Below are 72,089 nucleotides of genomic sequence, written 5' to 3' on the forward strand. Positions count from 1 at the left end.
TAGATGGGCAGTGCTGGTGTCCAGAGCTAACCTCAACCCAATCCACTCTAACAGGGTCACAGTGTGTCAAATCATGCAAAACTTGGCCACCTGGGCTGCCCCTTGAGCAGAGGCTGTAAGTGAGGCATTTTCTCTTAAAAAGAACTGTAGTGGCTGGGCATGGTGGCTCTCACCTGTAATCCAAGCACTTTGGGAGGCCAAGGCGGGCAGATCACGAGGTCAGGAGTTCCAGACCAGCATGACCAACATGATAAAACCCGTCTCTACTAAAAATACACAAAAAATTAGCAGGGTGTGGTGGCACACACCTGTAATTCCAGCCACTCAGGAGGCTGAGGCAGCAGAATTGCTTGAACCCGGGAGGCAGAGGCTGCATTGAGCTGAGATCACACCATTGCACTCCAGCCACCCACCTGGGCAACAAGAGCGAAACAACATCTCAAAAAAGAAAAAAAAGAAAAGAACTGTGGTGTGAAAGGCCCCATGATTGAGTGATGGAGTAATTTAGACAAATGATTCCTTAATATTTTGGGATCATAAATGTTTCTGAGAATCAGATGAAAGATATGGATTCTTCACCAGAAAAATTTCTCTTATGCAGAAAATTTACGTATAACTTTAAGGTATTAAGGAACCCCAGCAGCCACTCACGTAACACCCACCACCACCAAAGGTTTGAAGTCTATTACCTGGCACTTGAAAAAAATTGTGAGTCAAAAAGGCATTTAGACTCAGTGGCTCCAATGCTCTCAAGCAGGGAAAATGGTAGAGTGATAGTACCCTTAGCAAAGAAGAAGAGAAAAACAGGTTTGGGGAAAATTAGTTATTCTTGAACTGTTGAGTCTGAAGTGCAAGTGGGACTCTCAAGTGGATTCATAAACAAGTAACTGAAAATGTGGGTCTGGAGTAGCTGAGAACTGAGATGGAGATTTGTCTCACGTGCTCAGGGCACCTGTGAGAGCAGGTGCGGGGAAGCAGTTCACACAACGCCTACAGCCCATTATCTTTCATTCGAATCTACTCTGCAGTTTTTGGAGACCTTTCTAAGCCCTCACTTTACTTGACAGTCCTAACAATCTTATGAAACAGGAAAGGCCTATCTCAAGACCTATTACAAATAAGGAAATAGAAGCTCAAAGGAGTGACAAGTCTTGTCAAAAGTATTGCAATGAAGTAACAGACACAAGACTGGAACGCAGGGCTTTTGATTATTAATACAACTCCCAATTTAGTTGCAAACTGCACACAGATAAATGCCTTACTAGCACGGATCAATTTTTAAGTGCAGTAGTTTGGTTTTTGGATTTTGTCTTTGCGGCTGTCCTCAGTTTACAGAAAAGTTTGAGAGAGAGGGGTGGCAGTCGTCCCTTGACAATAATCCCATGGCAATTGATTTGGCAATACTCACCACTGTTTACTGTTAAATATCTTCTTAAATATCTTCCCTGTGGAGCAATAGACAGCCCCAACTCCTACAAACTTGTCTACAATTCTGACCCACACTCTGTCCTAATACTCTTGCTTTTGTTTTTTGTTGTTGTTTGTTTGTTGAGACGGAGTCTCCCTCTGCCGCCCAGGCTGGAGTGCAGGGGCGCTATCTCGGCTCACTGCAAGCTCCAGCTCACTGCAAGCTCCGCCTCCCGGGTTCACGCCATTCTCTTGCCTCAGCCTCCCGAATAGCTGGGACTACAGGCGCCCGCCACCACGCCTGGCTAATTTTTTGTATTTTTAGTAGAGACGGGGTTTCAACGTGTTAGCCAGGATGGTCTCCATCTCCTGACCTCGTGATCCGCCCGCCTCGGCCTCCCAAAGTGCTGGGATTACAGGCCTGAGCCACCGCGCCCGGCCCACTATTGTTTTTAAAAGAGACCTTTCTGCCTATCTAACCTAAATGCCCAGAATGAGCTCATGAAAGACCCACGGACATGGACAGACTTCCTGAAGACTACTGTGCAAAACTTGTAAATCTACAAAGTCAAAAATCTTCAAGATTCACAGGACGGGGTGGAGGGGGCCGGGGGGAAAGAGGAGGGAAAAGAGGGAAAGGAGGGAGAGTGAGACTGCTTAAATCTCTGGAGAGGACGGTGGGTTTGATTCTTAAAGCGCAGTTCTGTGGTTAGCGCAGGCCGCCGTCCCAGGCCCAGCCAGGGAGGCGGGGCGGGGCGGGCGCGGCGGCTGTCTGACTAAGGCCTGGGCAAGGCTGGGCCGGGAAGGGCGTGGGTCGGGGAGAGGTTGCAGACCCGCACGCCGCGCGCACAGAGCTCTCAGCGCCGCTCCCAGCCACAGCCTCCCGCGCCTCGCTCAGCTCCAACATGGTAAGCCTCGCTTTTCTTCTTCTTCGTCTTCTTCGTACATGAAAAGAAAAAGAATTTTAAAAAACACACACATACTTCCCAGCCGACTTTATCTTTGACTTATGTGTGGACGTGGCAGGAAACAGCAGGAAAAATCAGCCTCGTGGGATGGAACTAAGGGAAGAAGGGATGGAAGGAAGAAGCCCTAAAATCATCCCTGTGGTGACAGCCTAGGGTAGCAGCGGAGGTTCTTTAGCCTTCCCAGTCACGACAAGGCCCGGGGCTGGGAAAGAGGAAGTGCTGGCAGCTCACCGCGCGGGGGCGGGGACCAGTCCTGGGTCCGTGCCTGCAGCCCCTCGCCCGTGCTCTCCCGGGAGCCCAGGGACGCCTAGGAGCAAGTTGAAGGCAAGGGGCTGGAAAGCTGCGAAGGGTCACTAGTTATTTCTGTAGACCAGAAAAGGGACATTTTAGAACTTGGTCGTCTAGTCCCAGGAAAAATCAAAGTTTCAGTAAGCAGCCGGCAGACGGCCAAGACCCAACGGGACTGAAACTTTAGCCCGTCGCCGCCGGCAGCACTGCGGCCAAGAATGTGGGAGGAACCCGGTCCCAGCTGAGCCCTCTCCTTCCTCTTCCTTTTACCCCACCATCTTTTTAGGGACTCACTCCGTAACTTATTTTTCTCTTCTTATCTCCTTTCATCTCCCGGTTGAACTCGTATTTTCCATAATTCCACCTCCAAAATCTCTTTCTTTACCTCTCCTTAGTGAAGAGAGCCAGCAAACTTTGGCCCGCGGGCGAAGTCGGGTTTTCTGTTCTACCCACAAGCTAAGAATAAAATTTACGTTTGTAAATGGTTGAAAGAAATCAAAAGAAGAAAAATACTTTCTGACATGTGAAAATTATGTGGAAATCAAACTTCAGCGTCTATAAATGAAGTACTGGAACACAGCCACGCCCATTCCCTTCCATACTGTCTGGGGTTGCAGTCCTGCTACAGCAGGGACAGAAAGCTCCGGAGGGTGTTGGTTAAGAATGAGAAGACAATAGTTGAGGTTTTTAAAATTGCTACTTCCTTTTCATTGTATTTTTTTATTCTTTCCTCAAATGTTGAGCGCTTAGCATGCATTTTAAAAATTATTTCACAGTATCCGTTTATCATAATGTTTGCTCCTTGCTATCGCCATCCCCACCAAATAAGACTCCAAGAGTGCCATGAGGTGTGGCGAGCACCTGTTCTCTCCTTCAGCCACGGCTCCACCCTGGGCAGAGCTTTTCGGTCTCTGGGCGTCCTCAGGACCCATCTCCAAAGTGCCCTGGAGCTCTAAAGATTATGCCATTACATTTTAGTAATTTGATAATTGTATTTCTTTCTTTCACTTTGGAGAATTACCTCTGGGAGGAAATGCAAAGAGGTTTTAATTTTCTTGTGGCTGATAGCAACAGCAACAGTTTTCAAAAGAAGGTAATCTCTAAATTACATCAAGACTGATGTTAAGGAGAGAAAAATGTGTAACAGAAAGGCACTGTGAAACTGGAAAAGCAAAACTGTCTGCATTCTGGAAGGAAAAGGGGCAGGGGGAGAATCTGTAGTTCCAGAGAAAGGTGACAAAGCCCACGCTCCTCAGCCTGGCGTGGCCTGCCAGCCAGCCTCCTTCCTGTCATCTGATACCTTAGTAAGACGGAGATTTTAGGCCTGATATAAAGGGCATGTTGTAACAGAACAAACACATCTGTTTCTAGGCTGTGGTATTTTGTTTCTCCCCTAAAGGCCCCTGAACCTACCAACACTTTTCTTTTTTCTTCAGGAAAAGTTCAATTTAGGGCAAAACAAAAATAGTCATCCTCCAACCATGTGATTCTTGGGTAAAAGTCCACCACTGTTAGGGTTCAGGGGTTCTAATGCTGTAAGATGCAATGGGAGGCAGGATCTCAGCTAGGATCTCTGTAGCATAAAGGCTGTACAGGAAGGAGGGATCAATCTGCAGCTGTGTAGCTAAGGGCTCAGATCAGTTCTTAGCTCGTGTGAATTACGGAGTGAGAAAGCCTGTAACTCTGAGCTCCAGGAAGTCCATCCTAAGAACAAACGAAAGGCTAAATGCTAAATTGCAAATGTCACCATCCAAACATAAATCATTGTTAATGCTGGGAGGTGAAGTCTCAGAGGAAGGGTGTGGTCAGGCCGGTTTCCCAGGAAGTCTGTAATTGCGGCTTCTATCCACCAGAGGGAGCCCAACAGCTCCTCACTTTTGGGACCCCAAGTCCCTGCTGGAATAACCGGATGACTGGGCCCTGTAGAATTTCCCTGAAAAATTCTGCTGTGAGGAAAGATGAGCCCAGTACAAGATTTAAATATCTTACATTGTAGATGCTGTGTAAGCAACAACCTGAGAGCTTCCTGGTTTGGAGTGACCTCCAGAGAAGCTCCACCTTCTCTGTCACTATTTCTCACCAGGAAGTGGAAGCCTGCAAGGCTAAGGACTGCAGAACGGGACTGAGAGGCCCAGATTCCAGGGCTGGCTCTGTCATATCCATTCCCTTCTCCTGTCTGTTTTCTTACATCTAAGATTAATGATTCCTAACTCTTAAATATGAAAGCCATTTTCAAACATCTAAAAAGTTCTCTCTCCCACTGCATACACAATGATAGCTATGCTTTTAGTTTTCTCTAAGGAAATGTGTGAGTCCCAGGAATTTGGTATTGCTTTAAAAAGAACTGACATTTCATTAATCACAAAAGCCTCCATACACTCTTGGAAAGTTGGAAATTATTAACCTATAGACAGTGCTTGGTGTGCATATGGATTTGTGGATATAGCGTTACACATGTATTTATCCACACATTCTAAAAGTATGAGTAAACCTTGTCACCCTCACTCTCATCTAGGCAGTCTACTGCTTTTAAACATGCCGACAATGCCCCACATTTACCCTCCATATATTTCACCTGGAATAAACATGTGGAGGGGGTAGGACGGAAGGTCACAGAGTGTGACTTTTTGTGGTTGTCTTGAACCCCTCAGCCCCCTGAAAAAAATGACTCACTCTTTTGGGAAACTGCTTTGACCTGAAATAAGATTCCGTGGAGTTTTCTGCAGTATCCAGCCCTTGACATCTTCCCTTGTCTGAGCCCTGCATTTTTTTTCTCCGAAGGCAAAAGTCTCCAGCCCTACAGAAACTGAGCGGTGCATCGAGTCCCTGATTGCTGTTTTCCAGAAGTATGCCGGAAAGGATGGTTATAACTACACTCTCTCCAAGACGGAGTTCCTAAGCTTCATGAATACAGAACTGGCTGCCTTCACAAAGGTACTGGTCCCTGTCTCCCCCACTTCCCCAAAATACCCACAACATGAAACGAGACCCTGACAGAATGGCCAGGAATGAAAGACCGGCAACTGACGCCCCACACTCTTGCTTCATTTTAACTCACTCTAAGCCAGGAGTTTTTCCATTTAGGAAGAGAGATATATGAAATGGTATATGACATAATGGAATTGTTTTCAAATTTTATTCTTACACCCCAAAGGTTCTAGGGCAGCCCTGTCCAATAGAACTTTCTGCAGTGGTGGAAATACATTCTATATCTGCTCTATCCAGTATGGTAGCCACCAGCCACATGTGCCCACTGAGCACTTGAAATGTGGCTAGTGTGACTAACAGACTGACTTTCTAAATTAGTTAATTTAAATGTAAATGTAAATAGCCATATGTAACCAGTGGCTCTAAGTGTGTATCTGCGTTGGCAGCTTGGGCAAGTGGAGGATGAGAGTGATTAGGCAGGGCCTGTGGCCTTTTTCCACCTGGACCCGTTGCACTTTTATGCAGTTTATCTATTGGAGTTGCATGCAACACTTGAAAGAAGTGTTCCGCTGGCTTTACAAAACTGAATAGCTCCTAATGTCATAGAAAGAGCCCTGGACAAGGAGTGGGAAAACCTTTGGTCCAAGCCCCAGGTCTGCCCCTTAGGCAGGTCACTTTACCTCTTTTAGTCTGTTTCTGCATCTGGAAAATGGGAATATTAATAATCCCTATCCTGTACCTTATACTCCTGTGAGAATAAAATGTGGCAGCATATTTGAAAGCACCTTAGAAGATGCAATATAAAGGTATAATTATTATCATCTCTGCAGAACCAGAAGGACCCCGGCGTCCTTGACCGCATGATGAAGAGACTGGATACCAACAGTGATGGACAGCTAGATTTCTCAGAATTTCTGAATCTGATTGGTGGCCTAGCTATGGCTTGCCATGACTCCTTCCTCAAGGCTGTCCCTTCCCAGAAGCGGATCTGAGGACCCCCTGGGCCTGGCCTTCAAACGCATCCCCTTCCTTCCAGCCTTTCTGTCATCATCTCCATAGCCCACACATCCCCTGAGCCCAGCATACCAACCACCTCATGCAGGCCCCACCTGCCAATAGTAATAAAACAATGTCACTTTTTTAAAACATGAACTGGAGAGTTGGTGAATTTGTGCATGGGAGGGTGGAAAGTGGGAGGAATATAAATTAGATTGATAGAAGCTGCATAGTAAATAAGAAAAATGCATCTTGGGTGTATACATAATCATGACTAATAGTACAGCCAGATTCATTTCTAAATTGTTGACTGATGGAGAGATGTCACTTATTGTCATTGTTTACTCACTGCTACCCCTGTTGGCACTGTCAGATCCTGAGAATACAACCAGCAAGACAGACAAGGTCCTGCCTTCACTGAGTGTAACTTCTAGTTGCAGGAGGAGAGAACAATGACTAAATAAACAAAGGACTATCAGAGTATAATAAATCCTAGGAAGGGCAGATTACAATTATGTTACAGATTCATGGGGACAATGAGAGGGCACTATTCTGAGGACATGCCATTTGTGCTGAGATAAGAAGAACTAGAAAGAGCAAACATTTGAAAAGGAGAAGGCATTTAAAGAGAAGGAATGGGAAGGGCAGAGGTCCTCCAAAGATGAGAAGGATCTGGGTTGTTTGTGGAATAGAAAGGAGGCTCGTGTTGCCAAGGTCTTCATGTTTGGCTTAAGCTAGTGTTAACACTAGTTTTAATTTTCTAAACCCTCTGATAAAGCAGCAGGGAAAGAGAGCCCAGAAAGAAGGTAAGAAGACTGACCCAGGGTTAAAGATGACAGATTAGAGGAGAGAGAAAGGGGCAGGTTTGTGCAATGTGCAATTATTCCTAAGAAGCACAGGGAAGAACTGATGTGTTTCCCGAAAACTTCTGATTCCTTATCCATTTATATGAGTTTTAACTAATTGGCAAAAATTTCTCTAGATCATGGTTTATTCCTTCATAAATTCAGTGAAATGGATTAGACCACATCTGAGGTCATTTTTGGCTCTGACATTCCAAAATGAAGGCCAGCGCCTTAGGGTGAGCCACTGCCTCAGCCGTTTACAGTTGTCTCAGCTATACCTGCAGCAACTGCAATTATCTTCAGCACATTTGAATCATCAAGTCTTTGAAAAGAATTCAATTTGACTTTCATAAAGATAAAAACTATCTCTTCACACCCATATTTTACTGGTTTATGGGATAATTAATTAAATTATACCTTACAAGAAAAACGGACCGGGTGCGATGGCTCACGCCTGTAATCCCAGCTACTTGGGAGGCTGAGGCAGGAGAGTCACTTGAACCCAGGAGGCGGAGGTTGCAGTGAGCCAAGATCGCACCACTGCACTCCAGCCTGGGCATCACAATGAGACTGTCTCAAATAAATAAATAAATAAACAAACCATGTTGTATTTGAGATGTGTTCCTTGTGTGTGCCTGCTCCTTGTTTTTGCAGCATCCATCTCCCCTTCTTCCTGAATCAAGCCCTGCTCTGCACTCCCCATCTCTTGGTGTTCTTAGTTTGGGTAGGGTTCTTCCCCAGTTCTAAGAGTCAAGGACACACCTATGCCGAAACTAATGAGTGCCCTGCATTCCTTTGGACACAGCAATTGGCCGAGGGTGGTCTTGTGATCTAAGCTGGTCAAAATAAAAGGAATCTCAGTACCTTCGCTGAAAATTCTGGGATAAAGGCAATTGCTTATTCCTCCTTCTCGGTGGATTGTAATCTGAGAGTTTGTAGCCTTAGACATGCCAATAGCCATCTCAAGACAACAGGGAAGGGATCTAAGAGTGGAGCCAACATTGGAGAAACGGAGCCAAGAAATTTTAAAAAGATACCAACTCCTAGTGCTACGCTAAGACCCTTGACCCACAGAAACTGTGAGACAGTGAAATTGTGTTGAGTAATTAAGTTTGTTGTAATTTGTTACACAATAACAGATAGCTAACACACAGTTGTAATTCTTAAGCTGTGCTAAAGCTAAAGCTGTGCCTTGACTGTGCAGCTATATGAGTCAATATGTCCCTGCTTTTGCTTAAAATAATTTAAATTGAATTTTCTATCACTTGCAACAATAAAAATCCTAGCTATGGGATATTAGGTTAAACAGATGAACTGGGAATTTGAGAAAGAGAGAGCCGAGCTGGAGATATAGAATAGTATGTCATCTGCACATAGACCAAAGTCATGAGTTTGGAGGTTACCCAGGGAAAATGAGCAGAGAAGAACTTCCCAAAACATGGTCTCTAATCCACCTGCATCAAAATCGTTTGGGGGGAGGGTGTTTTAAAGGGCAAATTAGGAAGTAAAGGCAGTACAAGGTAGTCTACTCCTTTGAAAAGGTTGTGAAGTGATGAGAAGGAAGAAGGTAGGATGTAGGGGTGGGACGGTATCTTCATAAATTTCTTCCGGTTCCCATTATGTCAGTGTTCCCATTCTAAGAGCTATCTTTACTCTTAAATTCTTGCAATACAGCTTGTGGTGAGCGAATGCTAAGATAACCCCCAATAATCCCCCATTCTCATATTTACATTCTTGTGCAATCTCCTCCCCCTGAGTGTGAGCAGGACCTATGACACGCTTCTAACCATTAGAATACAGCAAAAGTGATGGTATGTCACTTCCACAATTTGGTTACATAGGACTGTCTTCCATCTTGCCAGCAGGGTCTCTATTCCCTTCTCAGCTTGTACGTTTTAATGAAGCAAGTCTGGAGAGGCTGACATGGCAAAGAACTGAGGATGCCCCTGAGCAACAGCCAATTACAAGCTAATGTTCCCAGGCTAACAGCCCTCGAGGAACTGAATCCTGCCAACAACTATGTGAGTTTGGGAGCGATTCTTTCCCAATTGAGCCTCAGGTGAGACCCCAAGCCCTGGGCAACACCTTGACTGCAGCTTTCTAAGATACCCTGGGCTGTAAGCCCAGTTAAGGCATGCCCAGACCCTTGACCCACAGAAACTGTGAGACAGCGAAATTGTGTTGAGTGATTAAGTTTGTAGTAATTTGTTACACAATAATAGATAGCTAACACACACTTGTAATTCTTAAAATACATTCCCGATGATCCCCTAATAATTCCTGTAATGAATGTTATATTCCTTTACATTTTAAATCATCTTAAATTTATACTCTTCCTTAAAGGATTATCTGCTCTCTGCAACCAAAAAAGTAAAACAAAAGACTCCTCAACACTTCCACACCCTCAATTTGCTGCCTTAAATATTTCCCTTTCGTCAAAATTACTGCGCTTTTGTATGTGTCTACACCAAAGGCTTCTATTTGCTTTATTACCACTCAGTCCTGAACCCCTTGAGTTCTAACACTTGCCCTCAGCATTCTACTGAAACGTTTCCCCTACTAGTCACTGGCCCAGCAGCCTTTGTTCATCCTTCCTGACCATTGCATCATGCAATGGATATTTGAATCTATGTAATGTTTCAGACACTGTGCCAGGGCAAAGCAAAAAGAGTATGAGCGTTAGGAAGCTGCTGCAGTATCCAGATCAGAGGTGGTGGTGGCCAGGAGAGTGGGTGGCTGGGGATGGATTCAAAGGATATTTGGGTGAAGCGTCACATGGGCTTGGGGATTTGGTTGGATGTGAGGCATGAGAGAAAAGAGTCTGATGTCCAAGGGCAGGAGGAAAGGAAGGAAGCATCTAGCATGGGAAAAAGATGAAAGCCACAAGACTCAGCAAGCCAGTTTCTTCGTGCCGCTTTGTTCTAGCCACGCTGGCAGCCGAATGGATGATGCCAACCCACATTGAGGGTGGGTCTTCCTCTCCCAGTCGACTGACTCAAATGTGAATGTCCTCTGCCAACACCCTCATGGTAACACCCGGAAGCAATACTTTACCAGCTATCTAGGCATCCTTCAATCCAATCAAGTTGACACCTAATATTAACCATCACACTACCTGGTCTCTCTAATATGGGCACATTCCCAGGCCCTCATCTCTCTCTTTCTCTCTCTCTCTCCCTCTGCTTCTCAAGCTAGATCTTCTCTCCAAACTCAAACTGTGAATGCCCACTGGGCATTACTAACAGGACCAACAAAATGTGCCCTCACTGGGCTCATTATCTCCTCCCCAAACCAACCCTTCCTGCTGGTGTCTCTCTCTACTACTCACTTTGCTTATAGGAGGTACTCCACAGGGGGTTGTTGATCTGAATCTTGAATTAGAAGCTTAGTACCATTAGATCTTACTTACCAAAACTTGAGGGCCCAAGTAAAGGATTTCTGGTTAGTTCCCTTTAGCCTGGTGTCTTAAAGCCATGGCCAGTGATTTCTTTTTTTTTTTTTTTTCCCGAGATGAAGTCTTGCTCTGTCACCCAGCCTGGAGTGCAGTGGTGTGATTTCGGCTCACTGCAACCTCTGCCTCCCAGGTTCAAGCGATTCTCCTGCCTCAGCCTCCCGAGTAGCTGGGATTACAGGCATGTGCCACCATGCCCAACTAATTTTTGTATTCTCAGAGACAGGGTTTCACCATGTTGGCCAGGCTGGTCTCAAACTCTTGACCTCGTGATCCACCCCCCCTCGGCCTCCCAGAGTGCTGGAATTACAGGCATGAGCCACCGTGCATGGCCCAATTTTTTGTTAAAGTAGCAAACAGGCCAGTAGGGTGCCTGATATTTTTCCATCTCTTCCCTAGCTCGCTGTTTTTTGGGGATAGTGATACTTCTTTTTTTAATACAGGGTGCACCTGCTAAAGGAATAACATGGAGACTTAACGACTCCTGATTTTTTCCTTCTTGCGCTGCTAATGAATTAAGGAACACATCCAAACCATAGCAATAATTGTACTAAAATCCACTGTGAGTGTGATTTATGCAAGAAAGATAATATAGCAAAATTTTGATAAATATACATGTTTTAAGTTAAAGTAAATATTTTAAATATCCCTTTTATAAATATCCATTTTCACCAATATTTTTAACTTAACCAAACCAACTACAGGTCCCTACCCTTTAGAAAAGAGGACCGCTACCATTTTGCAATAAACTATCTTAAGCTTCTCCCTGTCCAGTTCAACCTCTTCCACTCCTTTCTCCACCCTGTGATCAAAGAAAGTTTTTAAAGGCAAATGTTCTGGTATCGCTCCCATGTGTAAAACCAGGCATTGGATCTTCTGAATATACAGGATCCCCTAGAGCCCTCAAGAGCCTTTGTGGTCTGCTCCCTGCCCACCTTGCCAACCAAGGCTAGAACTGATGTCACAGTGATGTGCCTCTCTGCTTTGACACACGCTCTTCTTGCTGCCCTGAAAGCCCTTGGCCCCCTTTCCACCTGTTTCTACTTGTCCTGTAGAGCAGTGGAACTATCATCTCCCCAAGAAGGCCTTTCCTAAGACCCCTATCCAAAGCTGATTTTAATGCTCTTATTCTATGCTCCAGAGCACTCCATTCTTGCCTCTATCATAGCACTTGCCACTTTACTTATAGTGGTTTTACTTGTCTGTCTTTTCTGTCTTGACTTTGCGTTCAAGAACAGAGACCTAATTAAAGGCATCTTTGTATTGCTAGTACTTAATGTGTACTACAATTACAGCCATCCTACAATAATAGCATCCTAATGAATGTGAAATAGTATCTCATTTTGATTTCCTTTCACATTGTCCTAATGATTGGTGATGTTAAGCATTTTTCAATGTGCTTATTGGCCATTTGTATATCTTCTTTGGAGAAATGTCTATTTGAGTCTTTTGCCCATTTTGTATTGGGTTGTTTGTTTTTTGTTGAGTTGTAGGAGTTCTTTTTATATTCTGGGTATTAAGCCCTTATTAGATATGTGATTGCAAATATTTTCTACCATTCTGTGGGTTGCCTTTTCACTCTATTCATAGTGTCCTTTGATGCACAAAAGTTTTTAGTTTTGACGAAGTCCAATTTACATGTTTTTTCTTACATTGCCTGTGCCTTTGGTGTCATATCCAAGAAATCATAGCCAAATCCAACGTACATTTTTTAATGAAGAAAAACAAGAAGAAAAAAATCAAGCAAATATCTATCTCTTTTGATGGAGATTTGGGCCACAGTGGTAGGACTTCTGCCAAGATTTAGCATGGAGCAGCTATAGAAAGCCCCTTTCCTACCACAAATAATGCTGGATAACATAGAATCTTCCCCTTCCCCTCAAAAAGTTAAAATACTTGGTCAATCAAAAGGCAGAAAGAGAATTATTCAGGTGCCAGAAGCACAAAGGGAACTGATAGCTGTCACAGTGCCCCAGAGTGGAGGCCACGTGGCCCAGGCCGTGGTGGAGAACTAGAACTGAACTCTCAGTGAAAGGAGAGAGCTACTAAAGAGCTGCCCTATCACTGATGGAGACTGGAAAGCTCAATGCATCACCTCTTAAGACACAGAATGAGCCCTGGGGCGAGGCAGTCATCTGAGAGAAATCAGAGCACTGCACCTGTGTTCCCAGAAGGCATGGGGTACAAATACACACTATTAAAGAAATTAACCAAAAACTACCCCAGCGTTGTAAGGGCCATAAAACCCTAGACAAATGCAAAGCCACCTCGTGGAGACGCCTCCAGACATTTGGAGATGTCCACAGGAGATAAATACACTTAGAATGGGCTCACAGGCACACGAGGGATGACAAGTACATACAACAGACTAGAGATTTCGCACCGGGTAACAAAAGGGAGAGCAATCTGGAAGGATGTCAGCATAAGTGTGTTTAAAATGGTCAAATAAATAAAGCAATAGATAGAATGCATAAAACAAGAACAAAAGTATATGAAAAAAAAAAAAGAAGCTAGTAGAGACTCTATAATTGAAATATACAGCCATGCAAATGGACCCCGAAGCTGGGCATTCCACCACCAGTTTGTGGCCCAGCTCCAGCGATAGGGAAGAGATCGCTCCCTGCCCCACTGCACCTCAGGAAGACCTCGGTGACTCACCGCACCCACCCACCTTACAATGACCCTATTGTACCATCCAGCAACCTGGTGAGAGGTGTGTTGGGAATTCAGGCAGAGAGACTGAGAGGACCACACCTGTGCAGCAACCGTGATAATTCATGCTTTGTTTCTTGGCCCTCATTAATCTCCTAAATCTCTCCCAGTCACCACCAAGAAAGAAGACTGGGAGGGAGAGGCAAGTCTGCACTGGCTGCAAACTGGATTCTGAGTGATTTGAGCTGCCTGTAAGGTTAGACAGTGAGGGCGGAGAGAAGCTGCAGTAGTCCTAGTTCCTGGCCCCACCTCTCTCCACCGAGAGAAACATTTCTGTTAGCAGATTCATATTTTATCCTCACAATGACTTAGTGTCAACATTATCATTAAACATGATCTGCAGAGTCACTAGGGATTCTGGTAGGAATGCAAACAAAGACAATGACTCAGGAACGTTACAAGTCCAGTCCACAAAGAGACTAACTTCTGGCAAGGGAAGAAACACAAATGTGAAAGTTGGGGAAAGTATAAATATCATGTAGGAAGCGAAGGTTGCTTCATAAATGCTAGCTCACCGTTCTCCTCATTTCCTCACTACTAAGCATCCTCAGCTGCCTGCAGCAACGCTTTCTCCTCCCCATTGCTAAAATTGCTTTCCCCAGAATCAAACAAGTCCTTACCTACCTTATAGCCAAATCCAGCAGGCTGTTCTCAGCCATCATCATCCTTGATGCTCAGCACTGGTAGATGTGGTTCACAGCCCCACCCTCTTGATGCCTGCAGAGGTAGGCTCCGTGCGGCAGTGAACTGAGGATTGCTCACAATGGGGACCCTAGCCCAGAGCAGGGCCTGGCACCTAATAGCCAGCCTATGAATGCTCAGTGAAAGAAGGCGTGCACCACAAGGTCCTGGGGAACCAAGAATTCCACTGTGGCCCATACATTTTAAGTCCTAGAGGATCCTAGAATGGGAGATGTAAAAAGCCTTCAAAAAGGCCACTCTTTTAAACCATTATACTGGCAGCTGAGCCATGTTTCCCCATCATGGACACGTCTAGAGGGCAACGCCTAAAATCATACACATCTCCTCACCCAGGACAGGGCAGGGGCCTTAGCCTGGGGCATATGGGTGGGCAGAGGGGGATGAACGATGAAAGCTGAAGAAGAGAAAGCAGGTGGAAGGGGGCAGCAGGGTGGGAACAGAGAGAGAAAACAAAGGGGGCCAGGGAACAGGAGGGCAGAGGGGAGAAAGAGAGAGAGAGAGAGAGATACAGATCTAGCCACTGAGGAAAAGGCCAGAAGAGAACACTGTCCTCTACTGAAGTAAAATAACTTCCACTTGACCACGGCACTGCAGGTCCTGGGCAGCACACGCTGGCCATGCTGCAATGTTTAGGACCTATGACATCTTCCCTTCACATCCAAATCATAATAGAGAGAGGACTCTCTGTCCTCATTGAGCCAGCAATGCCTTGCAATTTTTACCTTTTGTATCTGGTAACTTTCTACGTCTGCCCACTTTGTGGGAGGTGGCCCTTGGTGCACCAAACCAGGAGGAATCAGTGTTAGAGCTATGGAGACTCCACTGAAAGCCCTGGACTCTGGGTGTGAGCAGCGCCCCCACGGTGTAGGCCAAGAACTTGCAGCACTGAGGCTCCAGACACTCAGGTAAGAGTCAATCTCTTGGTGAGCAGCTAGGTCCCTGCAACCTTCATCTAGGTCTAAATGGGCATAGGGGTAGCTTTTCTATGGACAGGCCCTAGCCAGGTGTCCCAGGTGCCAGCTGCATCCTAGGTAATCCATTGCAGACCATAGGATTGCACCAATACGAATGCTAGTCTCTTTAGTGTTTTTAGGTGTGGCTTTTACTTCCCAATAGGCTGACTTCTGGTTGCAGAAATCTCACAGGAAGCAAAGACCACATGGTAAGGAGGGAAAGGCAGCAGCAGAGTGGATGCACCTGGGGTCCCACAAACCTTTGGCTCTGAACCTTCAGCTAAATGGGGGAATTGAGTGCTTTTCTTTGGATCTGGCCTGGCCTGGCCTCGCTGCTGCTCCCAGCTCCTGGGACCATGGGAATCCTTGTGCACCGCCCTCAGGGGCCACAAGAAAACAGCATGGTCCTTCCCCATGGAACTCCCCTGTAGAGAAGTGGGGCACCTGGAATATTCAAGTTCCCAGGAGACTGGGGGCCAGTTGTTAGCCAGGGGAGACTGGTGGTTCCTGAATTTTGGTCACCCCATATCCGAGCTTGGCCTAAGGCTCGTGCTGCCCTGGCCTCCAGGATTGGCTGTGGAGGTTCCATCCTACAGCTGGAGCCATCTTACTTGGTCTCCTCAAAAACAGATCCTAATCACATAGAAATACAATTATGCTTCTCCTACTGGTGTAAAGTCTCTCTGAGCAGACTGGACTGCTGATTTATGTAGAATTTGTGGAAAGTGTGGGATTCAGAGACTGGTGAAGGGCTCAGACATAAGTGAGCTGGTGTTGATTGGTTGGCACTCAAAGCTGCTCATTGGACTGAGTTGCTTTCAACTCACTGACTTTCAGAAGTGAGGCGCTAGCACCGACTGAGGGGCTTGCAGAAATTTGTTCACCGAAGTGAGTGGCTGCATTAGGAAAAATAAACTACACTACAGGTGTCCAATCCTATTCCCTGGAACCTGTGAATGTGTTACTTTACATGTCAAAGAGACTTTGGAGAGGTGATTAAGTTAAGGATGTTGTAACAGGCAGATTACCCTGGAAAGCCCAGTGCCATCACAAGGGTGCATAGAAATGAGAGAGGGAGGAAGGACAGTCCATGTCAGAAGGATGCCATGTGACAATAACTTGAGTGTCCATGGCTGCTGTTGAAGGTGGGAGGGCTACCAGTCAAGGAATGTGGACAAACCCCACATGCTGGAAAATGCAATGACACGGGCCGGGCGCGGTGGCTCAAGCCTGTAATCCCAGCACTTTGGGAGGCCGAGACGGGCGGATCACGAGGTCGGGAGATCGAGACCATCCTGGCTAACATGGTGAAACCCCGTCTCTACTAAAAAATACAAAAAACTAGCCGGGCGAGGTGGCGGGCGCCTGTAGTCCCAGCTACTCCGGGAGGCTGAGGCAGGAGAATGGCGTAAACCCGGGAGGCGGAGCTTGCAGTGAGCTGAGATCTGGCCACTGCACTCCAGCCTGGGCGGCAGAGCGAGACTCCGTCTCAAAAAAATAAAAATAAAAAATAAAAAATAAAATAAAATAAAATAAAATAAAATAAAATGCAATGACACAGTCTCCTCACAGCCTCCAGCAAGGAACGCAAACCTGTCAACAACACATTCACTGTAGTGCAGTGAGACTTCTTTTGGACTTCAGATCATCAGAACCCTAAGATCATAAATATGGGTTATTTGAAGAAGTTGTTTGTGGTCATTTATTACAGCAGCAATAAGAAATTCATGCAGGGCGGGCTTGGCAATTCATGCCTGTAATCCCCAGCACTTTGGGAGGCTGAGGCAGGCGGATCACCTGAGGTCAGGAGTTCAAGACCAGCCTGACCAATATGGAGAAACCCCATCTCTACTAAAAATACAAAAAAAATTAGCCGGACATGGTGGCACATGCTTGTAATCTCAGCTACTCGGGAGGCTGAAGCAGGAGAATTGCTTGAACATGGGAGGCAGAGGTTGCAGTGAGCAAGATTGCGCCATTGCACTCCAGCCTAGGCAACAAGAGCAAAACTCCATCTCAAAACTCCTTCTCAAAAAAAAAAAGAAAAGAAAAGAAAAGAAACTCATGCAGTGGACACAGATGAATTAAGATGATATAAAGATTTAAAGCCAGTTCTGGTGGCTATTTGTAACCGTGGCTTCAGAATAATTACCCTTTTTTCCAGGCATGTAAACTTTAAAATTTTTTAACTGTCATAATAAGTAATTAAGATGACACTGGAGATTGTCCCAAATGTCCCTGTACAAGGAGTCTAAGCCCTTACCCTCTGCTCAAGGCATCACAATGTCTGGTAGTGTCTGAGGATAGTTTTGCATGGGTGATGTTTGGGGGCAGCGTTAGGGGAGCTCAGTCACTGGATTTATCATGTTCCCCACAAGGATGGCTGCACAGTGTTAGGAAGATGAGTGTTCTTTGTCATCTAGGCCATCTTGTTTCTGATGTCTCTTTCCATGCATGAGGAATTTCCCATATTCCAAAACTATTAGGATCACATACTTGCTTTCTCAGCTTCCCTGGGGCCTGAGATGTGGGTAGATTACTAAGGTAAATTGAAACAGCTACTCCAACTTTTGATGTGAATTGAGAGATTAAAGGAATCAGCACTGGGGAAATTCATTTGGGCCCCTGCAACCTAATAATCTCCACATCCCAAGATCTCTAATAACAGTGTCCAGGGCTGCAGACGCAGAGAGAAAGGCAGTGAGAAGGAAGGAGAGAGGTGAGAGATGAAAGGGAAGGAGGAATGAGGGGGTGGAGAAATGGAGGCGGGAAGGGAGGTATGTAGATGACTCTCCCTAAAGTCACCTGGCGCTGAGTTCACCTCCAGGCACCCGCTTGATTCTTTTGAAGAGAATCACCTTCCACTTCTACCCAGTCTCTTCAAGGATCAAGTTACTCCACTCTCCATTCTGAAAATATAAGTTGGCTTTCTCATCCAGCCTCCGTCCTCCCAGCCCCCCGTTCTAACCCAGTCCTGAGGTTAGAGAGAGAGAAAAAAAAAACCCAAAATCTCAGTCTTAAATCAAACACCTCATCTTCTGTTGTACTTTAGCCAGCAACTTCTTCTCCTGAATTTTCTTCTCTTGTATTCTGTGTGGCAAGGAAAATTAAAAAATGGCCCTTTAGATACTATGAGAATGTAGAAGGAATGATGTACACAGAGTACACAGCAACTGGTACTACGAGCAGCAGCCCTGAGAAGCAGCCCCGAAGCTATGTATCTATATGCATCACACATGCTTATACTTTTATTTTGTCCATATAAATGGTACACTTTGCATACATTGTTTTACATCTTTTTTCTTTAAAGTTTTGCATTGGTGCAACAGACAATCCTAGAATCCCTCTCCATGGTGAGTAACCTGGGAGAAAGGTTAGGAACACAAGAAGAAGAGAAAGACGCGTCATTATCCTGCCTAAGATACCTGGGCACAAGTGGAAAAGGATCATGACATCACCGGCTGCGGGTTGGCCATGTGGGCTGAGTGAGACTGAGAGGCGGGTGGGGGCGGAGGATGGGTTCGAGGGAAAGCAGAAGCCCTCGACGTCATCAAAGGGGTTTGTGTTATGTTGATGAGGCAGCGCAGGGGTTATCATTTAGCTGGCCACCTAAAGGCAATGTAATCCCCAGTGTTGTTAAGAAGAATTGTGTGGAATAGGATTTGGGGTGAGGCTTGGAAAGAGGGAGACCTCTGCGGAGAGTCAGGCAAAGTGACCAAGTGTGTACCACGACAGGAGTTTGAAGATGTGCTGTGGCAAAAAGTAACCCCACATTTTCCTGGTGGGGGAGATACTATGGTCAGTGAAATGATTTTTCCAGTTTAAGATTTATCTATTACAAATCCGCTTTCTTAACACCTTGGGTTTCCACAACGTAGGAAATGCAACTGAAGGACTTATATTTGGGGTTTGGGGGGTTGAATTCTTTCTCTCCTCTAGCAATCACTTTTTTCACATGGCACGCATTTCTTTCAATCCACCTTGAAACATCTCGTGGATATGATCTGCTCAACTTTTGTTTGTTGTGGTTGCTTTCAAGGTTTCTATAACCACTCTCCGCACCCTACTCTAACACACATACGCATCTGTGCTACCCTCCTGTGAACACTTCAGCTGTGAATACTTTAGCGCCTGCAGATTCTGTCTCGCTGACTGGTGGCTTGCAAAACTTTGCTAACTGCAGCCAGGTTTTTCACATATCTCTCTTGCCCTCTTCTTCCTCCTGTTCCTCTTCCTTCTCATCTTCTATCCTGGGCACAGCAGTACCACTAACTTACAGGCAGTACCTAGTGCTGTTTCTGCTGCTTTATACTCACATTTTTTTTTTTCTGACAACAGAGAAAGAAAGATCCTCTGAATGGAACACTTTCCCTTTCTGAGGCTTCTTGTGGAGCAAGAAGGACCTAGGAGAGGCTCTGGAAATCTTTGGCCCTGCTTCAGGGCCTGGGTTGCAGCCACAGATCTAGCAAAGGTGGTATCACTCTCTTGCTACCCAGGGAGAAGTCAACTTGGGCCCGGTGTTACCCCTTAGGTCCCACTAGAGCTAACAGAAAGCTGAGACTTCCCACCTGGCTACTTTGATGTCATTGCCCGTCCTTACTGCGGAGGACCTTTGGAAGAGTAACCAAGATTAAGGCTAACATCTCATAGAGAGACACATCTCCCGAAGGACAGGTTTTCACCACAGACCTCACAGGAGCATCTGCTCAGCTCCTGGGGCAAAGGGTGATGGGCCTCCTGCACTCCTCCACATAGGGTCAAGCAGAAACTGTTTTTATAACCAGTAAAGTGCCTTTTAAATACAAGAATTAAGGGTTTTCTTAGTTCATGGTTTCACACAGTGCAGAATATATTCTGAATTCTCTAAAAGTTCCTATTCGGCATCTAGACTGACTTTTTCGTACTTTGATTTTTAGAAACAGGGGTGCTGCAACCTCTATGAAATAACAGGAATTAGATTTTACTCTCCTACCAGGAATAATAAAGAAAAAAATAAAACAGACAAAATACACAAAAAGAATACGTTCAAGATCCTGGACATAAACCCTGAGACATGGGCACCTATCAGGTGAGCCCTAAATTGTTCTAACTTACTGCCTTGAGAGGGTTTCCAAGTTAGGCACAGGAAGGGGAAAGTGAAGAGAAGCTCAGTGAACCTTTTGAGTTGAGGACTCTGAGGTGAGAGTCCAGGGAAGTTGCGGTATCATAGAGTTCACAGGAAGAGCACTAGGGAGGAGAGAGCTGCAGAGAGTAAATCCGGGTAACTGCAGAACATGACCCAGCACGCAGCACAGTGCGGGTCCATATGAGGGAGGGAATCAGGTTCAGAGGAAAACGCATTTGGTTTTTTTTGTTTTGTTTTGTTTTGTTTTTTGAGACAGAGTCTCGCTCTGTCGCCCAGGCTGGAGTGCAGTGGCCGGATCTCAGCTCACTGCAAGCTCCGCCTCCCGGGTTTACGCCATTCTCCTGCCTCAGCCTCCCGAGTAGCTGGGACTACAGGCGCCCGCCACCTCGCCCGGCTAGTTTTTTGTATTTTTTAGTAGAGACGGGGTTTCACCATGTTAGCCAGGATGGTCTCGATCTCCCGACCTCGTGATCCGCCCGTCTCGGCCTCCCAAAGTGCTGGGATTACAGGCTTGAGCCACCGCTCCCGGCCACAGGAAAACGCATTTGAAAAGATTAGAGGGAACGGTGCCTGGAGCTCATGCAGAGCTAGAATCATGCCTGTTTCCAAAAGGCAGACTGGAAAAAAAAAAAAAAGGGCCTCAAAATTCACGAGGCATAGGGTAGAGAATTCAGGAAGGTTTTGTCTCTAGTAAGAACAGATTACCCCAGGACAGAGCACTGCTGTAGCCCTCTTAACAAATCATAAAAGCAAGACCGGAAATGATCAAGCTGTTTGCCAGCAACTTGACTGCATCTCTGAAGAAACCTCAAAATTTATAGGGACACAAAAATATGCAGCAACCAACAAGGTAAAATTCACAATGTCTGGCATTCTACCAAAATGTTTAGCCATATTAAAACAGGGAAATGACAATAATGAGGAGACAAATCAATCATGTTAAACTGACTCAGAGCTGACACAGGTGTTAAAATTACCAGAGAAGAACATTAAACCAGGTATTATAACTGTATATCATAAGTCCCAAAAATTAAGGAGACAAAAGGAAGATACAAAAAGATCCAAGCTAGCATTAAGAAATAAAAACGCCGGGCGCGGTGGCTCAAGCCTGTAATCCCAGCACTTTGGGAGGCTGAGACGGGCGGATCACGAGGTCAGGAGATCGAGATCATCCTGGCTAACACGGTGAAACCCCGTCTCTACTAAAAAATACAAAAAACTAGCCGGGCGAGGTGGCGGGCGCCTGTAGTCCCAGCTACTCCGGGAGGCTGAGGCAGGAGAATGGCGTAAACCCGGGAGGCGGAGCTTGCAGTGAGCCGAGATCATGCCACTGCACTCCAGCCTGGGCGACAGAGCCAGACTCAGTCTCAAAAAAAAAAAAAAAAAGAAAGAAATAAAAACTAGAGCTGGGTACAGTGGCTCATGCCTGTAATTCCAGCATTTATGGAGGCCAAGACAGGAGGATTGCTGGAACCCAGGAGTTAAGACCAATCTGGGAACATAGTAAGACACCATATCTACAAAAAATAGAAAGAAGTAAAAACTGTGATATCTGAGAAGAAATGAACTGCAAGGGATTAACAGCAAACCAGAAAATATAGAAGAAAAAAATTGGAAATATTAAGGCATAGCAAAGAAAAGTAGCCAAAAAGGAATGCTGAGAAAAACATAATAAAGGAATAAGCATCAATGAGCTGTGGAACAATTCAGCTGACCTCAGATATGGGTGACTAGAGTTCATCAAAGGCAAACACAGTGGGAGCAGAAAAACTCTTGGAAGAAATACTAATCTAATACTTATCAAGCCAGGTGTGGTGGTACGTTCCTGTGATCCCAGTTATTCAAAGGCTGAAGCAGGAGGATCATTTAAGCCCAGGAGTTTGAGACCAGCTTGGGCAACATAGCAAGACCTTGTCTCAAGGGGGAAAAAAAAGCTACCTCCAAAGAACAAAAAACTAATCTTGTCAAATGTAATAAAACTATAAATCCACAGATCCAGAAAGCTCACCATAATCAAGCACTAAAAATATGAAGAAATGACACCAAGGCATATCATAAATTGCTCAATGATAATAAAGAAAATCTTAAAAGCAGTCAGAGAAAAAACACATGTGATTACATTGAAACAAAGATAATATAAGGATGACATCAGATTTTTCACCAGCCACAATGCACACAAGAATACAGTGGAGCCACATCTTTAAACACTCAGAGACTGAAATTGTCCACATAGAAATCTATACCCTGCAAAATTAGCTTTCAAAAAACAAAGGTGAAATAAAGACACATTCAAACATATAAAATGTGAAAGAATTTGGCTGGGCAGGGAGGCTCACACCTGTAATCCCAGCACTTTGGGAGGCCAAGGCGAGGGGATCACTTGAGGTCAGGAGTTCAAGACCAGCCTGGCCAACATGGTGAAACCCCATCTCTACTAAAAATACAAAAATTAACCGAGTGTGGTGGTGTGCACCTATAATCCCAGCTATTCGGGAGGCTGAGGCAGGAGAATGGCTTGAACCCCAGAGGCAGAGGATGCAGTGAGCCAAGATCGCACTATTGCACTCCAACCTGAGCAACAGAGAGAGACTCTGTCTCAAAAAAAAAAAAACAAAAAACAAAACAAAACAAAAAAAAGGGAAAGAATTTATTACCAGCAGACCTGTGCTCCAAAAAATGTTAAAGGACATCCTTCCTACAGAAGGAAACAGGTATGAGATGGAAATCTGGGTGTCCACAAAGGAATGTCAAGCACTAGAAATGGTAACACATGAACAAATATATACATTTCTTTTCCTTATTAGTTAAAACTCTTTAAAAGGAAATTGAGGCCATGCCTGGTGGCTCACACCTGTAATCTCAGTACTTTGAAAGACTGGGGCAGGTGGATTTCTTGAGGCCAGGAGTTAGAGACCAGCCTGGGCTACATGATGAAACCCTGTCTCTTCTAAAAATACAAAAATTACACGGACATGGTGGTGCACTCCTGCAATCCCAGCTACTCAGAAGGCTGAGGCACGAGAACCACTTGAACCCAGGAGGTGGAGGATGCAGTGGGCCAAGATTGTGCCACTGCACTCCAGCCCGGGCAGCAGAGCAAGTAGATTCCTAAAATTCATGTGGAACCAAAACAGAGCCCACATTCCAAAGCAAGACTAAGCAAAAAGATCAAATTTGGAGGCATCACATTATCTCACTTCAAAATACACTGTAAGGCCATAGTGGCCAAAACAGCATGGTACTGGCATAAATATAGGCACATAAACCAATGAAACAGAATACAGAACCCAGAAATAAAGCCAAGTACTTACAGCAACTGATCTTTGACAAAGCAAACAAAAACATAAAGTGGGGGAAAGACACCCTATTCAACAAATGGTGCTGAGAAAATTGGCAAGTCACATGTAGAATGAAACTGATCTTCATCTCTTACTTTATATAAAAATCAACTCAAAATGGATCAAAGACTTAAGTCTAAAACCTGAAACCATAAAAATTCTAGAAGATAACATTGAAAAACCCTACTAGACATTTGCTTAGGCAAAGACTTCATGACCAAGAACCCCAAGGCAAATGCAACAAAAACAAAGATAAATAGATGAGTCTTAATTACATTAAAAAGCTTCCACACAGTAAAAGAAATAGTCAGCAGAGTAAACAGACAACCCACAGAATGGCAGAAAATCTTCACAAACTATGCATCCAACGAAGGACTGTGGAATTTATGACATAAAAATAAAATTGTTGGCCCAGTGCAGTGGCTCATGCCTGTAATCCCAGCAAATTGAGAGGCCAAGGCAGGTGGATCACTTGAGGCCAGAAGTTCAAGACAAGCCTGGCCAACATGGTGAAACCCTGTCTCTGCAAAAAATATAAAAATTAGCCAGGCATGGTGACACACACCTCTAATCCCAGCTACTCAGGAGACTGAGGAACAAGAACTCCTTAAACCCAGGGGGCAGAGGTTGCAGTAAGCCAAGATCACTCCACTGCACTCCAGCCTAGGTGGCAGAGTGAGACTCTGTCTCAAAAAAATAAAAAAAGAAAAGAAAAGAAAATTCTTGTAACAATAGCACAATGGCAAGAAGGGACATATGGAGATATAATATTCTAAGGCTCTTACTCCATACTTGTTTCTTTGTTTTTTTAAAGCAAGGTCTTGCTCGGTTTCCCAGGCTGGAATGCAGTGACATGAAAGTGGCTCACTGCAGCTGTCACCTCTTGGGCTCAAATGATCCTCCCAGCTCAGCCTCCCAAGTATCTGGGATTGCAGGCATGCACTACCACACCTGGGTAATTTTTAAGCTTTTTGTAGCAATAGGGTCTCACCATGTTGCCCAGGCTGCTCTTGAACTCTAGGTTCCAACAATCCTCCTGCCTCAACTCCCGAAGTGGTGGGATTACAGGTGTGAGCCACTGTGCCCAGCCCTACTCTATATTTGAAGTGGCATAATATCACTGCATGTTAGACAGTGTTAACTAAAAAATATATCATATAATCCCTAAAGCAATCACTACAATGACAAAACAGTGATGGGTAATGGAAATAATAAAAAAATGGAATAATAAAAAATACTAGTTTAAAGCAAAAGATGGCAGAAAAAGAAGGAAGAGAAGGGACAACTTGAAAATTGAGAGCAAGCTAAAACTGAAACCTAGCCCTTTCAATAATTATACTAAACGTAGAGGATCTAAACACACCAATTAAAAAACTGAGATTGTCACACTGGATAAAAACAAGATTAACTATATGCTGCTTACCAGAAATGCACTGTAAAAATGAAGCTACAAATACATAAAAGTAAAAAGATGGGAAAAAATATTCTATGCTAAGCATAGTCAAAAGGAAAGAGAAGCAGCTATATGATACCAGGTGAAGTAGATTTCAGGGCAAACCATATTTCCAGGGATAAAGAGGGTGATTTCATAATAATAAAGGAGTTAATTCTCAAGAAGATATAATTACCACCCCCCATGACAGAACTTGAAAACATATAATGCAAAAACTGATAGAACTGAAGGAGAAATAGATAATTCACCATATTGTCAGAGATTCCAAAGCCCCTCTCTTATTAATTGATACAACAGGTGGACAGAAAATTAACAAGGTTATAGCAGACATCAACAACACCATTAACCAACTTGTCCTGAATAATGTCTGTAGAACACAGCACCCAAAAATAGTATAAGACATATGTTACTCAAGTACACATGCACCACTGATCAAGACAGACTATATTTTGGGCCACAGAACAAGCCTCAAAAGATTTAAAAGAATTCAAGTCATAAAGATGCGTTCTATGATACCAATGCAATTTAGTTAGAAATCAGTGGAAGAAAGACTTTTGGAAAATTCCTCCAAATATTTGGAAAATGGGTAAAATACTTATAAATTACCCATTGATCAAAGAATAAATCAATAGGGAAATTAGAATTTTTTTGAAAAGAATAAAAGTGAAAACACAACAAATCAAAATGAGGAAGGAGGATTCATAGCATTAAAGGTCTATATCAAAAATGAAAAAAAAAAAATGCTTTCAAGTCAGTGACCTCAGCTTCTACTTTAAGAAACTAGAAAAGAGCAAATTAATTTTCATCTCAGAAGAAGGTAAAACAAAGGTAAAAATGAAAATCAATGATACAGTTTTGGGGGTAGGGACTATGTTGTCATTCCATACTGTTAGCATACAGGTTCACAGTAGTTCTTCTCTGTGGTGCCTTCTGTTAATCAAAAGGTTGCCGGTTTGAGCTCACCTAGGAGCAGAACCTACTCATAACCTATCAAAGAGTTTTGAGCAGCTTTTATGTTTCAAGCAGCCACTTCATCCTGCAACCCTTACTTCCTCCTCATGATTTCCTCCTTTCATCACCCAGGGTGTTCATGAAGCTTCTCCCTGCAAACTCATTTCCCCAGATCTTTACATAGTGCCACTGCTCTCCTTGCACTCCCTAGAAGGCAAAGGCTACCTTCACTCACCCCATCTACCCTCCAGATTCCAGGGGAACTGCCAGGGTCAGAGGCTGAAGGCACAGGCACTGAATCCCTTCCTCAAGCATGTGACATCAGAAGTCACCTTCTAAGTCACCATTTGCTCTCACTCCAGGTTGTTGCATCTCAATACGCAGTGTTCATCACAGGATCACAGGACACCACAACCCTTTGATTTAGGGCTGTCTTGTCCTTACCTTCTTCTTTTCAATTAAATTTACATACAATAAAATTGACCCATTGTAAATATATGATTCAATTATATGGAGTTTCTCAACCTGTACTACAGTCCACTTTTAGAACATGTCCTTTACCTTCCCAAATTTTTCCACTGCCACTGTAGCAAATCCCACTCCCTCCACTAGGCTCAGCCAACAATTTTTCTATTTTGTCTGTAAATGTATCTTTTTCTAGATATTTCATATAAATGGCATCAAACAATATGCAGTCTTTTGTGACTAACTTGTTTTACTTAGCACAATGTTTTAAGATTCATCCATACTGTAGCAGGTGTCAGATTTTTGTGCTTCTTATTGCTAAATAGAATTCCATTGTATAGATAATACCACATTTTATTTATCCATCTACCAGTGATGGACATTTGAGTTGGAGCTAATTTTTGCTATCATGAATAATACTGCCATGAACATTTTCGAAGAAGTTTTCTGTGGACCTGTGTTTTCATTTCTCTTGGATAGAAATGAATTCTTTTAAATCCGAACACACCAATTAAAACGATTTGAATTCTTTTAAATCTTTTGAGGCTTGTTCTGTGGCCCAAAATATAGTCTGTCTTGATCAGTGGTGCATGTGCACTTGAGTAACATATGTCTTCTGCTATTTTTGGGTGCTGTGTTCTACAGACATTATTCAGGACAAGTTGGTTCATGGTGTTGTTCATGTCTGCTATATCCCATTCTAGGGATGGAATAGCTGAGTTTTATGGCAAGCTAAGGTTTAACTTTTTAAGATACTGTTGAACTAGGTTCCAAAGTGGTTTTATCATTTTACAGTCTTCCCAGAAATATATGAGGGTTCCATTTTCTCCACATTCTCAGTAACATTTGGTGTTCCCTGTATTTTTTTAACATAGCCACATTAATGGGTATAAAGTGGTATCTTATTGTTGTTTTAATTTGCATTTCCCATGCAAATCAAAACCACAATGTGATACCACCTTACTTCTGCAAGAATGGTCATAATAAAAAAATAATAGACATCGGTGTGGATGCAGTGAAAAGAGAACACTTCTACACTGCTGGTGGGAATGTAAACTAGTACAACCACTATGGAAAAGAGTGTGGAGATTCCTTATAGAACTAAAAGTGGAACTACCATTTGATCCAGCAATCCCACTACTGGGTATTTACCCAGAGGAAAAGAAGTCATTCTATGAAAAAGATGCTTGCTCACGCATGTTTATAGCAGCAAAATTCACAATTGCAAAAATGTGGAACCAATCCAAATGCCCATCAATCAACGAGTAGATAAACTGTGAGAGAGAGAGAGTGTGAGAAAGAGAGAGAGAGATCTCACAGTTTTATGTGTATATAAATATCGTATATAAATATGATATATAATCACAGTTTTATATATATAACTTATATATAACATATAAATTATATATATATCCTATATACATATGAATGATGGAATACTACTCAGCCATAAAAAAATGAATTAACGGCATTCGCAGCAACCTGGAGGGGACTGGAGATTATTATTCTAAGTGAAGTAACTCAGGAATGGAAAACCAAACATCACATGTTCTCACTTATAAGTGGGAGCTAAGCTATGAGGATGCAAAGATGTAAGAATGACACAATGAACTTGGGGGACTCAGGGGAAAAGATCGTAAAGGGAGTGAGGGGAAAAAAAATCTAAAATTTGCATTCAGTGTATACTACTCAAGAGATAGGTGCATCAAAAACTCACAAATCAGCTGGGGGCAATGGCTCATACCTGTAATCTCAGCACTTTGGGAGGCCAAGGCGGGCGGATCACGTGAGGTCAGGAGTTCAAGACCAGCCTGGTCAACATGGTGAAACCCTGTCTCTACTAAAAATTCAAAAATTAGCCAGGCGTAGTGACGAGTGCCTGTAATCCCAGCTACTTGGGAGGCTGAGGCAGGAGAATCTCTTGAACCTGGGAGGCGCAGCTTACAATCAGCCAAGATCATGCCACTGCATTCCAGCCTGGGAAACAGAGCAAGACTCTGTCTCAAAATATAATAATAATAATAAAGTTTGCATTTTCCTATTAACTAATGACATTGAACACCTTTTCATATGGTAATCAACCATTTATTTGTCTCTTTTGTAACAGGCCAATTCAAGTCTTTTGCTGACTTTTAAAATTGTGGGTTTTCTATTTTTTTTTTTTTTTTTTTTGAGACAGGGTCTCACATGGACTGCAGTGGCACAGTCTCAGTTCACCCCAACCTCCGCCTCCCAGGCTCAAGTGATCCTCCCACCTCAGCTTCCCTAGTAGCTGAGAGAGACGCCTGCCACTATGCCGATCTAATTTTTTGTATTTTTGGAAGAGACGGGGTTTTGCCAGGTTGCCCAGGGTGGTCTTCAACTCCTGAGCTCAGATGATCCACCAGCTACAGCCTCTCAAAGTGCTGGCATTACAGGCATGAGCCACCACACCTAGTCAGTTGTGTTGCTTTATATCTTTAGGTATTGTGATAGAAGTCATTTTATTAAACATTTAATTGCAAATATTTCCTCCTAGTCTTTGGCTTCTCTATTTTTTTCTTAATAGTATCTTTTGAAGCACAAAATTTTTAAATTGTAATAAAATCCAACTAATTTTTTTCTCTTATGGCTTATGTTTTTTGTGTAGCGTCTTAGGATACTTCGCTTAACCCAAAGATTTTCTTCTTTGGATTCCTCTTGAAATTTTATATTTTACGTCTATCATTTAGGTCTGTGATCCATTTTGAGTTGATTGCTGTGTATGTGTGAATTTAATCCCCAAAGTCCCCTTGGGGAGTTTTGTCCAGATGTTGGCAGGGGAACTTGGTGGTAAGTGAAGTTTAAGAGTTATACTCCCCTAGCCCAGGGAAACAGATTTCATACCCCTGCACCTGTTAGTGATTGGCTAAGTGCCTTGGGAGAGGAGAGATGAATGGGACGTGTGGGTCCCTTACTCCAAGGTATGTCTCATTCTTTGGGAACTGGGTAAGGGGTTAATATCCAAAATATATATGAAACTCACACAATTCAATAGCCAAAACAACAAATAACCTGATTAAAATATGGGCAAGGGATCTGAATAGACATTTTTCCAAGGAACACATACAAAATAGCCAATGGGTATATGAAAAGGTGGTCAACATCAGTAATCCTCAGGGAAATGCAGATCAAAATCACCCTGATGATATAACCATCAGGGTGGTTATTATCAGAAAAACAAGTAAATGTTAGCAAGGGCCTGGAGAATCGGGAACTCTTGTATGTTGTTGGTGGGAATGTAAATTGGTGCAGCCATTACGGAAAACACCGTGGAGGCTCCTCAAAACATTCCAAACAGAACCACCAAACAACCCAGCAATCCAGCTTCTGGGTATATAATCAAAGGAAATTAAGTCAGTATCTCAAAGAGGTATTTGCACCCCCATGTTTATCACAGCATTCTTCACAGTAGCCAGGACATGAAAACAGCCTAAGTGTCTGCCGATGGTGACTGAAGGGTCACCTCAGAACTTACACCCACTAGGAGGGCATGTTGAAAGCATGCCCACTTGGCCACTTTTACAACTTTCTTCTGATCAGAAAGGCACCACCTCAACTGTCCAGTGAATAACTGCCTGGGAGCAGGGCGACCCCTGTGCTTGCTCACTTCCCCATTTACCTAATAAAAATATCCACTTTTTGCGCCAATAGTGAATTGACACATTTAAAGCGGGATGTTTTGTGCTTCTTCCCCCAAGCTACCTTTGGAAATAAATTGACTTTTGTAGCAGGCCTCATGCTTAATTGGACTCTACATGCGGTGAGCGACTAACCTGCTTTTGGTTACAGAATGAGTTTTAGAGATCTGATGTACAGCATGAGGACTATTGTTAATGCTGTATTATATACTTGAAGTTTGCTAAAAGAGATCATTGGTGTTCTCACTACACTGAAAAAGGCACTATGTGAGAAGGTGAGTATGCTAATTAGCCTGATTGTAAATACCCTACTATAGGGGTAAATGGAAGCCCTGAAGGGAGCGGAGCCATTAGTTCATTATATATATGTATATCAAAGCATTATGTTGTAGACTTTAACAATATACCATTTTAATAAAAGATTTCTTTCAACAAACATTAACAATACCATTAAAAAATATGAACTACATAGCAAAAGATGTGAACACCTGTACACTGAAGACTACAAAATATTGCTGAGAGCAATATAAGATCTTTGGAGGCCAGGTGTGGTGGCTCATGCCTATAATCCCGTCTAGGAGGCCAGGGCAGGTGGATCACTTGAGGTCAGGAGTTTGAGACCAGACTGGCAAATGTGGTGAAACCCCATCTCCACTAAAAATGCGAAGAATTAGCATTTTTAATTAGAATTAGTGGTGGTGGGTGCCTGTAATACCAGCAACTCAGGAGTCTGAAGCAAGGGAATCATTTGAACCCGGGAGATGGAGGTTACAGTGAGCAGAGATCATGCCATTCCACTGCACTCCAGCCTGGGTAACAGAGTAAGACTCCGTTTCAAATACAAATTTTAAAAATTAAAATAAAAAAGATCTTTGGAATAGGAGTTATTTATTCTTATTATTCAAGACTCTTTTTGCTATTTGGGGATACCTGCAATTTCTTCTGAATAAAAAGTTCTGGGTTTTTTTTATTTCTGAAAAAACAGGCCACTGGAATTTGAATAAGATTGCACTGAATCTGTAGGTTGTTTTGAGCTGTATTTCCATCTTAACTATATTAAATCTTCCAACCATGGACACAGGATGTCTTTACATTTATTTAGTTCTTCTTAACTCTCTTTAAGCAATGTTAGGTAGTTTTCAGTGTACAAGTATTTCACCTTCTTAAATTTATTCCTAGGTATGTTATTCTTATGGGTGCTATTGTAAATGAAATGTATTAATTTTCCTTTAAGATTTTTTCATTGCTGAGGAAACTGGTTTTTGTTGGCTTATTTTGTATACTCCAAGTTTGCCAAATTAGTTTATTAACTCCAGTGGTGTGTGTGTGTGTGTGCGCGCACGTGTGTGTGTTATTTGGTATTTTCTCTATATAGGATCATGTCATCGTCAAATTGAGATAATTGTTTTTTCTTTCCAAACCATTTTTGCTCACCTTCATTTCTGAAAGATATTTTTAGTGGGTACAGAAATTCTAGGTTGACTTTTGTTCAGTACTTTAAAGCTATTGCAAACTTCTTGTTTGTAATGTTTCTGATGAGAAGTCGGATGCCATCCTTACATTTAGTCCTCAGGATTTGACATGTTTGTTCCCCTTTTACTCCTCTTAGGATTTTCTCTTCACCACTGGCTTTGATAAATTTGAGTGTAGTGTTCCTTGGTGTAGTTTTCTTCATGTTTCTTGTCCTTAGGATATATTATGTTTCTGGGATATTTGTGGCTTACGGTCTTTATGAAGCTTAGAAAGCTTCCATCCAGAATGCTTTAAATATTTTTCTAGCCATCTTACCCACTCCATTCCCCTCAGGGATACCATTTACCCCTACAGTAGGGTGCTTAAAGTTTTCCCACTGATGGGCTTTTTATGTTTTCAATTCATTTTTCTCTGTGTGTTTCATTTGTGTTCGTTTCTACTACTACTCCTTCTAGTTCATTAATCTTTTCTTCTGCAATGTTTAATCAAGTGTATTTTTTTTAACTTCAGACTGTAAATTGTAGTTTTCACTTATGGAATTTGATATTAAAAATATCTCCCACATCTTCAATTAATCAAAGTTATAAAAACTGCCCTATTGTCCTTGTCTGCTATTTCTAATATGTGAGTCATTTTCAACTGAATTATTTTATTCTTCATTATGTCTCATGTTTTCCTGCCACTTTGCCTGTTTGAGATTCTGAGATTTGATGCCAGACATTTGATGTCACTGCCCAAATGGGTCTAGTGACACAACTCAGCCTCAGTGTCTGTGCACACCAAAGCTTGTGCAGCAGGAGAGGCAGAGAAAGCAGAGACGAGTGTGCCACACATGGGGGTAGGGAGTACCCCACTTGTGCTTGGGGCTTTCTTCTTCCTCATTGAAAAAATATGTGTTCCTTTTCTTTTCCATATTTCAAGCCCTATCCCTCCAATGATAGGACAGTCCTCTCTCCAGTCTCATCCCCTCCAACGGATGGACAATGGTTCAAAACAATTCAGGGGAGAAAGCATTGTCTTGTTAACAAATTCTGCTAAAAAAAAAAAAAAAAAAAAAAAAAAAAAAAAAAAAAACTGGACATCCATAGGCAAAAATAGAAAAAAATCCACAACAGATGCTGGCAAGGCTGCATAGAAAAAGGAATGCTTTTACACTGTTGGTGGGAGTGTAAGTTAGTCCAACCATTGGGAAAGACAGTGTGGCTATTCCTCAAAGACCTACAGGCAGAAATACAATTTGACCGGTAATCCCACTACCAGATATATACCCAAAGGAATATAAGTCATTTTGTCATAAAGATACATGCTGGCATGTGTCCATTGCAGCACTATTCAAAATAGCAAAGACATGGAATGATCCTAAATGCCCATCAATGATAGACTGAATAAAGAAAACGTGGTACATATGCACTATAGAATACTATGCAGCCATAAAAAGGAACGAGATCATGTTCTTTGCAGGGGCATGGATGGAGTTGGAAGCCATTATCCTCAGCAAACTAACACAGGAACAGAAAAAGAACACCACATGTTCTCACTTACAAGTGGGAGCTGAATGATGAGAACACATGGACACATAGTGGGGAACAACACATAGTGGAGCCTGTTGGGAGTCAGAGTTGGGGGGAAAGAGAGCATCAGGAAGACTAGCTAGTGGATGCTGGGCTTAAAAACTAGGCGATTGGATGATTTGCGCAGCAAACCACCATGGCACACGTTTACGTGTACATCCTGCACATGTACCTCTGAAATTAAAAGTTGAAGAAAAAAACAACAAAAAATTTAAAAATCCACTTAAACCTCCATACTTGCACTAAAAGTAACTCAAAGTTGATTACAGAACTAAATGTAAACTGCAAAACAAGAAAACTTACAGTAGAAAACATGAGAGAAAATCTTCATAATGTAGATTTAAGGCAAAGTATTCTTAGTTATCACATCAACACAAACTATTAAAGAAAACATTGATAAATTCAGCTTCATCCAAATTAAAAATTCAAGGTCAGCACTAGACACTGTTAATAGAATAAAAAGATAAGCTACAGATTGGGAGAAAAATGTGAAAAGCACACACATCACAAAAAGTTGTGTGACGGTTAAAAATTGTGTGGATCACTGTGACTGAGCCCCAGGGTGCCAGGACATTTGGTTCATCATTATTCTGGGTGTGTGCTGGAGGGTGTTTCTGGATGCCATTAACACCAGAATAGGCAGACTAAGTGAAGCAGATTGCCCTCCCTATGGTGGGTGGGCCTCATTCAATCAACCAAAGGCCAGAGGAGGAAAAGGCCTAATAAGAACGAAATGTTTTCCTGGGTATCCACCTTTCCATCTTAGGAATTTCCGCCTCCATAATCTCATGTCCAAATTTATATATACACACACACATACATGCCATATACATATACACATGTATATTAACATATATGTACATACACATTACATAGGTTAAGTAGGAAGTTTTGTAGTTTTAAAAGTTCAGCTATTCAATGATCATTGTTGAAGCTGGCCAGTGATTACAGGGGTGCTCTATTATATAATTCTGTCTCCTTTTTTATACTATTGAAGTTCTGCCTTCGAAGAATTAGGATAGGATAATAGCTGAATTTCTCCACATACATTTCAAAGCCCTAGGGATTAACACAGAGTCAGAAATCCCACCCATAACCCTGTCCCCCAACAACCAGGGCTAGGGAACACTGTGGCCCTCAGATAATTTTAGTTAGCCAGGTCTGGGAGCCACACAACAGCAGAGGGAGCAGGAAATACTATTCAAATAGAGGCCAGGACAGCGGGGAGGGCCTGTTCATGACAGAACACAGGAAAAGTCATCCACAGAAAGAGAGTGTGGAGAAACACAGACCATGCCTGAGACCTGGTAGATTAGAGACCTGCTGCTGAGGAATTGAAAGGAAGGGAAAAGGAAGGAGAAATGTCAACCAATCAGGGGTGTAGTTTTAAAAGTTCAGCTATTCAATGATAATTGTTGAAGCTGGCCAGTGATTATGGGGGTGCTCTATTACGTAATTCTGTCTCCTTTTTTATACTATTGAAGTTCTGCCTTTGAAGAATTAGGATAGGTTAATAGCTGAATTTCAAACTAACTCTTAAAACTTAACCAATTAGGGGTTTCCTAATTGAAAGTAACAAGTGCAGAGGACCACAGGTGCCAACCTCAGAAAGGCAGAATTGCAGGGAGAGGGAGGGAGAGGCCTGGACAAAGGAATCACCCTCTGGAGACTCATAGTGAAGAAAGTGAATGAAGGAACTGGCAGAAATTAGAGGTCCTGGTAGAACAAAGTAGAATCCCAGAATGAGAACACACCTCATGCCTGTACCCAAAGCAAGACAATATTTCCTAAAACCTCAAGAAAAATCATTTTTGGCAAGTACCTTAAATCCAGTGATGCGATCCATGTACCAAGGTAGTGGGAAAAGGTGATTAAGCAAAACTCAGCGAGACCTGATTCCCTGATGAGGACTCTGTTAAGGATGAATTCCTCTCAACAAGTGATGCCTAGGACATGCGCTTTTGCATAGCTCGTGAGCATCTATTTCGTTGTGGATCTAAACCAAAAGCCAAGGTGGAGACAAGGTGGGAAACACAGGCTGTCACTGGTATATGCTTGGGTTGAGCTAACACTATAAGAAATGGCAGGTAAAGAGGTCAGAGAAGAGGAAAATAATGTCTTTGATTGTCATTAGTGACAAAGATTTGAAGATGAAAGATATAATTTAACATTTATAAACCATATATTAGTAGTGTGTCAAGTTAAAAGGGGACTAGTGATGTTAAAATGTTTTTAGTGCACTGTTAAGCATGCGCTATACAACCCTTCCTAAATAAAAGGCACACACACAGACACACAAACACACACACAAAGAAAACAAATCACATCAACAAGGAAATACAGTAAATACACTCTACAACATATGGTAAATATAGACAAAAATATGAAAGAGTTTAGATATAAACAGGGAAATAAGAATGTTTTTATTAATCCATATTTTTATCCACCAAAACCAAACATTATAGTAAAAGCTTAAAATATTATATGTAAAAAATCCACCAGGCCAGAGTGATAGGCAAAAACCTTTTAATTAAACAGATTTAAAACTTAAACATTCTTTTTTTTTTAACAGCTGGTAATCAATTTATTAAAATAGTTGACTTAAGCATCTGCAATGGTGACTTCCGCCTCAACTTCTGGCTCAATACTGACGGAAGTAATCTGCTTAACAATCTCAGAAGGACTCTGCAAGTCAATGAGTTGATTGTGGATTTTCATCTGGAAATGATCCCATGTCTTAGAACCTTTACCACAAGTAATTTTTCTTGTAATGATTCTCAAAGTCTTGGGAGGCATTCGAACTGGTCATTTCACTTTGAGATTCTTTGCCTTTGCTCCTCTGATCAAGTCAGCACACACCTTCTCCAGGGATTTTACATTGCAGCTGATTAGAGTAATTCGAATTTGGTGAATTCCACCTCCAGCTCCATGGGTGTTTTTCCGGTCTTTAAAAGCCATGGCTGCTGCGCGGCTTCCTTACCGACTTGTTCCTGGGTGACAGCAAACAGCGGTGAGCCAGGAGCCGGAGCATGCAGATCAGGGATCCGCAACACCTATGACCGCGTCTTCCTCAAAGAGCAAAACTTAAACATTCTAACATTAACAGACTAAAATTAATTTGGGATGAAAGTTAAAATTTGTGCAGGGAATATTCTTTTTATGACCGAATGCCAGCAAAAACAAGTATATACTAATCATTGAGATAGAAAATTTCCAATGTACAAACATAAATATAATAGCTGACACAGGCAGGGATGATTGATGATAAACTGTTCAGAGGAAGATCGTTAGAATACACAATATTTATACTTTTTCATGCCACTTTCCAAATTAATTATAAATAAGGTGCCTTTACAAGCGAAAGATCTCCTAGACCCCTCCTTAACCAAGTGACCAGTCCTAGTATCACGATAATGGCGATGGACATACTGGATCTTCTCTGCCCGCAGATGGGCTGAGGTAGGAAACTCACAGTAGTGACTCTGCAGTGTTCCCAGCAAAACATTCAGGCTGAATTTAATCATGAGGACATTTTCAGATCTCAGAATGTAGAACATTGAGCCAGACAGCTGACCTGTCCTCTACAAACAAGTCCATGTCACCACAATCAATGACAACAACAAAAAGATGAGGAGATACTTTGGGTTCAAAATAACTACAGAAGTGTAGCTACATTATCTTTCTATTCTTTTTAAACCCAAAATGTCTCTTCTCCTTTTTGTTGTGTGATTAGTGGTGACATGGACTGTGTGAAGGAGACAGGTCAGTTGTCCTGCTCAGTGTTCTACATTCTGCAGTTGTCTGGTGATTACCTCCTAAGAAACTCAGGCTAAGCATTTTCAGCAAGAACACGGCATTGTTCATACTCTGCACTGGCAGAGTCCTAGGTGACACACTGTCTCCTGCCAGGAGCTCCTGAGTCCTGTTCTCTACAGGATAGGAATTGAGAGAAGCAGGGTTACGGCCTCTCAATGCTGTTTGTCCATCTGGGCATTGGTCTCCTTAGATACTGATCACAATTGATCACAATTGGAGGGGGAAGGGCTGTGGCTTCTCAAATCAAAGGGGCCCAGTGGGTTAAAATCATCAATAGCATTTCATGGTCTTAAGTTCACTCCTCAGCAAAGGATCCCTGCAGTGTTGTGTTTGATCTTGAACTTGCTTTGCTGTTTTAGTCTTTTTCAGCAAGTGAAAAAACTACTTTGATGACATCTTTTCATCCTTTTCATCCTTTCAAGTAGTATTTGGTACCTGTAGGGGAGAGGGAGAAAAAAATCAAATGAGCATCTTTGTCTCATCCTGTCTGGTTGAGTCTGGAGGGACTGCTAAGTGGTGATAACCCAGGGGAAAACTGAGCTCCTGCTGGGAGGACCAGCTGAAGGCCAAGCCTCAGGCTGGCTGAAGTGGCAGGTGCCATCCACAAGAGAGAAGAAACACCCCAGAACTTGCAGTCAGCCTGGGGTGCAGAATGTAGGGACCCCACCAGCAACTGGTAACATCAGTACCTTCCTTCCTGATTAGCTCTGTTTGGAGCAAAGTGATTGCTTTTCACACTTCCCAGTGAGGATGTGCTCAGCATCAACCATGCATGCTCAGAAACAGAGCACTGCAGAGGGAGAGGACCCTTTGCAGAGAAACCTACCCCCTTACAACACCATGTCCCAGTCTTTTAAGGGAGGAGTGGGAGGGGCCCGGAAAGAATCCTGGATGTGAGAATTAGCAGGGACCTCAGACCACATCTACGTCCAGTTCTGCTTTTCACAACACGGGAGCAGTGATGCCACAGGGCTAAGATTAAACTAAGGCCACATGGGTTGCTATTAACCACCTGGGAACTACAGCCCAGCCTCAGGCCCTTTCAATAGCGTTTGGAAGGAGGGAGAAAAAAAGCTCCAGTCTGGAGGTCTCAACAGTCATGAGAGGCTGTTGGATCACCTTGGCTAGGACAGGAATAAAGTTTTACAAAGAAATATTATTTCATTGCTGCTTGTTTGGTTGGCTACAAATAAAACATGAAAAAAGAGAAATATAATCATAAGTATTCTTTCCAAGGGGCTCAGGAAAGAAAGGAAAAACAAGAGAGTCTACATGAAGTTAGCAAAGAGAGAGTGAGGATTGTAACCTTGGCCCAACTTATTTTCCCAATTCCCTGAAGTTGATTCCACACCTGGTTACACCTTAAGGCATTTTAGCAATATTCTCAATATCTAGACCAACAAAACTCTGAAGCGAGAGGGACTCCCAAGACAGTAGCAGTGGGAACAGAGCAGAGTTCAGAGAGCAAAGAGCAGATGGAGATGGGAATGGAAGGTCTTGGCAGGGTGGCAGCCCATGAGACACAGAGGTAAGACCAGTCAGACGTGATAGCAGTTGCTGGAGAGAACAAATAGGGAAGAGAAAAGCAACAGGAGAATGAGCTGTCATCATAGACAGAAATAAGGAGCGAGTGCAGCTAACAGCCATAGATGTGATTACCTTCGTACCCTAAGCTTGCAGGCCAGGGAATCTGCATGCCAGTCTCCACTTGCTGAACAGCAGTTTTCTTTTGATCATCTTTGGTTTTAGGACACTTGCAGCATGAATGTGGCCAATGACTTGATGCTCATGTGTGTTGTCAGCTGAGCCTTCAAGAGCATCACCTTCTAGCTGGGGAGGGTTCTTCATTCCAAGGGAAAGCTCTAAACCCAGCTCTGAAAATGAAACCACACCCAACAGCGTTCACTGTCATCCATGATCTTACTGTGACTTTCTCTTCCACCCAAGAGGAACATCAGAGAAGGAAAGTGGCCTTGGGCAAGAAAGTCCAAGGGGTAAAGGGAAGCCAAGGAATACATTTTTGTATTTTCTGTATTGTTGATTTTTCATGCATCACCCAGTAATGACAAGATTGCCAGGAGGAAAAGGTGATCCCAATTGACAAACATATTCAAGAAATTTAGGATTAATAAACACAATAGCTTCCAGGTAGATATGGCAAAGGCAAGGAAATCACACTGGAAACAGGCTGTGTTTTGGGAGGGAGGAGATTCAAAAAATCAAGCAAAATCAACGTTAAATGAATATATGAGAGAAAAGAATTGGGAAGGCTAAACGTGGGATATTGATGAAATGATCATACGTATATTGCATATATATACATTTTATTAAAAACACATGCCAAATATGCATAATGTATATGACAAATGACATAAATGCATATATTTATATATAAAAATCTATTGGAAGAAATTACACAGGGATGTGGAAGATGTTGAATTAACATTATAATCACTAACATTATAATCTGGTCCATTGAAATTCAAAAAACTTTTAGAAAAATAAGACGAATGAGAGAGGGAAGACGTGGTGAGAAACAAATGCCCTATTAGACAGCAGGGAGAAGTCACCAGGTAAAGGAGAATGAAACAAAAGGCATTCACTCTGTCCTCTTGCCTGGAGCCTGGTTAGTGCTCTGGACTCCTGGGGAAGCCAGCAGGTGAGAGTGTTGGAGCCAGAGGGGTGAGTCCTGACTGGGAATCCATGGAGAAGCAAAAGAGACATCAGTGGGAAGAAATCAGTTTAAATACTAGAAGTTATCAGGGCACGTCAGGGACTATGCATCCCCCGACACTCACTGAGCATCTTCCGTGTGTCCTCTGCAGGGACCCAGATGGTGCTCATTACCTCACGTGACCCTCCCTCCTCCTGAGGACTTGGGTCTCCTTATTCCTCAGTTGAGGGCATTGCCTGACAGATGAGCACAAGGCAGCCTCGGGGGCTCCAGGAGGAGATATTGAGTAGGACAGAGAGTAAGATGAACGCGACCCGGGTTTTAAGGAAATCTGAGCAGAAGTGGATCCCTGTGAGAATGAAACTGAGGATATGACTGTGGACATGAGTGGAGATGATGAACTAAATGGAGTTTCAGAAAAGACACAGATTTGTACACTTTCCATGAGAAGATTGCCCTTTTATTCCTTTATTTCAAAATGCGGGGAAGAAACAGAGCAAGAAGCTGGATATGCCAGGCAACTAACTTGCGGGCCCAGGGTTTGCACTTTTACTGAATGTGCCTAATATGTTGTTATTGAAAGTGCTCGATAGCGGAAAATTGACTTAAAAAGGGATGCTGACGAAGAGGAAGAAAACTGGCAAAAGAGAGTTTCTAAGAAAACACAGGAAGGGGGTCCCTAGAAAGTAGAGATCCTAACAGTTACTCCTCCTCAGATGAAACTGCATGTGAAGTCATGTCCTAAATGCTAATTTTTCAGAAAGATAACAGAATTAGATAACATGTATTCATAGATTTATTGAGTAATTTTTATTGAATTAGCCCTTTGGAAATTATCATAATTAATGCTATCAACAATGATTGAATATAGATGTTATTTTTCAGGCCTCTCAGATGACAGAACTGAGATGTAAATGCCAACACCACAAATGACTTGGCCGAGGTGAATAATGAGTAAGGGTTAAACCCAGGACCTGAGAGCAGATTTGATCCTAAACCCCAGGCTCTTGCTCACTCACTAGGTTGGAACATTGTGGATTTCTACCTGACTCTGAGGGAGCACGAAGAGACCCCATTGCCTCCTCCCCTCACAGCACCATGATCACCAACACCCAGATTAGAGCTTCCTGGTCCCCTTTCCTTCCCTACCTTGGAAGGGCCATTGCTTCCCAGCATCAGCGTTGGCTGTGAAGCTGCAGGTGGCGGAGGAAACGCCCCGCCTGGCTAAGCCATAGCCACAGTCAAACCCTTGATCCAGCTGTGGTCGCAGACAATTGGGCACCAGGGTTCTCGGCTCCAGCTGTGCCTGTGAAGCCTGCACTTCTGACAGGTGGTGGCTCAAGTCTCCACTCCAAGGTCCGTAAGGACAGTCTGCCTGGGTGGGAGCTGAAAGGAGAAGGGGCTTCAGTAGGAACGCTCTCAGTTTTTCCTTTCTTAATCATGCCCAGAACACCTATCTCTTGTGTCCCTGCCTCTGAGGTGAGCCACCCAGTGGCCCAGGCCACAAAGACAGACATCATGTAAATGGGTGATGTCACTTCCTGTCTGTGCCTGGGGATGCTGAGATGGAAGGTACCCAGGCTGGATGTCCCTGAAGTGAAAAACCCCCACTTCAGCCCAGAGGGCTTTGGATTGGCTAACAAGACCATGCCGATTATTCTGTTATTATTAATCTCCATCCTGCAGCCTGGAAAGAATGTTCTGGAGAGCCTTCAGAGCATAGGAAATGCTGTTTTTCTCAACACACAGGAGTATAAGAACAGGGGAGGACTCAGAGCCTCCAGGCTTTGGGAAGGAACCATAGAAAAGGGTTTTGGGACACTGTAGACCACAGTCTCCAAGCTTCTTTGCCCCAGGGACTGGTTTCGTGGAAGACGATTTTTCCACAGACCAGGGGTGGTGGACGTGAAAAGAGGGGGATCATTTTGGGATGAAACTGTTCCACCTCAGATCATCAGGCATTAATTAAATTCTCATAAGGAGCACACAACCTAGATCCCTTTCATGCACAGTTCACAATAGGGTTTGTGCTTCTATGAGAATCTAATGCCACCACTGATCTGATAGGAGGCGGGGCTCAGGCTGGAATGCTCGCTTGCCGGCTGCTCATATCCTGCTGTGTGGCCTGGTGCCTAACAGGCCCAGGACAGGTAGCTGACCACAGCTCCAGGGGCTTGGGGCCCCCTGCAACAGACCAAATACTACATGAGGCAAACTTTTTAGAGTTCTGAAACATTTTGAATTTCCATTGCCTATAATTACTTTACCACCTGCCCACACATATACATCTTGTTGCCATATAGTGGGTGTCCACAGCCATAAGCAATGTTGTAGAGGGACCAGTCCCCTCACGGACACTTAGGGGCCACAGGTATTACGGATCAGCGTGTGTGGTTCTGTAGGGAGATAACACCGAGCACAGTCCTCATCTTATCCGCTCCTCCAGTGGGGTCCGGGCAGCACCCCTCATAAAAATTATCGCTATTTCCACAGGAAGGGGAGATCACACTCTCAGAAAGTGGACTAAGGAAAGACTTCCGGTGGCCTCACGCCAGTCCAGATCTGCCTCAGCAGAGGGACGGGGCCTGCAGGGCTTGATCCACGTTGCTGCAGGGCTCCTCTCTCTCCTCCCCTCTGCACATCCTCATTCTCATCAAGGTTTCTCTAGGCTTTCTTAAAAATGCCTTCCGTGTATCTGTTCTCCTTCATCTTCCTGAGAGCACAGTGTATCAGACTCATCACTGATGCCTGGCTTCATACATGCCCCCAACTGCTATCTCTGATTCTGCCATCTTCACACTAGCAATTGTCTCAGTGATTTTATTGCCCAGAAGTCCCATTCTTTCCACGTCCCTACTCTGCTTCTGAAAACTCTCCACTGCACACCGTGCAACTCTCCCCCCTTGCCCTGCCTTTGTGCTCCTTCTAACTTCTGTCCCATGTTCCTATCCAGCATCACCTCTCACCACTCCCTCATACAGACTCTTCCCTGGAGTCAGGCTGGCTCCTCCCCGGCACAGCCCTGCACAGTGTCCCTTCCAGCATCTGGGACTTGGTGCCCCTGAGCCCTTCACTCCGCCTCATGTGGCTTCCTTAGCTGCTCAGGGCACAGTTTACTGATCATTAACCATCACTCAGGACACTCAATGTGACTTCATGGTAGTTCATATTGGGCAGTCGGGGAAACATCTCAAAAGGACAAATCTGGTTGGGGAAGGCTGGTCAAACCCAGGCTTCCCATTCTTGTCCTCTGCATGTGTGATTTAAAATCAATGTCTAGGAATGTTTTTAATTCTAACTACTTAATTTCGTTAGGTCCTCTTATCTCTCTTTTTCAGAATACTAAGTCTTCTTAAAATTATACTTTGAATATTGTTTGCATTTTCAGGAGAAAATGAAAAACATGTTCTCAAACTTCTGAAGTACTCTACATATTATTAGCTGAGCAGGTGGGGAAAAGTCCTAATAAGTGATCAAGTTATGATTTAGGTTGTATTCTCGCTGATTCTACTGTGACTTTCCCTGAAGCGAGAGGATGGGTGGAGCACATCAACTCCAGCACCACTGCTGGAGTCACAGCTGTGAACAGTACAGACTCTTCACAGGTTATCATCGGAACCCACACACAGATGCCTCCTGGTATAATTGAGACAGTGCATTCATGCATCTCAGCCTGTCTGCATGGATGAATATGGCCTCTCCTGGCCCATGTTTCATGATGCCCTGGCAGAGCTGGCCCATATCACAGGCATCTCACTTCTGAGACATGTGTCTGAGCATTTCTCTTCCTCCTCATGGGAGCCTGGTCCTGGCTGGGGTCTGAGACAGAGCCCAGTAACTTTACAAGGGCTCCAAGACTGCCATGTTAAGAGCAGAAACCCACATGATACAGGGTAGGAAGAGACCAGCACCTTTCATTCCCTGAGAGCCTTCTGGAGCTGTAGGTCCCCCTGGAGGGACTGGAGGAGCCACCGGTTCTGCTCACAGACAAAGTGCACCAAGGTATTTATCACTGGGTTACGCACGTGAGGGGCTACAGAAGTTCTTTGTACCAGACCAGCAAATTTTGTGTTTCAGCTTGAAATTATTTCCAACAAATTTGCTACAAAGGGAAAATGCTTGAGCAATCATCCTAGCTGAGTCTCTGAGAGATCCCACTGTAGAGAAATGACAGCAATTGCACCATGCAGTCACGCAGACATGGGGCCCATGTTCTCCCTGTGACTAGTCGGGGCATCCTGGGTGAGCAAAGAGAACTTGCTGAGCCTCAGCATCCTCAGCTCTAACATGGAGATGCCACCACCCACTTGCGAGTTCCCCATGAGCACTGAATGGTTTATAGCAAGGACAGAGCTTGCTTGGCCAGGGGCAAGGCATATAACAGGTGCAAGGGCGATGTGTATTTTATTTCATTTTATGAATTGCTGTGGGCCAGCTGCGGTGGCTCACACCTGTAATCCCAGCACTTTGGGAGGCCGAGGTGGGTGGATCACATGAGGTCAAGAGTTCAAGATCAGCCTGGCCAACATGATGAAAACCCATCTGTACTAAAAAAATACAAAAAAAAATTAGCCTGGCATGCTGGCAGGTGCCTGTAATCCCAGCTACTTGGGGGCTGAGGCAGAAGAATCACTTGAACCCAGGAGGCGGAGGTTGCAGCTAGCCGAGATTGTGCCACTGCACTCCAGCCTGGGCAACAAGAGTGAAACCCCGCTGTCGTGGGGTGGGGAGAAGGGGGAGGGATAGCATTAGGAGATATACCTAATGTAAATGATGAATTAACAGGTACAGCACACCAACACGGCACATGTATACATATGTAACAAACCCGCACGTTGTGCACATGTACCCTAAAACTTAAAGTATAATAAAAAAAAAAGAGTGAAACCCCATCTCAAATAAATAAATTGCTGTGATCCTACAAAAGCCTTTGCTTATTTGAAACTCAAGGGGAAATGAAAAACACGAAAGAGGATGGTTCCAGCAGGAAAGGTGTTTACTGACCAAAATAGAATGGAGGACAAAAGTTTCGGTCACTACTCTCATGACAAAATATTCAGATGGGGGACACTACAGAGTTACTTGCTCTTTCTACAAGAGTTTTGATGAGTAAAACTAACAATCCACATGAAATTCACAGAATAATGGTACAAAAAAAAAACAGAATGAATGAGAAGAAAAGAAAATTGTTTTTTTTCTTACACACCCTATGAAACAGCGACCTCAAGGGGCACTTGCTCACAGGAAGGGTTTGCCGGAGATCATGGGGATGAGAACCACTGTGCTTTGCTCATCAGTTAAGCCAGCACCTGACCAGGGACACTAGCTGTTGATGGTTTACATGAGAACATAGCACTGAGACAACACATGATTGAAACCACAAACCCACACATGAAAGAAAGCACGGGGCTCTACAGAGGATGCAAGCCATGGCCATGCACGGAGGAAGGGACTCTAACTGCTTCAGTGGAGGGAAGCCACCTCAGAGGAGGTAGTAGAGAATCTGGCTTGAAACATAGGAATCACGAAACAGCCCTCCAAAATAATGGGGGAAAACTGCTGGCACAGGTGGATGGCCAGAGAGAAGGGCGCTGTTCAGGATATGTGATGAGAAGGGCACTGTTCAACATAATGTCTGAAAAGAGAGATGCCCTATCTTAAGGAATGAAGTCTGTTATATAAAATTCTCCAGGTGAGCTGTTGTGGCTGAGAGTATGCAGTGATCCCTCATCATTCCCCTCTCTGGCCTGTTTTGATACCTACCGCCTGCTCTTGTGAGAAGGGGTCGGGTGACAGAGGAATCACCTGCCACAAGAGAAAGGGGTTCCACCCATTGAATGTCTAAGCTTAAAACTGGATCCAAGAACCAGATTCAAAACACTCTGAATTTACAGGGCCTGGTTGCAGAGATGATCCATCTCACCTGCACAAGTTACAGGAAACAGAATATATAGAGGCTGCCTGGGAGAACAGTGGAGCTTTGTGACCTTCAGGCTGGAGTACTCACAGGCTACATCGAGAGCAGAGCAGGCGAGCTGATCCTCCAATGAGCACAACGTGCTGCTGTAAGGCTGCTGGCAGTCAGAGAGGTCATGGGGAAGGGAAGGAGTCAAGTAAATTTCATCCAGAGAGTCCTGCGGGACGTCCTGCTCCTCCACCTCTGGCAGCTCTGGGCTCAGCCTGGTGGGTGAAGAACACAGAAGATAAACATCAAAGGGAAGAGAAACCACAGTGCCCAGCTAGTTCTACAGAGAGGCCAAAGGAGGGGCCAGAGGAAGCAAAGGATAGTCCCCTCAGAGAGAGAACAATCCTTCTCTATCTCCAGCAGGGGAGAGAGCAGCAGGTGCTCAGTGTCCTGGGTAGACAGTGAGCTGGAAAGGAAGGAGACGGAATGATCCCTGTACCAAAGAGCTGTGACATGGCACACGCAACAGGCCCCTGTGTCTTCATAGACTGATAGAGTTACTGTGACCTCAACATCTCTTGTTCTCAAAATTTTAGCATGATATAAATTGTTCGTATTTACATTCCTGCTCCCAAATATTTGCAAATATAAAGGGAAAGAGGCAGATATCAGATGAGCATCTCGAGTTCACTTTAAGCCAAAAAGACTTAAAGTGAAAAGGAAACTGCAGAAAATGTGATTGAGCGGTTCAACCAAGTCAACTGCATAAAGATTAGTATAATTTTGAAGGAATTAACAAGATAAACAAATACAGGTGTAAAATGAAAAGAGGTCACTTCATTAATATTCACCAGTAATATTAATTTTAACTAATAATCCTGCTTAATAATTATTCCACATTGACAATCTTAACATTGCTAATATGGCTATTTCATGGTTGGCTGAATGAATGAACAGGTATGTTCTGTTTTCCCTGGATCTGGCATCTCCAGATGTCAACAGTAAGTTAAATGTCCACAATTACTCAAAGTTACCTGGGGCATGGTGAGTCTTGATCTTCTTCCTCTTCTTGATCCTTTTCAATTTCTGCAATTAGTCAGACAGGGATAGACACATTAAGATGATTCCCCTATTCATGTAACAATCCACTGTCCAATCCTAAAACAGGAATATCAGTCTCCTTGGCATGAGAACAGGACACTGTGACAGATATACTTTATGAGGCCTGAGGGTCTGTCCTGACAGAGATTCCTTTGTTTTCATCCCTGAGCCTATGGGTGAAGTATTCCTATTCTGGTACATCGTTATCCCAATATCATGTGTCCCAAATTTGTGCAAAGGGTTATGCAATATTTTTCCAATCAATTTAAAGCAAATGCCCCAAACAATTTCTAGGAGAAAAACTGCAGTATTCAGCCCTGTCTCATCAAATACCCAGCTTGTTCCTGGTTGCAAGGATTTTAGACACTGAAACTAGAATGAAGGAGGAAATCTACAAATCCATGAGTCAAAATCACAATTGTGTGAATTTGTCACATCTGCCTGGGTCCAATGTCTTGAGAGTGGGCACAGGTGTGGTGGTGAACACTTGTGGTCCCAGCTACTCAGGAGGCTGAGGCAGGAGAATCACTTGAATGCAGCAGGCTGAGGTTGCAGTAAGCCAAGATCATGCCACTCCGCTCCAGCCTGGGCGACACAGTGAGACTCCGTCTCAAAGAAAAAAAAAAAGAAAAAGAATCTGCGATGCTACAAAGAAACATCACATCAGCCATTGATGGGGTGGAGAACCAGGGCCCAGACTTACTTTATGGAAACATATCAGCAAGGTAAAGAAGAAATGTTTCCGTCCAGGTTTCAAGGTGACTGTGCAGCTAAGCAAGTTAACTTAAAGGAAATCAAGACTGAAGCTGAGAACACTGAAACCTGGGGAACAATATCTCCAAATACAAAGGAAAGGCTGCCAGTTTCCTTAAAAAGGAATAGAAACTCCATGGACATTGTTTAGGGACAGATGAATAATTACACGTGATGAGAGATACTGAATCAAAACTGGGAAGCCTGACAGGTACTTCCTTCACACCTCCTGCACTCAGGTGAGTATGAGTTTGTCACACGTGCCTGGGGTCCAGTAACTTGATACTGGGCCCAGGGAGACAGAGGCATGACATGGGTGGAGCAGGAGAGGAAAATTCCCTGATAAATGTATTTAGTATCCCATCCTAGTTTTTGATTCAAACCAAATTGTGTGTATAGAGCCTATCTTCAGAGTTGATCTTCCTCAGCCTAGACAGAGGTACCAGGGACAAAGAATACAGAGGCTACCTGGGAGAATGTTTAGAGCTTCCTCCGCTTCATCATGAGAAGGTTCACTGTCTACAACCAGCGCAGAATCAACTTGGTCTTCCTCAAATGTGATTTTGGTTTTCCTGTGAGGCTGGCTGGAGTCAGAAGGCCCGTGGCTATTTGAACAAATGAGAGCACATTCCTCCAGTAAGTCCTCTGGGAATTCCTTCTCTTCAGCCTTCTGTACCTTCCTGATGAGCCAGGTGACACAGACATGACAGAAGATTAAATAGAGAGGGATTGGACTCCAGGGAGTCCTAGCTAGTTTTGACAGGAGGCATAAGAGAGTGGTCCCAGAAAGCAAACAGGAGGTTCCCTTTAAGAGGGAACAGGCACCCCTCCACTCTCTGCAACAGAGCATGGCTGCTATGGGAGCCAAAGAGGAAGACAGTAGTTGGTGTTCATTGTACTGGGCAGATAGGAGCTGAGGAGGATGGAGACTCAATTATCCCTGTATGGTACAGGCATGACACTCAGCACATACAGAGAACCATAACAGCTGCCACATCCTGTGTCTAAGCTGGGTTGAATTTAACATACTGTGGCCAGGGGAATGCAGGCTTTTGGCCCATTGTAGTTGCCAGAGAGGGTGTGCCTCCTAGACCTTTTCATATTTTACCATCCATTATTTACCGGGGGAACCCACCCCCGATAGTCAACGTGGGTTCTTTTCTATTTCCCTAAGCATAGGCTGGTCTGAGAAATAAAGGGAAAGAGTACAAAAGAGAGAAATTTTAAAGCTGGGTGTCGGGGGGAGACATCAGATGTTGGCAGGTTCCGTGATGCCCCATGAGCTATAAAACCAGCAAGTTTTTATTAGCAATTTTCAAAAGGAAGGGAGTGTATGAATAGGGTGTGGGTCACAGAGATCACATGCTTCAAGGGTGACAAAAGATCACAAGGCAGGAGGTCAGGGCGAGATCACAAGGTCAGGGTGAAACTAGAATCACTAATGAACTTCCATGTCCAGCTGTGCACGCATTGTCATTGATAAACAAGGTTCAAGAGCAGAGAACCAGTCTGACTAGAATTTGCCAGGCTGGAATTTCCTAATCCTAGCAAGCCTGAGGGCGCTGCAGGAGACTAGGGCGTGTTTCATCCCTATCTACATCTGCATAAAAGCAGACACTCGCAGAGCAGCCATTCAGAGGCCTCCTCTGGGAATGCATTCTTTTCCCAGGGCTGTTAATTATTGATATTCCTTACTGGGGAAAGAATTCAGCAATATTTATCTTACCTGTTTTTGGTAATAAGAGAAATATGGCTCTGTTCCACCTGGCCCACAGACAGTCAAACTTTGAAGTTATCTCCCTTGTTGCCTAAAAATCGCTGTTATCCTATTCTTAAGGTGTCCAGATTTCATATTGTTCAAATACACATGCTCTACAAACAATCTGTGCAGTTAATGCAATCATCACAGGGTCCTGAGCTTACGAAGATGATGGGATTAAGAGATTAAAGTAAAGACAGGCATAGGAAATCACAAGAGTATTGACTGGGGAAGGGATAATGTCCATGAAATCTTCACAATTTATGTTCTTCTGCCGCGGCTTCAGCCAGTCCCTCCGTCCAGGGACCCTGACTTCCCGCAACAATTATTGCTCGTGATTATTCAGTGTTACCTGGGGGCGCATGATTCCCGTACTTTCTCAGCCTCCTCAACGTAAACATCGTCATCCACATCTTCATCATTTTCTGTGAATACAGAAGTGTTCGTTCAGATATTTCCCACTTCACACTCTGCAAGCACAGTCAGCCCAATGTGCACAGAGACATGAACATCTAGGCGTGGGTCACCGTTCAACTGAAAGCTCTCATGTTTTATCTTTAACAAAATGCCCTGGCGTCGTTTCCTGATCCATCAGGCAATGCATTTCTGATCTGGAGGGCCACCATCAAGATGTGGCCAAATATTGAAAAGACCTTTTGGTCCCCATATCACTGGAGGCTTGTGCAGCCTGTCTCTGGACTTTGGCAGCTGTCTCCCCCATCCCGCCACAGATCTGATTCCCAGGCACGGGCTTGGTGTCCTGTCACAATTCACATTTAGAACCTAATTCTTTCTCTTAGGAGAGGACAAACAAACTTGTCCCACAATCTTCTATACATCAGGGGACTTCACCGGCCCTCCAAGTGGCTTCTGCTGTGTTATTCAGGGACATTCTCTGCATGGGGAGTGCTCCAGTCTGAAGCCCTTCCTACCACCAAATGCCCCCACATCAAGTGCCTTCTCCAACACCACATGGCGAGGGGCTTCACCTCATTTTGAAAAGCAGTTGTGGCCGGGCGCGGTGGCTCAAGCCTGTAATCCCAGCACTTTGGGAGGCCGAGACGGGTGAATCACGAGTTCAGGAGATCGAGACCATCCTGGCTAACACGGTGAAACCCCGTCTCTACTAAAATACAAAAAAAATTAGCCGGGCGAGGTGGCGGGCGCCTGTACTCCCAGCTACTCGGGAGGCTGAGGCAGGAGAATGGCGTGAACCCGGGAGGCGGGGCTTGCAGTGAGCTGAGATCCGGCCACTGCACTCCAGCCTGGGCAACAGAGCCAGACTCCGTCTCAAAGAAAAAAAAAAAAAGAAAAGCAGTTGTAAGTGTTCCCACATTTGGATGCTTCAGGCCCTTGCAAGAGACAATTTGCCTGCCTTTGCAGATGGAGAGAAACCCAGGGAGGATAAATCAATCATTCACCAACAGTTACTAAGGACATTGCTGAAGATAGAGCCTGGGAACCTTCATTCTTAGTCCAGAGCTCTTTTCACTCTAACAAGTGCCTTCCCATCACAGCCTCCTTCCTGTCCTTTAAAACTAGACAGATACTGCCTCTTGTTCCAAAGACTGCCTTCCATCAAGGAAAGAGGGATATTTGCAATACTGTGACCTCCAACCCCATGGGTTTCCCAGCTCTGTTCTTACCCAGGAAGTCCTGGTCATGTCATGGCCACATATGTTTAGTGGAAAAAAACACCAACAATACAACTGTCATTGTGGAGGTCTGGAGGTCTGGAGTCTCTCATAAGCCTGGGGTTTTGGGTCATCAGGGCCTGTGGCCACCTTACCTGCGCTGAGTTTGTGGATGAGGTTCTCTGTTAGCCTGCAGCCCTCAGCCAGCTGCTCTCGGAGATCCTGCCCCTGGGAGTTGTCAGGCTCATCCAGAGGGAGGAGGGCCTGGAGATGCTGATTCAATGAGCGGGAGGCATCTCTCCCTTCCCGTAACTTCTCCCTTAACCGGGCCAGCTCTCGTGACTGAGAGTGAACCAGGACTTTATATTGCCTAAGGTGACACAGTAGAGAAAATTTAGTAGTGGAAAGGGATGAGTGATCAGTTCTAATACTGCAACAGAGATTTCTGAGACAATGTCCTCAAGGAGACCTCCAAGCAGAAGGTCAACACATGTTTGGGGAAATGCCTGTGACCAAGAGAAAAAAATTTTTTTACAGGTTTCCTCTATATCAGAGAGTGCAACTGAAAGATCCTCGACAATGCTGCATTCATCTTTCTCTTTTGTAAACAAAAGTAGGTCTTTCTAAATCAGTTTCAAAAAGACATCCTTTCAGTTCCTCACCCTGGCCACGGACATTTATTTCCATGTGAAAATACACATAGTGCATCTTGCGGCGATTAGATACAAAGCCATGTACAGAAATGAGGCCGGGTGCAGATGGGGCAAATTGAAAAGACAAAAGAAGAAAAGAATGACAGGGTCAAGAAGGCAACATTGATTGAGTGAAAGAATGAGACGCTGCAGTCAGTCAGGAGGTAATTGTGACTAAGGGTAAGTGGGGTGGTGATGGCACACTATTTTGAGTATACTGAATGCTGCTGGGTTGTTCCACTCCTTTGGTTAATTTCGTGTTATGCAAGTTTCACCTCAACAGTTACTTGTTTGAAAAAGAGAAAACAAGGTTCTGAGAAAAAACTGCAACCCATAACTTATTATTATCCTGTTCTCTGATAAATATTTGTGTGTCGTGAGCCTGCCATGGCAATTCGTTCCCTTCCCTGACCCAGCTTAGCTCTTACTTCTCCCGCCGAGCTGCTGTACTTCAGAGATTTACACACCTGCCCACCTGCCTGCCCCCACGGGGCCCCCTCACCTGAGCTCCTCAGCTTGCTTGAGCTGCTCTACAAGCTTCTCCTCCTTGACCTGAAGCTCATCCCTCAGCATAGATTGTATGAGGTCTTTGCATTCTTCATATTCTGAGAAAAGACAGACACGCCTGCCTCAGTGGAAGGCTGGACATGCTGCTGTGGTCACTGCCTACAAGGCAGGAGGCAGGTCCATCCCAAGGACAAAACTGTCCCCAGTACCCGGCTCTAGGCAGGGATTTCCACATCTTTACTCTTCGGTCTCCCGACTTTCTGGCATCTGATCCTCCAAAATTTAGAGATGAAGAGAGAGAAACTCAAGGGCACACCAACTAAGTTGACAAGATGATTCAGCCACAGTGAAGTGGAGTCAGAATTCACAGCCCCTGAGGTCTGACTCTGAATCCTGGGCCACTTTCCCAAGCCTTCAGCCTCTCCTGTAAACACTGCACTGGGTCATGAAGTGATTTTCCGTAGAGTCGGGAAGGCCCCTAGGACTATGGGACTGATGGTTTCCCTTTTACTGGGAATTTCAAGCACAACTATGTCAAAGATTTTAAAAATACTATCTGGATAAATTGCATAAAATATGAAGCATAAGACCATAAAGCCATGAAGGAAATATGCCCAAATACTAATCAAGTTTCTGTTAAGTTAGAAACAGTAGAATGAAGAACTAATAGTGCTTACTCTGTGCCAACAACTATTCCAGGAGGTTTACAAGAAACAGGTCATAAATCATTGCAGCAACTTATAGAGGTAGGTATTATTATAGTACACTATGGATGGATGAAGCAGCTGAGGAACAGAGAAGACAAGCAACTTGGATGGAGCCCAGGACACTGGCCCAGGGTCCCTGCTCTACACACTGCTACCTTCACAGAGTCTTGGGTGCCATCTTTCTTCCTCTTTAGGAACAAGAGCCAGGGCCCCAGGAAGCAGGACTTCCCTCTCACCAGGGTACTCCCGCCTCTTGATGCTGTCACTTATAGATACCACAGGTTCCATTAGGAGCAGAGTTCTCTTTAAGCTCCTCAGCAGGGGTACTGTGTACTAACACCACGTTTCCCCCAGGGTCCCCAGAACAGAGCTTTGCCTATTGGGCCTCAACAGAGACTTGAACTGAATGGAAGTTCGTGAGTCCCAGACATTTAGACCAACAGACTAGATGCTACTTGTCTGCAGAATCTTTTATGGTACAGAGAGGATTCTAGTAACATGATTTAGCCTCTTGCTGAGAAAACAGGTGGTGCTGTACAGGTGTCAGAAATCAATAACTGGGATTTGAACTCTAGTCCCACCGCCACCTGACCGCAAACATGGAAAGTTGCTAAATAATTTGGTACCTCTGTCTTCCAACCTTAACAAAATGTTAAAATTCCCATTTCTGTTTTCCTAGAAGTACGGGAAGGAAGAAATTATTTTTGATAGAGCATTTAGTTTCTCAGAGAGAAGACAGGACGTCATTCATCACTTTCGTGATGGTGAGCCTATAGATCTTACTGTATTTGTTCTGCCGGCTGGCCAGGAAGCAGGCCACTTGAGTTACAAGAAATTTCTCTTTGATGTTTTTGAACTGCTGTTTCTTCTCTGCCAGCTGGGGTCGCAATTTCTCACGGATTTCTAGAATGTTCATCTCTGCCTTCTCACTGGACCAAGGGCCAGCAGATACCACCATGCTGACGTTTGTGGCAGAAGAGGTGGAGCCAGGGACTGGGGAGAAGAAACGCAAACACATGATGGGTTAAAAACTGGTGAAATCAAATAGGTATAATCAGGACTGAGAGATGTCAGTAACTGAACTTCTTAACTTACTGTTGAGAAAAACGTGATCACTCCCCACAGCACTTTAGAGTCCTTAACTGCAAAAACAAGGTTTGATGAGCTCAGAGCTGAAGGCACTGCCTGTAGCTCAGACTCTGACAAGAGTGAGGGAGGTAGCAGCCAGCGTGCCAGGTAACGGTCTGCAGTTGCAATAACAGAATTAGAAGGTGGGGGTGTCATGGAATCTTAGGAGCCCTGTGTTCCAATTGCCCAGGCTTTGCTGAAACACAGGCGCCATGGTCTCACCTGAGGTCACCACCGATGGGGATCAATCCTTCAGCATTCACTCTCAGTATATGTGTACCCTTGTGACAATGCCACAGACCCATCTCTTTCCCAGTACATCTAAGCATATTCCTCATTGTTCATCTCTTGTGTGTATAAAATCATCAAGGCAGAAATAGTTTCCCAACAGATTATATTTTCTACATGGTAGTCATGAAGTCACTCACTCCACCTTCTCTTATGTTAAAATAGAATTTAAGGCTTTTCCACAGTGTAAGATATCAAACTTTTAGACTGCCATGATATCCTGTGGGTCTTCTGCAGTTTTTTCTGTATTCACTAGAAAGTGAATGAATAATTCACTTTTTTAAAATGTTTTATTTCCTGTCTCAGTATTCTTCTTGCTGCATCCCATTGTTGATTTCTTTTTTCTTACTGGGGCACCATCTTGGCTTTTCATTACATTTAAGACCAGTTTGACATTCCTATGTCCAAAGCTCTTCCTCTGTGTGGGATGATTTGTTTTTTAATGTGACTGAACACTACATTTCATACTTGTCACTTATGGATGTCATTCTGGGCCCACGAGAGCTCTTTTCAAGGTATCAAGTGATCAAAATCATTTATACAGGGATCTCCTGAAGACACATGTGACCATCTATCTTGGGAAGTCTTGCAAACCTGATACTATTTTGTTGTTTTCATTCAGTTTGCCCATATATTGAAAAGAACAGGGCCATGAGCAGTTCTTATGGAATACTGCTTGATATATATTTTTCTGAGTTGGACTAACACCACTGATGTGTGGTTGCATTCCACTAACAGAACATGGCAACATCAAGGTCATGGTCTTGGTGATAGTAGTTGGTAGTTGATGATCCTCAGTGTTGCTGTGCAGTAGGTGAGTTTGAGGTGAGAGGAACGAGTAGGAAAGAGTGGTCCCTGAACCACTTTCTCAGCTTTCATCCCCACCTAGGTTTTGTGAGCCTGGAACTTGGGAGACTGTTCTGTAGCCCGGGTCTCCTCAGTTTGGCTGCTGGACTAGCCTGAGTTGAAGGTGCAGTGGGTGTGACCCTGGGCTGCCCAGCATTCATGTGGAAGTGAAGGAAGGAGGACTGGATCAATCCCATTTGAAAGCATCCCTCTCTGCAGCCCCCACCATCCTCCGACTACACTGTGTAAGGATACTGCTTTGAGATCTATCAAAGGCTTTAAGTCAATGTATTTTCTGGTGTCTGGGAGACCTGACATTCTGTGGCAGAATGAAAATCTGTCAAGTTTTTTCATTTAAAAAATAATGAAACTGCAGGTTCACAAAGTTACGTGGCTTACTTGAGGTCACACAGGGATGAATTTTGAGCACTGCCAATAAAAGCAATCACAACAATTATTCAGTAATTACTCATGGGATACATAAATTCAGTAAATATTCATATAATTATTCAGTAATTATTCATTGACCAATTCGTACCAGGCATTTTGCTCAAAACTGCACATATTTGGACATCGTATCTTCATCATAATCCTTAAGGTAATGCTATTATCCATAAGAATCAGCCAAGAAACCTGAAGAAGAGGGATAGCAAATCATGTATTTGGCCATATTTCCATTTTTTTTGGTTTTTGTGATGCTGGAAGAATGACCAGAATGAGTCATGGGAAGAATATACACTCCCGTATTATTTTCCAAGTCAGAGATGTGCCCTCCTAGAGTACTGGGACCAAAATTCAGAAGTGTCTGCAACCTTTCTTTAACAGTATGGGAAATAACCTCTATCACCTGGAATTTCCCTGGAACTTTGGAATATACAATAGAAGTATGAGACCTGGGTCTTCCCTTGACTGTATTTAATTCACTCTTCTATGGAATACCAATGATTCTCACTAAGACTTTTGCCTTTTTATAATCACAATGTATGTTTTATGAAGAAGATTTTACTGTTTGCTCTATTTAGAAAGAATAAATATAAGCTATGGTTTAGGTTTTATGCCCTGGACTTAATATTTTTGTGATTTCTGTTTTGAGATTAAATTCTCATGTAAATAGAAAAATACTTGTTATTATTTATAAGAGCAAATTATTGGTTTGAGTTTTTGAAGTCGAAGCACAAACTTTTGATTTTATGTTTGTTTGTCCTCATCAGTGCCACTCATTGTCTCTTGGTATGACCTGGTTGTGCCCCTGCACTTACCTTTGTTCTGCTGAACCATTTCCACGAACTGTCCAATTCCATCAGTGATTCGGGCTCCTCCCAAGGCTGCCTGAAATGGGCACAGGGATCAGGACGTCAGACACAGTCCAGACACAAAGGCAACCCATACTGTAGAGCAGGCAGCTGTGTTCCCACTTCCTGGAGTTGGCAGCGATGTCCTAGGACAGGAAGGAATGCTTTCTCTTTTAATAGGCAGTCCGTTCTTCATGTCTCAGTGCCTCTCATCTAGTGAACACAACTGTCCTGAACATGAATGAACTTGCTAACTTTCTGGTTTCTTGCTAGGAGGCTAGAATAGATTTATAAGACTTCCTTATTTACCCATGTCTGCTGAAGTCTGAATTCTTAGCAGTATGATTCCTTTTCTTGTAAGGATCAGCTTAAGGAAGATTGGCCCCATTGCCATGCGAAAGAGGTAAAGTTAATTTCTACTCAAAGCGTACTTGAATTTGAAACTAGGTCTTCCACTGTTTCAAAGTCAGACTGTCACTGCTTCAGGCATGTGTCCTGAAGGGCTTGTGTCTCTGCTGTACTCAGGATAAAGTTATTTATCATCATGGCAAGTTATAATTAATTAGCCATAATATAATTAATTATCAAGATAAAGTTGTTTATCATAATGGCAAGGACAAATTTAGAAGACTTATTAAACTTACTTCTTTATTTCCCCAGCTGGCCAGGAAGTAGTCAGTAGCTACTGATATCATTAGTGTCCTCTGAATACCTTAGCTGTGTTAACTGCTTTGACTCCACATGGAGCTGAGGTGTTGGCATACTATACCTTGAGATGCTGAAATATGGCTGAAGTCCAGGATCCCTGGCCCAGGACAGGTCATCCAGCTGTTGAAAACAACCAGAAGGGAAACCAGGCCATCCACTGAGGTCATCTCATGTGGCATGCATGGGCCACTGGTTCCAATGAACCCAACATCACTACACTTCTCATGACTCACTGGTCACTAGACTGAGAATTCTATGAAAGCTGGGATCCCATTTTACTCATCTCTCTGTTCACAGTTCTTAGCTAAGGGCCCAGCACGGAGGGGCCTCTCAGCAGTGTTCATCAGTGATTGAATAAAAGTGATTGCAAACCTCCAATCCTCTCACCTACATTTTCTGTCCCAAATGTCTTGTAAGGGATGCTCTTTCTCTCAGGATGCTGCAAATCCCCTTCCCTGGAGAGGCACCTGCTTTACACCATCCATGCCCCAGGATCATCCCCTGTGCAAGCTTAGAGAAAGACTGGTCTGTCCTGAAAATTTTCTCTTATGGTTCCCCCTGTCATTAGGAGCAATGCCCTTTGGCATACCCTCCCATCCTCTGGGCTGCTACAACACCTCAGTTTGGTAGAACTACCATATTTTGTTGAAATGATCTGCTTGTGTTCTCCCACTCACTGGCTTGAGATCCTCTGGGGAGACATTAAATATCTGACTCCTAAGTACTTAGCACAGTATAAAGAAAATTAAATACCCAGTAAATATTTATAAGAAACCTCCCTCAACTGTAAGGACAGAAGAATATTATTAGTATCAGTGATTCATATACAAGCAAGGGACACTTACTCTGGCACCTGACCTAGGGCAGAGCTGTTTAATGTAAGAATGGATGTCTCCAACCCTTCTCCCAGCATGGTTATTCTCTCTAACCCACACTGACCTGAAGAGCATCCACTGCTACGGCAGCCCCAGGCTCAAGGCTCCTGGGTCTGGGGCGGGGGCTCATGGTGGCATCCTCCCCGTCTTGAAGTTGCTGCTGCCCTTCACTATAAACCAGCTCTGAGTCAAGAGAGTAAGTTTCTCTCTCAGTCCCACTGCTCAGCTCACACTGCTCCCTGACAGCATGGATGATGGTGGGCATTGCCCATTTCCCCTGAAGCCTCTGACCCAATTTGTCCTTATTCTCCCCTTCTTTGGTTTTCATTTACCAATGGATTGTGGTTATTCTCTTCCCTTAAACCTGCTGACTTTCTTTCTTCCATCTGTTCCCTCAATTCTGGGCTTCCAGGGTGTGGACTCAGCTCAGGCCCCTGCAGGAGACACACAGAATCAGGTCTCAGCTTCAGGTCCTGGGCAGCATTAAAAACCATCTCTGCTCCTCAGAAACTCAGAGAAAACACAGCAGGAAGGGACCTCAGAGAGGAACAATAAGCCCCTACTTTACTGACAAGGAAAGTGAAGTCAAGAAAGACTAAGACTCTCCCAGGCTCCGTCACCACATGGTGGCAGCAGATTGACCACACAAGCCTTGGCCTCAGCCTCCCTGTCCAAAGCACCTAACTCACCCTCCAGGAACTCACTGCTGCATTTCAGAAAACTTTGGATCAAAAATAGCAATTTCCACTGTGAAAACAAAAATAGTAAAAGGGCATTTCCTTGGACAAACCCTTTATCACTGTTCTGTAGTCCTAGTACTTACACTTGGTCAGTTGTCTTTCGCTGGCTGGTAGATTGGGGCAGGGAGCACATAAGGATTAAATAGTGCTTGACACAACCTGCTTTCCCGGCCTGGGATCTCAGCCCCTCCATTCTTTTTCAGAAACTTTCCTCTGCTGTAACTGCTGAAGAGTCCAGGCCCTCATGTGGGTCATTTCTCGATGAAGACCCCTGTTACTTTCTTCCTCTCTTGAAGGGCAGAGATTGGTTCTGGGACCCTACAGTCCTAGGTTTTCTTCTAAGCCAGCCAGATCAGCTGAAAGCAATCATGACTGAGAGAGGTCAGGTCAGCGAAGAGAGTCCCAGAGGAGCAGGGGGTCACAAGGACAGCCCCTTATGGAGATGGTCAGGACCATGACATGGGCAATATCTGACCAATTCTGCTAGGGAAGATGCGCCAGGGATTAAGGGGAGGATGCTGCCATAAGGAGAAAGGTGAAGAACCAAAGGAGTGCCAGAAGAAGGAAAATAAAATGATTTGAATAAAGATAGAAATGCAGAGCCCAGAGGCAAAGCCCCACGTCACACACAGAGGGTTAGTTCCAGGCTGTGGATCCTAATCAACAAATTCCTGCTGGATTTTGCTTAGCCCCATTTCAAAATGATTTTGGATCAGTGACTTTGTTCCTTCCACTTTCCCTCTTTTTGAACAAGAATCACTAGTGTTGTTATTCTATGACTGTCCCACCATTGCACGTTGAGGGCAGATAAGCTTTGTTCAGTTTCACAGGTCAGCAGAGGTAAGGGAATTATGTCAAGGATTTGTACTTGGGCCAGGTGCAGTGGCTCACACCTGTAATCCTAGCACTTTGGAAGGCCAAGGCGGACGGATCCCCTGAGCTCAGGAGTTCGAGACCATCCTGGCCAACAGGGCAAAACCGCATGTCTGCTAAAAATACAAAAAAAATTAGCTGGATGTGGTGGCACATGCCTGTAATCCGAGCTTCTCGGGAGGTGAAAGCAGGAGAATTGCTTGAACCCAGGAGGTGGAGGTTGCAGCGAGCCAAGGTTGTGCCGCTGCACAGCATGCGCAACAGAGTGAGACTCCCTCAAAAAAAAAAAAAAAAAATCTGTACTTAATGGACAGAAGCTTCATTCACGCTTGGTGTAGATGATTTAGATGAGATTTTAAACTTTTGATCAGATTAGATCTACATGACACTTTGAACTAATGCATTAATGACATGAGACTTGGGAACCTTAGGTGAGAGGGTAAGCGTATTTTGCATCTGGGAGAAACGTGAATGTGTGGGGATGAAAAGTTGAACTGTGATAGGCAGAATTTCTAAAATGGTCTCCAAACATGCTGTACCCTTATCTCTGGAACCTGCTACGGTGATGAGACATCATTCCTGTGATTATGTTGTTACATGGCAGTTATATGACCTTAAAGAGTGATATGGTTTGGCTCTGTGTACCCACCCAAATCTCATGTTGAATTGTGATCCTGACTGTTAGAGGTGGGGCCTGGCAGGAGGTTATTGGGTCATGAGGGTGGTTTCTAATAGTTTAGCACCACCCCCCAAGTGGTGTTTCATGATAGAGTTTCCATGAGTTCTGGTTGTTTAAAAGTGTGTAGCACTTCCCCCTTCTCTCTCTCTCTCCTGCCAGCCATGTGAAGACCATGCCTGCTTCACCTTCCGCCATGATTGTAAGTTTCCTGAGGCCTCCCCAGAAGCAGAAGCCTGTACAGTCCACAGAACCATGAGCCAATTAAACCTCTTTTCTTTACAAATTACCCAGTCTCAGGTAGTTAATTATAGCATTGCAAGAACATACTAATACAAAGGCTGAGCTTTCCTGAGTAGGCCAGATCTAATCACATCACTCCGTAAGTGCCAGAGCTTTCTCTAGTGGGTAGGAGAAGATAAAGTCAGAGGACGGGAGCTTGAGAAGAATTCCACGAGCTGTTGTTGGTTGGAAGGTGGGAAAGACCAAGTGAGAAAGAATGCAGGTGGCCTCTGGAGTCAGGGTGTCTCCTGGCTGAGAGCCAGCACAGAAGAAGGGATCTCAGTCCTCCACCCACAAGATGAATTCTACTAATACATCTGTAGTGAACTTGGAAGAGTAGCCTGAGCTCTAGATGACAGCACAATCAGCCCATAACTGGATTTCAGTCTCCTAAGACCCTGATCATAGAACCCAATCATTTCATTCCTGATTTCTGTGGTTTCAAACCACTAACTTGTTATAATGTGTTAATAGGCAGCAACAGAAAACTAGTTACAGATGCATATCTCCACTCTTTTTTTCTTTGAGACAGAGTCTCACTCTGTCGCCCAGGCTGGAGTGCAATGGCACAAACCCAGCTCACTGCAACCTCTGCCTCCCTGGCTCAAGCAATTCTCTGCCTCAGTCTCCCGAGTAGCTGAGATTACAGGCATCCACCACCACACCCATCTAATTTTTTGTATTTTTAGTAGAGATGGGGTTTTATCATCTTGGCCAGGCTGGTCTTGAACTCCTGACCTCGTGGTCCACCTGCTTCAGCCTCCCAAAGTGCTGGGATTACAGGCATGAGTCACCGTGCCTGGCTTCTACTCTTAATTTTATATTTTCACATACTTATGCTAATCCTTGTAAGCACAAAAAAGTAAAAAAGTACAGGACTACAGTGAAATGTTATACTCACCTTTATGTGAGTACTGTAAGGGCTGTTCCAGAGCCCTTGCAACCTGAAAAGATAATGAAGGGCATTTCAGGCAGGTGAGTAGTGTCTCTTCAATGTTACCAACCAAATTTCTGAAAGAAAAAAGATGGTAAAATACTTAATTCCTGGCCGGGCATGGTGGCTTATGCCTGTAATCCCAGCACTTTGGAAGGCTGAGGTAGGTGGATCACCTGAGGTTGGGAGTTCAAGACCAGCCGGACCAACATGTAGAAACCCCATCTCTACTAAAAATACAAAATTAGCGGGTCTTGGTGGCGCATGCCTCTAATCCCAGCTATTCCGGAGGCTGAAGCAGGAGAATCGCTTGAATCCGGGAGGCAGAGGTTGCGGTGAGCCAAGATCGCGCCATTGCACTCCAGCCTGGGCAACAAGAGCAAAACTCTGTCTCCAAAAAAAAAAAAAAAAACTTACCTCCACATAACATTATCTGTAAATTCATCATCTACATTTCTAATAGAAGATTTTTTTTTAGCTCTTTCACTTGTGCTCACCAGATAAGGTATGAGAGCAACTATCAGTCACCAGCACGAATGAAACCATTCAAGGAGAGCAATAAACAGGACTACTATTAAGTTCCCCCAAAGAAAGTCCTTAGAATACAATATCTCTTCTAGTTGCCACAAAGTAAGACAATGGTCCATTATATAAAATTCCAATCTAATAAAAGTTTAAATTTAATGTTGTCTGTTTTCCAAATTTTTATTTTGTTCAGGCTCCGTCATGGTGACCAGGGATTAGAAAATGACTACAAGGAGGCTCTGGGGGAATTTGGGAAGGTAAGAAATGTATTCTAAGAGGGGATTGAGGTGATGGCTGCAAAATTCTATATATCTACTTAAATGATTAAATTCTACATTTACAATTAGTGACTTTTATTACAAGTGCTTTTTTAAATGAAATTTCCGGTTTCTACTCCAACATGTAAAAAGTTAGGAAGTCACCATTTGTCCTCACAATAAGAAAAAAGCTGAACAAACTGAAAATGATCAACCCTTCTTAGAGGGACTAGAGGAGAGGTCACAGGGCAAATTGCCACCCTGAAAACTAAAAAGACAGGCAAATACAGGGAATCAGAGGTTAGCAGGAAGAGAAGATGCTGAAGCCAGCAACTGGGAAGAGCACAGAAATGGTACTAACAGTTTACTAGAAGCTGAGGGTGACCTGGTTTGAGCATTAAAAACTCCTTGGGGCCCAGACTTAGGGGGATCTCACACTTTTCTAAATTTTACCACCAGGAGCCCAACCAGGTTCTCATAGTAAAGAGCAGAAAAATCCCCAGAGAACTGACACTGCCAACTTCAGTACTAATTATAAAGCTAGAGTAACCACAACTGTGTGGAATTGGTGAAGAAAGAAAAAACAGACAAATAGGTCACTGGAAAAGAATACAAAGTTCAGAAATAGACCTACATAAATAGTCAACTGATCTTTGAGAAAGGCACAAAGGCCATTTAACAGGGCAGGGATAGTCTTTTCAACAAATGGTGCTAGAATGACTAGACATCCACATGCGAAAAATAAATAAATCTAGGCACAGATTTTACACCTTTCACAAAATGGATCTTACACCTGAATGTAAGGTGCAAAACTGTAAGACTCGGGCCAGGCACGGTGGCTAATGCTTGTAATCCCAGCACTTTGGGAGTCCAAGGCGGGCAGATCACAAGATCAGGAGTTCAAGATTAGCCTGGCCAACATGGTGAAACCCCGTCTCTACTAAAAATACAAAAATTAGCTGGGCATGTTGGTGCACACCTGTAATCCTAGCTACTCAGGAGGCTGAGGCAGGAAAACTGCTTGAACCCAGGAGGCAGAGATTGCAGTGAGCCGAGATCTCACCACTGCACTCCAGCCTGGGTGACAAAGCAAGACTCTGTCTCAAAAAAAAAAAAAAAAAAAAAAAAAAAAAACTGTAAAACTCCTAGACAATAACATAGGGGAAAATCTAGGTGACTTTGGGTTTGGTGATGACTTCTTAGATACAATGCCAAAAGCACAATCCAGGAAACAAAAAATTGATAAGTTGAACTTCATTAAAATTAAAAGCTTCTGCTTTGTGAAAGACACTGTTAGGAGAATGATAAACAATTTATAGTAAAAATATTTGTAAAATACATATTTGATGAAAGACTGGTGTCCAAAATAGATAAAGAACTCTTAAAACTCAATCATAAAAAAGCAAACAACCCAATTTAAAAATAGGCAAAAGATCTGGACACTTCACCGGAAAAGATATATGAATGGCAAATAAGCATATGAAAAAGATGCTCAAAATCATTTGTTACTAGGAAATTACGTATTAAAACAATGAGATACTACTATACACCTAATAGAATGGCTAAAATCCAAAGAAGGGACCATACCAAAGGCTGTCAAAGATGCAGAGCAACAGGAACTCTCATTCATTGCTAGTGGAAATGCAAAATGGTAGTCACTTTGGAAAACAGTTTGGCAGGTTTTTTTTACAAAGCTAAACATGGTCTTGTCATACAATCCAGCAATGGCAGTTTTAGGTATTTACCAAAGTCATGTGAAAACATGTTTGTTTACTCAAAAACTCACATCCAAGTATTTAAAACAGTTTTACTCATACTTGTCAAAAACTGGAAGTAACCAAAATGTCCTTCACTAAGTGAATGGCTAAACAAACTGTGGTATATCTATCTATACAATAGAATATTATTCAGTGATAAAAAGAAATGAGCTATCAAGCCATGAAAAAACATGGAGGAACTTTAAATACATAATGCTAGGAAGAAACTATTCTAAAAACTCTATACACTGTATGATTCGAACACTAGGACATTCCAGGAAAGTCAAAATGGTAGAGATAGTAAAATGATTAGTGATTGCCAAGCGTGGAGGAGGGATGAACTGAGTTGAATACAAGGAGGTTTTCAGCAGTGAAACTATTCTGTGTGATACTGTACTGGGGATTCATGACATTAGGTAATTGTCAAAACCCATAGAACCGTAAAACTCAAAGAATGAACCCTAATATAAACTATGGAGTTTAGTTAATAATAATGTATCACTATTGATTAATCATTGTAAAAATGTATCACACTAATGCACAATATTGATGATAGAGGAAATTGTGTGCTAGGGGACAAGGGAGAAATTGAGCTATACTATCTGCTCAATTTATCTGTAAACCTAGAACTACTCTATAAAATAATATCTATTAAATTTTATTAAAGTTAGGATGCAACAGCCCCAAATCAAAATTTTGGTGGCATCCTGTTATTGCGTGGTTAATACTGGGCGTTGAAGTGCACCAACCTGGAGTCAGAACAGTTGGAGATATCAACACCCGTGCCTTCAACCTCTGGCCCCGTGGGTGTCCCTGGAATCCAGAGAGCAGATCAGTTAGCTCGAGACAGCCTCAGTGCTCCAGACAGCACAGGCTTCTGGTAAGATCAGGGAGAAACCATCTCAGGGCAGAACTCGGTGAAGACTAGGAACCCCTGAGACTCAGCAGCTGCCCCAGTGATGCCCAGAGATCAAAGAAGAAGGAGGCTGGGAGGAGCTGAGGGCTATAGGATGAGCTCCCTGCCTGCCTAAAGACACAAGCAGTGTCCCTGCCTAAAGACTGGTAAATTTTGAGACAGAATCAGAAGCCAGAAAAAACAAAAACAAAAACAAAAAAAAAACCTTAGGTTTCATTACAGAGTGGGCAAGAAAGGAAAGGGGGAAGGGGAAGGAAAGAAAAGGAGGTAGGGAAGAAAGGAAGGGTTAGGGAAGGGAGGAAGGGACAGACGGAGGGAAAGAAAGGAAAGAAAGGAAGGGAAGAAAGGGAAGGGAGAGAAGGAAAACAAACTTGAGTGAAGGCTAGAACATCGTGGGTGGGCTTAAACCACCAGAATTTTCCATAAATAACCACGTGCTAACCAATTATAGTACAGAGACACAATAATGTTAAACCATATACTGTTACCATAGGTTGAGAGGGGGCTCCCCAACCCCTCTATACTCCTCTGAAACACATTCAAAATCGGCTGGAGCCAGAGACATTGAGTTTTGCCTTTGGGCAAGTTTGGACATCCCCAGGAATGAGTTGGGGCACTGTGACAAGGAACACCAGGCCACGACTTTCCCTGCTGCTCCTCATCTGCCTCAGAAGCTGCCCCGCTGCAGGTGGGGGCCTCAGCCCTGGGTCTGGAGTCATCCAATTGCCTTTTTTTTTTTTTTTTAAGACGAGGTCTCACCGTATCACCCATGCTGGAGTGCAGTGGCACTATCTTGGCTCACTGCAGCCTCAACTTCCCAAGCTCAGGTGATCCTCCCACCTCAGCCTCCCAAGGAGCTGGGGCCACAGGCACATGCCACCATGCCCAGCTAATGCCACGCTTCACAGCATTTCACTGCTTGCACTCGCTTCCAGTTCCCCAGGATGCAGTAGGCACACACCTGGGAAGGACACAAACTGGCCGTGCCCCTATCTCTCTGCCCACTTTTGATCCCTACAGAGGTGGGCTCCATGGGGCAGTGACCTGAGATTTGCTTACAATGGGATCCCTATCACAGAGTAGGGCCTGGCACCTTATAGGCACCCCATGAATGCTCGGTGAAAGAAGGCATCCACCACAAGGTCCTGGGTAACCAAGAATTATTCAACTGTAGCCTATAAATTTTTAATCCTAGAAGATACAGGAATGAGAGACATGAGGGGCTTTCAAAAGTGGCCAGCCTTTTAAACCATTATACTGGCAGGTGAACCATGTCACTTCAGACTACGCCTTAAGTAGCCAGGATGTCTAGTTACATCTATATACAGATAGATAGATATTAGGTGATCTAGACATAGCCATATATATAGCTATGGAGTTACAGGGCTATAGATATGTCATCAAGTGTATTTACCAAAATATGCACAATGGTTGTCTCTGGATATCCTTTTTTTCTTTATATGTTTCTGTATTTTTCATTTTTCTCTCAGTGGACACTCATTAACTTCATAATCAGAAATATAAATATATAAGTGTTAAACTTTCGATGTCTCCTCACCATACTCAAAAAAAGGCTCAAATGTCTTTACTCGGCATCGGAGGCTCTTAGTGATCTGGCCCTCTGTGGTTTCCATGTCCTGATCTCCAGCAGCCTCCGAACACATACCCCACGCACCTACAAACCTCCAAATCATCTGTATTGCTCCAGGGGCTTCTCCCTTACTTCATTTTCCTCACCTTCCTTGACTGGCTCTTACTTATCCGTCAGGATTATCTTTAAGTACCTCCTCCTCCAGGAAGCCTCCCTAACACCCACTCAGGTCCAGATATCTCTGCTTTCTGTTCTGCACTCCAGCAACAATCAGAGTCATCCCGGCCATGATAATAAGTAAGTGTTGCTTTATTTGTCTGCCTGCCCTGTTAGACTGAGATTCCCAAAGGCAGGGACTGTATCTTTATTTCTGTATCCACAGTGTTTAGGTAGTGCCAGGCATACAGTTGGCACTCAGCAAGTACCTGAATAAATACAGACAATCCCTAACCTACAATGGTTCAACTTAATGAAGACTTTTTGACTTTCTGATGCTGCAAAAGCAATACACAACCACAAAGTTTCAGACTTTAAGTATTGGTGATTCTTTACCAAAAAGTCTCTGGGCTGAATTTTCAATTTACGATACTTTCAACTTATGATGAGTTTACCTGGACATAACCCCAAAATAAGCTGCAGAACATCTGTATACAAAAAAAAAATGGATTTGTAAAATATAATGGGTTTCTCAAATAGTTGTTATTATATATATATACATATATTCATATTCACTTTGAATATGAAGAAATAGGTGCAGTGAGGTTAGGTGACTTGCCTTAGGTCACAAAGCTAATGAATGGGAGAACCAGAGCTCAAATCAATTCTCTAATCTGCTTTCCACTTCACCATAGCTGCCACCATGAAATAGTAACAAGAAACAATATGGACAGGTGTCTCATACCAGGAACTTTTCTATCAGGAATAGACCTTTACAATCGTCACGGATAATGTATTTACTGTTATGGTTTAAGAACAGATTAAGCTAAAAAGTTTGAATGCGTTTTAAAACATTTTAACTCATTTCTTTGCTGGAATAGATGATACATTTTAAGTCATGTTTTTCAAAAAAGAGAAACTGAGCATGCTCAAGCTGACGTGGGCTATAGGGATATTTCCATCATTGCACTCTTCCCTTCCTCAGATGCCTCAGGACCACTCTTTTTTATCATCCTGTGTTGATTACTGATTTATGGTTCCTGCCAAAATCCACTGAGAGCATACTCTGCTCAGAACACACAACACACCAAGAGAAATCTCTCCCCAAGGAACCAACAAGCATCAAGGGAGACAAATGAGCAGATAGGCAATTTCCCTACTCTATGATAAGAGCCACGAGAGGCTAAGGGAGCCACACCCAACCCCGGTGTAGGTGAGGTTGGGGAAGCTTCATGGTGGAAATCACATCTGGCCAAAACCTAGCAGCTGTCTGGTTCTACAATCTGTCCCCAGCCGGTACGTCTACCTTCTGGCCTCCTTTCACTGCCTTCCATCACGACTTGTCTCCTCGCCTGGAGTGTGAATTCCTCAAACACAAGGACCGTGCTGCCTTCATCTGTGCGTTCCCCACAGCACCCAGCCCAGCAGCTACAGCCAAATGACAGACTCCCAGTCTAATGCCCCCATCACTAGATGGCTGAGCCTGGCTGGGGAAACTATGCTGAAGCCAGGCATCCTGCCAGAGTTCCAGCCTGACTGTAAACTGTGCAGGGAGCCATAGAGTGTTGCTCAGGAAAGAGTTATCTATGAACTGACAACAGAGAGGACCAGTGTCTACACACTCTTCCTTGCACGTCACCATGTCAGGGGTGGGGCACACAATTTAAGACTAATCACAAAGCAGGTTGTTTTCACCTAAGAAACCCCACCAGCAGCTTGGCAGCTTGGCAGCTTAGTCTGCACCTTCCTTCCCAAACCAGTGCTCCTCCCTGCATTTGGCAGGCATCAGAGCACAAGGTGTCCAGGTCTGGAAACTGCTAGGCAGTTCTGCTCCTTCCTCTCCCTGTGGAGCTCAGTAGCAGCAGCCTGCAGATTCTTCCTGTTCTTTCTCTCAAATCTATACCTTCTCATCCACCCTTGCCACCATCATTCCAGGGCGGGCCTCCCTCATCTCCTGGCCCTCATTTTCTCCCAACTCCACCCCATTCTCACATCACAGCTGCTCCCTCCTCCACAGCTGGCCGTGGTTCCTCCCTCTATGATTTCACTGTGTCTACCATTTAAGTTTTTAGCCTGCAATTCAAAAGCATCAATAATCTAGCCCTCATCCCTCACCCAATCCCCCTTTCTAGCCACTCTTGCTGTTCCTCTAGTGTGTCCTGTGCATACTCCCTGCGGCATCTTCCCTCGTGTTACTCCTCCCTCAGGACTGCTCTTCTCTCAGCTCCTGTCCCATATGCTCAGTCAAGCCTATTAAATCTGACCCAACCTGCAAAGCTCACTTCAAATCCTATGTCACCCATGAAGTTATTCTTAAGGATCCAGCAAGCGGGAGCCTGCTGTTCTGAAGTCCCCCGTGCAGCACTGGCCACACACGCTACCTCCCCTCAGCGCTGGCTGTGAACACTTCTCATGTTCCTGCCCAGATTGTGGTTATGTTCCCAAGCAGCTGTCATCGCTGTGGTTCTACCAAGAGTAAGGCAGAGTGGGGTGGTGGCAAGAGGGGAGGCTTTGGGACTAAGCTTATCTGGGTTCCAATAGGACTATATCAACGCCCTTAGGGAAGTGATGTAGCCTCTCTGAGCTTCCTTTCCACATCTGAAAACAGACTGGGTATCTATTTCACAGGGCTTTTGTCAGCTTTACAGATAATATACGTCAACCACAATAAATTATTACTATAATCATAGCACTAATCCACCTAAAACATTTCTTGGAGTGATAATAAGAAACAAATAAGGCCGGGCGCGGTGGCTCACGCCTGTAATCCCAGCACTTTGGGAGGCCGAGACGGGCGGATCACGAGGTCAGGAGATCGAGACCATCCTGGCTAACACGGTGAAACCCCGTCTCTACTAAAAAATACAAAAAACTAGCCGGGCGAGGTGGCGGGCGCCTGTAGTCCCAGCTACTCGGGAGGCTGAGGCAGGAGAATGGCGTGAACCCGGGAGGCGGAGCTTGCAGTGAGCTGAGATCCGGCCACTGCACCCCAGCCTGGGCGACAGAGCGAGACTCCGTCTCAGAAAAAAAAAAAAAAAAAAAAAAAAAAGAAACAAATAAGATAACATATGAGACAGAACTTTGTAGAATATAAAATTATTGTGTTAATTTTTAACTAGAAGACTTGGAGTACATTTGTTTTATTTGTTTTTTGTTTTTTGTTTTTGATGGAGTCTCGCTCTGTCACCCAGGTTGGAGTGCAGTGGTGTGATCTTGGCTCACCGCAACCTCCACCTCCTGGGTTCAAGTGATTCTCCTGCCTCAGCCTCCCAAGTAGCTGGGACTATAGGCATGCGCCACGACACCAGGCTAATTTTGTATTTTTAGTAGAGACAGGGTTTCACTATGTTGGTCGGGCTGGTCTTGAACTCCTGACCTCAGGTGATCCGCCTGCCTTGGCCTCCAAAAGTGCTGGGATTACAGGCATGAGCCACCGCGTCCGGCCCATTTGTGTTCTTATATCATATGACCACATGTTGGTCATATGACCATACGTTGGTCACATGATATAAGACCTCACAGATGCCCCACTAATTACCAGCCAGTACAACCTCCAACAGCTAAGCACTTTGACTTTCAGAATATCTGTGCTCAAAGCTGTTAGAATGAATTCACTTAAAAGTCAACCAATAAAACTGGTGGAATCCCATGCCCAAACTGAGGTTTTGGTCCATATGGTACCAGACACTAGTTCAACTTAACATCTTATTTTCACCTTTTTTTTGTTGTTGTCATATTGTACAAAGAGCATTACTTTTCTCACTGCTGAAGCCCAGAGAAATGCTGCCAAAAGCAAGAGAAAATGGGGTAGGATGTCAACCTAAATCACAGCCTCCATCTCAAGCCAACTGGGTAATCTTTCCAGTCCCATATTCAATCCTCTGGTTTCCAGCCAAGGCTTCCTGCCTGGGCCACTTAAGAGAAAGCAAAACCCCACTGCCAAGCTACTCCCACTGTGGCCACCAGAGGGTCCCACAGCATTAGCTACAAAGCAAGAACACACCCTTTCCCAGTAAATTGTCCATTTTAATATTTCCAGAAAGCCTCACAGCAGCCTCCCCAGCTTCTAGCCAATAGGACTGCCCAGAAACCCCAGAGCTAGCTGCTGCTAACATTGTTGAGGCATCAGTTCATACCAAGCAGCCAGCATTTCACAAGGGGTTTGAGTCCCTGGGGCCCCACAGAGTCCAATTTCTGTGGGTCTGAGCCCTCCCCAGCCACATTCCAGTATCATCAATGAACAAAGAGTATATGTGGCTTCAGTAACTGTTTCCCTTTGACACAGCATCCGAATAGTTTCCTGGAACACCACTTGCTCTCAAGTTTTAATGAAGAAAGGAGAAACACACCTTATCAGTCTGGCAGACCACAGCCCATGATGGGCAGGTCACGTCTTGCAGAGTTCTCCCCCAGTGCCAGATCACTTCACTGAAGGTGCAGAGTAAGTCATCTCCTCCTTGGAAAATGACATGTCCAAGATCACACAGCTAATGGGCAGAGAAAATGTGATTTCCTCCCAAGCCTGTCTGAAACTCCAGAGCCTGCACTTATAACCACTATATGGCATAGTTGTTTTATTTTTTCCATTACCAACAAAAAGTGTTGACCAGATCCCTGTAGCTCAGCTGTACTCCCTCTCGGCCTCATCCCATGTCACACCCGCCTTGCTTCAGACACACTGGTGGTTTTTCAATTCCTCTAACAGACCCAGCTTCTCCTCATCTCTGGGCCTTTGCATGGGCTTTTCCCTCCCCTTGGGACACTTCCTCCCATCCCTCCTTTATTTGCAATCCTAGTTTCTCTTCCATCTCTAAGTCTGGGTTTATGTATCCCCTGCTCAGAGAAGCCTTTCCTGATTTCCTACCTAAAATGGGTCCCTTCAATTCTCTCACTCAGATTCTTGATTTCCCATGTTGCCACTCATTACAAACTTACCAAATTTTTGTATTAGTTTCATTTCCCCCTCTTTCTATTTTATTTGCCTTCCTGAGGTAGGAGGTGGGACTTGACGCCAGAGGCAGAGCTCAGACACCAGACCAGATTGAGGACTCGCTAAAACAGGGCTTAGGCAAAAGCAGCTTTCAATCAGACACACCCATTAGTGTGCCATGGCAATACCCGGGCAGTTACCACCCCTTTCCATGGCAATGACCCAATGACCCAAAAGCTACTACCTCTTCCCTAGAAATTTCTGCATAAACCACCCCTTAATCTGCATGCAATTAAAAGCGGGTTATATAAATAGGACTGCAAAACTGCCCTTAGCTGCTGCTCTCTGGCTACTGGGTAGCCCTGCTCTGTAGTAGTCATGAAGCTGTAACACTGCCTCTTCACTAAAGCTGTTTTCTTCTACCTCTGGCTTGCCCTTGAATTTCCTGGCCAAAGCCAAGAACCCAGTGGGCTAAGCTCCCC

The 72,089-nt window shown here is 43.9% G+C and overlaps 2 protein-coding genes and 2 pseudogenes across 2 annotated transcripts; 1 reads left to right on the plus strand and 3 right to left on the minus strand.

The window, feature by feature from the left end:
• The first annotated feature begins 2,198 nt into the window (after positions 1–2,198).
• Positions 2,199–6,743, plus strand: LOC105497872 (S100 calcium binding protein A11). Its single transcript, XM_011769400.2, has 3 exons — positions 2,199–2,315; positions 5,445–5,597; positions 6,422–6,743. Exons 1-3 carry the CDS (start codon positions 2,313–2,315, stop codon positions 6,581–6,583), a joined length of 318 nt encoding a protein of 105 aa, XP_011767702.1. The 5' UTR covers positions 2,199–2,312; the 3' UTR covers positions 6,584–6,743.
• A 29,075-nt stretch (positions 6,744–35,818) lies between these two features.
• On the minus strand, positions 35,819–52,216 carry LOC105497870 (NBPF family member NBPF4-like). Its single transcript, XM_011769391.3, has 9 exons — positions 52,122–52,216; positions 51,083–51,297; positions 49,646–49,718; positions 48,003–48,214; positions 46,715–46,766; positions 45,783–45,955; positions 40,925–41,161; positions 38,761–38,975; positions 35,819–37,536 (listed from the first exon to the last, which is right to left on the minus strand). The coding sequence occupies exons 1-8, from the start codon at positions 52,190–52,192 to the stop codon at positions 38,770–38,772; spliced, it is 1,239 nt and encodes a 412-aa protein (XP_011767693.2). The 5' UTR covers positions 52,193–52,216; the 3' UTR covers positions 35,819–37,536; positions 38,761–38,769.
• Positions 35,887–36,712, minus strand: LOC112429520 (small ribosomal subunit protein uS10-like; annotated as a pseudogene).
• Positions 52,217–53,612: 1,396 nt separating the features above from the next.
• On the minus strand, positions 53,613–56,568 carry LOC139360006 (putative NBPF family member NBPF7; annotated as a pseudogene).
• Positions 56,569–72,089: the final 15,521 nt, after the last annotated feature.

This window comes from Macaca nemestrina, chromosome 1 (assembly GCF_043159975.1).
Source record: "Macaca nemestrina isolate mMacNem1 chromosome 1, mMacNem.hap1, whole genome shotgun sequence".
Taxonomy (NCBI): Eukaryota; Metazoa; Chordata; class Mammalia; order Primates; family Cercopithecidae; genus Macaca; species Macaca nemestrina.

Excerpts from the sequence above, each read along its gene's own strand:
- LOC105497872 (XM_011769400.2), top strand. Across the intron at positions 5,598-6,421 it reads AACTGGCTGCCTTCACAAAG|AACCAGAAGGACCCCGGCGT; the intron begins GTACTGGTCCCT and ends TCATCTCTGCAG.
- LOC105497870 (XM_011769391.3), bottom strand. The coding sequence starts at position 52,192 with ATGCTGAGGGATGAGCTTCAGGTCAAGGAGGAGAAGCTTGTAGAGCAG. Across the intron at positions 46,767-48,002 it reads AGCTCTAAACATTCTCCCAG|AAATTGAAAAGGATCAAGAA; the intron begins GTAGCCTCTGTA and ends GACTAATTGCAG. Across the intron at positions 45,956-46,714 it reads CAAGACTCACCATGCCCCAG|GCTGAGCCCAGAGCTGCCAG; the intron begins GTAACTTTGAGT and ends TTCACCCACCAG.